The 71751-nt window shown below is 39.9% G+C and overlaps 7 protein-coding genes across 9 annotated transcripts; all 7 read right to left on the bottom strand.

The window, feature by feature from the left end:
- Positions 1-4617: 4617 nt before the first annotated feature.
- On the bottom strand, positions 4618-6492 carry hoxc4a (homeobox C4a). Its single transcript, XM_071905838.2, has 2 exons — positions 6038-6492; positions 4618-5519 (listed from the first exon to the last, which is right to left on the bottom strand). The coding sequence occupies exons 1-2, from the start codon at positions 6471-6473 to the stop codon at positions 5158-5160; spliced, it is 798 nt and encodes a 265-aa protein (XP_071761939.1). The 5' UTR covers positions 6474-6492; the 3' UTR covers positions 4618-5157.
- An 11474-nt stretch (positions 6493-17966) lies between these two features.
- Positions 17967-20021, bottom strand: hoxc5a (homeobox C5a). The gene is made up of 2 exons (XM_071905845.2): positions 19532-20021; positions 17967-18307 (listed from the first exon to the last, which is right to left on the bottom strand). Exons 1-2 carry the CDS (start codon positions 20019-20021, stop codon positions 18099-18101), a joined length of 699 nt encoding a protein of 232 aa, XP_071761946.1. The 3' UTR covers positions 17967-18098.
- A 1768-nt stretch (positions 20022-21789) lies between these two features.
- hoxc6a (homeobox C6a) lies at positions 21790-22972 on the bottom strand. 2 transcript variants are annotated; one of them, XM_071905841.1, is made up of 2 exons: positions 22576-22972; positions 21790-22100 (listed from the first exon to the last, which is right to left on the bottom strand). In XM_071905841.1, the coding sequence occupies exons 1-2, from the start codon at positions 22970-22972 to the stop codon at positions 21790-21792; spliced, it is 708 nt and encodes a 235-aa protein (XP_071761942.1). The 2 variants fall into 2 exon arrangements, with proteins under 2 accessions (XP_071761942.1, XP_071761943.1); XM_071905842.1 differs by having other exon boundaries at positions 22579-22972.
- An 11326-nt stretch (positions 22973-34298) lies between these two features.
- hoxc8a (homeobox C8a) lies at positions 34299-36657 on the bottom strand. 2 transcript variants are annotated; one of them, XM_078288335.1, is made up of 3 exons: positions 36222-36657; positions 34999-35001; positions 34299-34615 (listed from the first exon to the last, which is right to left on the bottom strand). In XM_078288335.1, the coding sequence occupies exons 1-3, from the start codon at positions 36655-36657 to the stop codon at positions 34299-34301; spliced, it is 756 nt and encodes a 251-aa protein (XP_078144461.1). The 2 variants fall into 2 exon arrangements, with proteins under 2 accessions (XP_078144461.1, XP_071761941.1); XM_071905840.1 differs by lacking the exon at positions 34999-35001.
- Positions 36658-40652: 3995 nt separating this feature from the next.
- Positions 40653-43129, bottom strand: LOC139916830 (homeobox protein Hox-C9). Its single transcript, XM_071905839.1, has 2 exons — positions 42567-43129; positions 40653-41479 (listed from the first exon to the last, which is right to left on the bottom strand). The coding sequence occupies exons 1-2, from the start codon at positions 43108-43110 to the stop codon at positions 41235-41237; spliced, it is 789 nt and encodes a 262-aa protein (XP_071761940.1). The 5' UTR covers positions 43111-43129; the 3' UTR covers positions 40653-41234.
- Positions 43130-51446: 8317 nt separating this feature from the next.
- On the bottom strand, positions 51447-54503 carry hoxc10a (homeobox C10a). The gene is made up of 2 exons (XM_071923947.2): positions 53819-54503; positions 51447-51724 (listed from the first exon to the last, which is right to left on the bottom strand). Exons 1-2 carry the CDS (start codon positions 54501-54503, stop codon positions 51447-51449), a joined length of 963 nt encoding a protein of 320 aa, XP_071780048.2.
- An 8803-nt stretch (positions 54504-63306) lies between these two features.
- On the bottom strand, positions 63307-65820 carry hoxc11a (homeobox C11a). The gene is given in 3 exon segments (XM_071923943.1): positions 63307-63539; positions 64958-65691; positions 65693-65820. Coding segments are annotated over 3 exon segments (1095 nt in total).
- Between the last annotated feature and the right edge of the window lie 5931 nt (positions 65821-71751).

Here is a 71751-nt window from a genome sequence, read left to right as displayed (position 1 = left end):
CCCTGGAAAATAGCAGCGTGACCCCTGTTTCAACTCTGAGCCTTTATGCAGCTGCCATGGCTGCCGTTTAAACAGACTACACCATAACAATACTCTCGTCTCGAACCTTTCATTACGAACCAAAGTGGTTGAAGAAGACACTCACCTGAGACGAGTGGAAAATATTTTACTTTACCAATAGCCTATAGACAGTACGCTAGGTAATAAACTTTACCACGGGTAGCTGATATTTTTTGTTTCGTATTTGGTCTTGTTCAAACAATTTGATGGGTGTTTGTGTAAAGTTTTTATATCTTCCAAGAGAGATCCCTCGCCTGAGGCGTTCATAAATCAAAGTGAGCCTGCAGCAGCGCAATGTGAGCTGAAAATCATGTGAGATTCAACAATCTCAAATCATAAAAGGAACCAATGCAGCAGCATGCGTTAGTCTGACTTAGTGTAGAGGAATTTAAACAGTGAGCTTCAAACAAATAAAATAGACTATATTTTTGCAAGGTGGTAATATTAGGAATAAGTGCCATTTCTGAAAGTTATTAGCTTCAGCTGTAGCCGAAAATAATGGGCTAGGTTAAGCAAAATAGGCAGATGTAAATGAAAATCAAAAGAGAGACTGTTTATCTTATAGCCTACTTTATCGGTATTAAGGAAGGCCATTCAATCGATTAAAAAAACAGATCAAACATGCGGCTATTTGGTAGCACGGAATATGTTTTCATTTATGTTGTTGATCTTCTGACAGGTAAGGCTGCCTAAATGCCTTTGAGTGAATAGATTTTAGGATTATTTGCTTGCTTAGAGAGTGATTACAGAAAAGTAAACTTAAAAAGTACAAGCTGAGTGTTTGTCTATCCCCAAATATTATCATGGCATATGTCTGTGTAAATATTGAGAAAGTTTCCATTGCGTGGAGCAGAAGTCTGTACGCATTAGCCTGAGGTTTAATAACAAAACGCGAGAGGCGAGACTGATTTACGACTGACGAACGACATGAGCTTTTGTTGAACTTTTTAACAATAATTTTAAATCAAATCTTGTTTATTTCCATAATAAATTAAACAAGGCCTAATAGGGGCCTTTTAGTTAAGCTCTTGGCAAAGCTAAGTCAACGTGGAAAAGCTCTGCAAATTATGCATGATGCAGTCTATTTCTACATTACACAAATCTCCGATTGCAAGTGATTAAACAGCGATTATATTCTGTATACTGCACGAAATGAAACATACCATCATTGTTCGCAGTGCTGCTGGTAATTTGGGCTGCACCTGTAGCCTCGGCTGTATGAGGAGGCTGAATTATCACACACAAATGATAGACACTGTGATTACTAGTGCAGGTTTCAGTGCCAACAGGGTGTCCAGTTTATCAACATTCAGGGAAGAAATGATGTCGAACATTTTGCCATGATAATCAGTGCTGCAGGTTTGGTCATGGACACATAAAAACCAAGAGAGACAATTCCTGAATTGATATTGGTCTCATTGGGGCCATTCGTGAAGAAGAAAACGTGATACTAGTGTGCTTTGCAAAACAAGCATATCATAATAAAATATAAGGCTGCTTGCACCAAGAATAGTGAATAAGGTTTCACAAATAAACCTTAAACAGTGACGCATATTTAGAAGACCCATATCAATAGCCTATTTGGTAATATCTCAGGTTGGCAACATTGCTCATATTTGCAATGGCTATCATTTTGTTTGTTTGGTTTTATTATTATCACTATTATTTTTGTTTTTATAACAGATTGCACTTTTTAATGGGACAGAACAAGAATTCATTTGTGAGCTATATAGTCGTATGCACGCTGCCTCATATGAGAATAATTTACATGTGGCTAAAAATCAAAGTTATGGATGCGTGGAGTCTCTCAGGAAAGTTTGCAGGATCCGATTCAAAAATTGACCACACTGACCAACTTTCCTGACTTTCCCAATACAGGCAGAGGCCCCCTAATTGGTAGCCTACTTTGGAATGGAATTGCTGACCTGAGGCCAGTTTTCCTCTAAAGCCATACAGAAGTCATGTGACCATACCAGTGATACTATTCTGACTGACTTCTTATTTTTGCAATTTTAGAAAATGCAAGTAGTATCTGGAATGCTGTTGTCGATTTCTTACATTTTAGTGAAATTATAATTTGAGCTGCACACAAGTTACACCGTATTGATAATGTTGGAAAACACAAAAAGCCATAAATTAAAGTTATGAACATTCATTTGCCAAGCTTTCTAATATTGTGTCAGACAGGCTCTGTTACAGAATCACAGCCAGTTCACACAGAATCAAAACCATGTGAACTAGCCTACAAATTGAACCTTTATCATAATCACTCAATATCACACAATAATTCAAACCTGTGTGCTTATGTTGTCAATGCATCAACTCTGGTAAAAAGTAACCACAAATCCTTGCTATCTCCTTTTGGACACGATTTTAAAAAGCATTCAAATAGAGGCTCCAAAGAAAGCGCCTGTTTGGGAGTCCTGCAGATTCGTAGGATGTCCTACAAGGGTACAGAAGGGGACCGTCCGACAGTTCGCCACTCTCCCGGGTCACTATACGGAGAATAACAAAGGGAGCAACACATTCAGAGATGCCCTGCCACAGGCCTCTCTATAGGCTGAAAAACCCACAAAGAAAGCCGAGGCCAAGGGGGACCAGCGAGGGCACGCACAGAAGGTACACGTATAGAGAGCCAGTCAGGTCACAAGGTTGGAAAGGTCGGCCATCCAGACTGAAATGAGCCTAATGGGACAGAAAATGTGTCCTCGGAGTGAACTCGGCCTTCTCCCACTTCGCCCCAAACTTCAATAAAGTACCTTTTCAGCTTCGCGACATGGAGGCGACAGGGCCTAGAAAGAGATTGGAGGGATGCTGCGACTGTGGCGTGCACATTAATTTCTCTAATCTGTCCAGCAACATAAAGGCTTCTGGATTCATTTTTCAGCGCCGTCTCACCACCATTCTAGTGCCTTTCCAAAGCCACGTCCAAAAGCAAAAAATGAACCGCTTTCGTCTATGTGGTTGAATTAAAAGTCCACTTAAACTCTCGAATTTCGGAATACTGGTAGGCTGTGGCCTGGTACATAAAGTTTGGTAACATCAAAATTGTCTGTTGTCATTAGAATTATATTCCAGTATATAGCACAATACTCTGTAGTGCAAGATTGATGATGGAGAATACCTCTTCCCTTTGTGCTCTTTTGCCCCCCACTAAGCAAGGCATTTTATAATGTCCATTCATGTCACAATTTCAATAATCTATCAAATTCTTGCGTGTCTTTGGGCTTAAGTCATGTCTTAACTTAAGAATTCTGTAGGCCTAATAGAACTATTAGGGTATTCCAAAAAGCTAAAAAAAAAAATAAAAAAAAAAATAAAAAAAAATTAAAAAAAAAAATAAAATTAAAAAAATAAAGGCATCTGTGTAAGAAATGAATGTAAAAATAAATAATTAAATTAAGGGAATGCAGTTTGACTGATATTTTGTCAAACTGTTACACAGTCTGTAGTCCATATAGCAGGCCTACAATCGTAAACACTCGCAGTGTGCTGGTCCTCTTGCCAGACGAAAAGGTAACGATGACGTTGTAGTGAGACAGGCTTAGCGCCGTTTTTTGAAATAGTAGGGTTTGAATTTGCCGTCAGCTGCTGCACACACTCGAGGCAAACTATCCATTTGGCAGTCCACAGTAAAATGCAGCACATTGTTTATACAATCAAAAGTCAAATGGTGAACACAAGAAAACATCAACATCATCTGTCCTCCTTAGTTATAGCATTGTAGTTGGTGAGATACTGGGCTTATTCCAAAACAAAGGCCAAATAATCTACTATATCATCATCTTTACTATCACTGACATTTAACGAAGACCACATGACGCATTATATTGAATCTATCTGTAATTCACGACTTTATTTTTTACATTTGAAAACTCAGTCGCATGGCGCAATGGACTAGAAAAGCAGAGTAACTACTTAGGTTACAAAATGAATAAGAATATTTTGACAACAATCTATCATTTAATTTCTAATACATTGCAAAAGGTCTTCTAAAGTATTCGCATGCAGCTTTATTTTCAAGTCAGTAGCCTAATGCGAAGGAAGCAGAGCTTCATTCGTGGCACTGGAAGAGGCAGTGCAGTGTATAGTGGAGGGCCTCAATGGCTTGTCTTTATGGTTAATTGAATGCCCTTCAGACTGATGAGGTTGCACGTATGCACAGCACAAAGTATTCCATTTGCAGTTTTCAGTTTTCAGAAATAATTTCAGTCCATTATGAGTGAGGGTTAAACACACACACACACACACACAGGACTACCTGTTTTTACCCGGCAATTGTCTATACACATTGCTAAGTTAAAGACGCAAGAATGAGCTGCAAGATTTATAAACAGGCTGTAGACACAGTGATTCTTGTTTCCCTCATGAAATGTTCAAATAGTCACACAATGCATCTGTACACTTCTAAGGCGATCACTCCATAACCAAAACAATAGTGGACCTCAGCTGGCCTGGAATGAAGTTCGACCAAACGTATATAAAACTAGTAGACACTCACTGTTTTATTGACCAATATGATTATCACAAGTACACTAAACTCCGTTTATTGCATTTCACAATAATCTGCTTTTAACGGTCTAAACACAACATCAACACCACAAAACTAAATTGTAAATCAAAATCCTGTTTTTGAAGTACACGAGGTAATTCACACATTGTTATTATCCTAAACATACAAGTTCAAGATCAATGGTGTGTTCCAGCTTTTTTATACCAAAAATAACTATTATAATAATGATTTCCTTCCAGTGTTGTTTGAAATAAATAGATTGTGCATTTCACCTTGGGCAGCAGGGCAAAAGAATGGCCCACAATAACATTTTGATAAAATGTACATTTTTTCTACATTTTTTTCTCCTTCATTCAAAACATTTTTTTTTTCATAAAAAACATCATTTTAATTCTGCTTCAAATAAATTAAACCCTGTATCACGTAAAAATAATTCATCGGTATTCGCAGTAATCCATGCTATATAACATGCATTTTATATAACTTTGGACTTAAAGGAAACCGCACAAGATAGCTACGAAAACAAAATATATAATTGTTCTATAAATAACCAGTTCTTTTTCTATCCCCAATCTTGATGTGGTTTATAACCTGGTAATATCCTCGCCATGCTGTGCTCCGGTGAGTTCATCGGGGGCCCCAGTATTAGTGGCCGAGGCAGCGGCAACAGCGCCGGCTGCTGAGCTTGTGTTGGACCCGGAGGAGGAGGAGGAGGATCTCACTTTGGTGTTCGGGAGCCTGTGATCTTTTTTCCATTTCATCCTGCGGTTTTGAAACCAGATTTTAATCTGTCGCTCGGAGAGAACCAGGGTATGGGCGATCTCGATGCGCCTCCGCCGAGTTAAATATCGGTTATAGTGGAATTCCTTCTCCAATTCTAAGACCTGCTGCCGGGTGTATGCTGTCCTAGACCGCTTGGGCTCCGTCCCATTGTAACTCGAGTTCACTGGAAAAAGGAGAAGTGGAGAGAAAGGGAGACAGAGAAGGGAGGAAAGGAGGGGTAAACAAGAATGGCCTCAACTGAGATATGAGTAGAAAGATTTATTGGATGTGAATGTTTAGCTGTTTGAGAAATTTAAATGGGAAGTTAAGAACTTCTCATCGTAATGAGAGGACACTCACATCCAACTATGGGCTAAATTATTAATGCAAGATTACAAAGCTCAATCTTTTTTTTTTTCTTATTCATTTCTCCCCCTCTCTCTATCGCGCAATACATAACAGCAGAAGCCACATGGCGATACGGCTGCCCTGAGTATACCTCGGCTATAAAATTTATGGTGGGTGTAATTACCAATGCCGAGTCGTAAATCCGCCTCAATTGTGCCATTTCAAAGGCTTCCCTGCTATCGGAGCAGGGGCTGGCAACGAGATGGGAGTCAGAGGGACTGATAAAGGGAGGGAAAGGGAGAGAGGAGCAAGAGAAGCAGGAGTGCAGAGAACATAAACACACAAGTTGCCTACCAGTGCTGACGTGAATTTTCTTCATCCATGGGTACACCACGGGCTGCTTGGAGGAGGCTGTGCTGTTTGGATGCTCCGGGGTAGCTTGGTTGCAGGCGGAGGTTGCGGCCGGTGGGGTGGCGGGGGACATGGATAACTGTGGGGTTTCACATGAAGCAGGTTGCCCTTTCCCTGCCAGCAGGTGCGCAGAATGGGGTAGTCCATGTCCCCTTGGCGTGTCAGGTTCAGGGATGCTTGCACAGTTATACTGGCGGTCTTGGTAGTTCGCCCGCGGAGGATATAACTCCTGATGGTGATGCTGGTAGCCAGTGTCCCTTGCGCGGCTGTAATATTCTGGACTATGCTCAGGGATGTAGCTATTTTGCGAATATTCCTCGCATGGAGGAAATTTCGGATCAATGTAGTTAGACTCCATCAAATACGAGCTCATGATCATTAATTTCTGGAGTGGAAAATAATTTTTCTAGCTTTGTCGTTTTTCTGCTCCATAAAGCCCTCCTACTTGCGAGCAGCCCTGTAAAGTTACTTTTACCACGTGACCCCATGGCCCAATAGCAGAGTAAGAGGTAGTTCCCGGATAAGGAACCAGAGGTATTTAGCATACCTACAGTCGCCATTGTGGGCACAATTCTCTCTCTCTTTCTTTCTCTCTCTCTATCTCTCCCTCGCTCTCTCTCTCACTCTCTCTCTCTCTCTCCCCCCTCTCTCGCTCTCTCTCTCTCTCCCTCTGGTTGTGTTACCAAGGCAATTGATCTAGGGGACAAAACTAGTAGCTAGTTGCTGACTAAGGAGAAAAATAAAACAGGCAAAATCCACTGGTCTCAATTATTCAGAGGACAATAGGTGATAACAAAGGATAAGATACAACAACAGGAAACCAATCCTTATTTTTAATGTGGCAAACATAGAGGTTACCTGCTAATTAGTGAAGGCACAGTCTTTGTAACATTTCAACTATGGCGCAGATAATGTTCCATTAATATTGATATACATTTCAGAAGTAGAACTGCACCATTATTGTAAGGTGAGTTTCGTGTTTTAACAGTAATATAATCTTGTAAATCCATGGGTAAGAGTTGAATGCAAAGATCCTCTGGAAGTCACTGTGGCTGATTTGTGAATGTAGGTCTAATAACTTAATTTGTAATGAGGGGGGCAAAGCAGGGAGGGAGAATCCAGCTTCCAAAACAATACCATTCATTCAATAGTAAGACATTTGGCTATTTTGAAATTACTTCCTGGTTGAGCCAGGCTATACACTTGCATTAAAAGGCCCAGCCTTCACGTTTTAATTGACAACCCCAGTCTCTGCTTTTGCAGGCATAACATTAGGGGTCGAACAGATTTAAGTGTAAGCACTTTAAAGTTGAGCCTACAGACGTATACTTCTTTGAAAGCTACTTTGAGTGTCACAGCAGCAAAAACATGGAACAAAAAGGTGTAGGGTGCTGTTCAATAAAAAGTCGAAGAATAAGCTACAGTAATACTCATGGTGGTCATAATCTTCAGTATATAAAAAGGCACAAGTAATAAGGCCAGAATGTAAAGGATAGTGCCTTTACAACAATATATTTTATAGATTTATAGCCCAGTCAGATAATGACAGCACCTGTGACTTAAAATGATACAATGTTATAACAAAAGTGTTCTAAATGTTCTAAATCAATATTCCAATTTCACTGGTAGAATGAGCATTGTGATGTCACATGCCAGACAGTATACAACGAGTAGTGTAATGTCACAGACCAAACAATTGTGAAATAGTGCCAATATGAGCAGACAGTAGTGAAACTCTATCATTATGATTTCATAGACCAGCCAGCAGCAGAACAGTACCGTTATGATGTCACAGACGAGACAGTAGTGGAACAGCACTGTTTTGATGTCACAGACCAGTCAGCAGTGGAACAGTACCATTATAATGTCACAGACTGGCCAGCAGTGGAACAGCATCTCTATGATGTCACAGACCAGACAGCAGTAGAACAGTACCATTATAATGTCACAGACCAGACAGCAGTAGAACACGACCATTATAATATCACAGACCAGACTGCAGTAGAACACGACCATTATAATATCACAGACCAGACTGCAGTAGAACAGTACCATTATAATATCACAGACCAGACTGCAGTAGAACAGTACCATTATAATATCACAGACCAGACTGCAGTAGAACAGTACCATTATAATATCACAGACCAGCCAGCAATGGAACACCACCTCTATGATGTCACAGACCAGACAGCAGTAGAACAGTACTATTAGAATGTCACAGACCAGACAGCAGTAGAACAGTACCATTATAATGTCACAGACCAGACAGCAGTAGAACAGTACCATTATAATGTCACAGACCAGACAGCAGTAGAACAGTACCATTATAATGTCACAGACCAGACAGCAGTAGAACAGTACCATTATAATGTCACAGACCAGACAGCAGTAGAACAGTACCATTTCAATGTCACAAAGTAGTCAGGCAAGTGCAATTGTGTTGTTGCAGACCAAAGAGTTGGATGTTAAAAGGGTGTTACGCCAAAGCAGTGTTATGCCTTCTCAGCCTACTAATTGAAGAGGCCATTCACTACATGCAGGGCAGGCTGGCTTATAGGAGTCTTGCTTGTGGATTTTCAAAACTGGACCAAATTTTACTAAATTCAACCCACTGTTCAAATTCTTTTATACCATCAGTCTTATGTTCACAAAAAATACTGCTGCTGGCTATCTCCCTCTCCCTACATCTCTCTCTCCCCAACATGGTAGGAATTGTCTTTGAAAAATTCATACATGTTGTTACATTTGTTATAGCCTAAATAAAGCACATAACCAATATTTAAATGAATGGAATCTGCGTGTGGACTATTGTTGCTGCTCTGACCGGCACCTGAGAAGAGTACTGCTGTGCACAAGGCAGCCACAAGCCAAGCTAAATCAGTAGTATTATGGAGGAACATGTAGGCAGAAAGGAAGTTAGAAGTTATGCTGTATACCATCCTGACTTTGAAGCAGACAGTATAGCTATGGTATGTAGAGCAATATAAACAAACTTGATGTTTACATGAACATATTTATAATGCACTCTACATCAACGCTTAAAATGAATAGCCTTCACTTACGCTATCTACATCTACTCTATCTAAATCTCTCTCTATACATATATATAGTAACCTTCTAGGCTATCTGCCACTGGGAAAACCAGCCTCTGAAGGTTACATGGTAATCTATGCTGAAGCACTGACCATCAGCCACATTACTGGAATGCATTATTTGTTTTCTAGAGGTCTGGGGTATGCAGGAAGGGGGTTATATTGTAAGAGGATATTGCATAGCTGTTTAAAGTTATCTTTTACTGTGGGCCGACCTATCCTGTGTCAAAGTTAGCTGCAGTCAAAGAGCGAGATGTTAACCAAGTACAGGCTTATGGCTTAGAAGCCTCCTACCAACATCCAGATCTTATTTAATAGTTTTCTTCACTGTCATGTTTTTAGATGTGCAGCAAATGCCAAAACAGAAACAAATGCAACAACAATAATATAACATAATCTAAATCCTTATAATAATCCTAATACTAATAGGCCAGCTACAACAATAAGAATTACTACTACTGCTATTAATACTGCTAATAATAAAAAATGTTACTAATAATCAGAATGACCGTCAGTGTCTTTTCAAATAGGCTTCCAATTGATGCAGAGACAGTAAGGCTGAACAGGAGGGACACAAGACAATCCATCGGTCATCAGCACCACATTTCAAGGTAACGGTAGGTATCTATTTTCACAACAATAATTACATAACAAGGTAAAAAAAAATCGACGTCAAATGGCATATTTCTAAGGCTTTGCTGTTTGTACAGAATGCGCAGGACATTTCTATTACCCCTAGCGAGGATGTTAGAGGCGTTTTATAGACCAATAAAAGCCGTAAATCAGTCACTTTTAAACGACCTCTGGTTCCCTACGTGTTTTACAGGGTCTGACACACTAGTAGCCACACACTACACACATGGGTTTACTCACTGTGGCCTACCTACACAATCTATGGGTGTTATGACTGTGAATACATTTTGTGACAATGTTATTGCATTGATAGTGCTTAGAAAAAAAGCTGCATATCACTGATGCAGGCTATGCAATAGCAAGAAAAGCTTCAAGCCGAAGAGGAGTGTAGAAGCAGACGAATCCATTGGCTGGCGTGGTATTTCAGTCGCCCATGTATTCCTGTAGAGACGTATTTGCGATTGTTTGTACTTCACACAAATTCGGTTCTACAGGGTACATATAGACGACTAATGTGTTTTACGTTAGGAACTGCAAACGTGATCTCTCAGGCGAATATGCAAGCAGATGATCATCTTTAAATTGTGATTGGTAGCCTAAATGTTATGCGAGCACTGTCATAAGAATTATAAAGACAACAGGAATATTGCTCAAAGCATGCACTAAAGCGCATGCTGCTTGCCAAGGTTACTGAAGCTCAACCTAAACCCAGATATACTTTAGAGAAAAACAAATCAATTCTGCTATTAATCCCGTTACAAACTAAAGAAAAGACTTTGATCTCAACAGTTTTCAAAATATTCGTGCATATGCACACACACACACACACACACACACACACACACACACACAAACCGTGAGCAAAGGATAAGGGGGTCTCTTTCTCCACATTCAACCCCTGCCTTTGAGGTAGCTCTTATATGAATATTCAGTCACGAACACGGCGGATACAAAGGGACGGCGTGACAGCACAGATGAAAAATAAGTTTCTATTGTTCCCAACGATTCCTTGTGCGTGCTATTACCATACTGACCGCTCGGTAACCTTTCTGCCTGCCATTCTGGAAGCTAATGAGAAAAGCCTCGATGAAAAATGCAATATCAGACATGTGACCTGTTTCAGTGTTATTAAAAACAGCAAACATGCTCAAATTGTGAATCAATGGAATTGATTACAGTGAAAATGCACACGGGGAATTCAAACGCTGTCAAAAAACATCTCAATCTTCATATTTCGCTGCATGCTCTCTGTGTATCAATTTAATAGATTTTTTTTTCTTGATTGAAGGACAAGGCCTCCTAAGACACCAAGCGAACTAACGAAGAAATAGTAGAAAAACATGGAAGCCATGTTCATTTTGCTTTGTGATATGCTCATCTGAATATGTGCTGGATTTTCTGTGCACCCCACCAGTCTGAAAGAGCTGCATGCACGCCCCATACTCCCTCTCGCCCCATGCTCTCTGGCGGACGCATTTTAATATTAGTTAGACAGCCTGACCCGCGTTTCACCCCTCGCGTTTGACTGGTTCCAATAGTTCACTGCCAAGGATTATTGATGGAGAAACAGCAATGAATTCTTTTTCCCCACAAATGGCTTTCAGATCGTGCACCTAGTTCAATAACTAGTTATAATGTAGAAGTACAAAAAATGAGGCCCTCAGGCGGACTAATTTGATGTTTCATTTGTTCATTTGAGAAATAGTTAAGCTTTCCTTTTCCTGCAAAAATAACAGCTATACAAGCATGTTAACATATGTGCATGTGTAAACAAAATAAATCTGTGCAAAACCATAGGGGTTGTTGCTCTGTCCATGCATGGGTGTTTTAATTCGGTGGCCCAGCACCTGACCTGGATGTAGACAGTACACAGCAATATTCCGCTCCCTGATGAAAATGGTTACGATGTGCTTTTAATCAACGCCTTAACCTAATAGCCTTTACACATTTACTCTTCCCAGGTGGAATAACGTTAAGCTGTTGTATCTTCCAATGGAAAAAGTTTTAATGAAGTGCAGACAGACTGGTTGAATATGTGAATACCCTTTAAAAGCACAAGCCGGGATACCAGGTGAACAAAGGTGATTTTAGATACTAGATGCCCCACAGAGGCCATTGGTTGGTTTGCAATTCACTATGACGGATGTTAGATTAAGTAGCTCCAAAGTCCTAAATCCACTTCAGCTGTGCAGAACAGACCGAATACATCTCTTCCGCCTATTACCTAATCAGTTTGTTTTATACAATTTGCTGCTGAGCAGTAATTCGATTTTAAGTTGCAGTTGGCCTACTTGTCATAATGTTAAAACCTTTGCATTTCCACAATAAATAAATCAATAGGCTAAATAAATAAAAACATCTAAGTTTATTTTCGATTAATACAAAATCACTGCGATTGTTGTATCAGTGTCTCTGTGTAAAAACAAACCAAAATGCTTAACCAAATTCGTTATGAGTGGCGAGGCATCAATACCCATGATGTCAGCGCAGCCAGCTGTTTGCCTACAGCCAAATAACAAGCTCCAGAAGTGTCAGCTCACTTGACTAAAAGCAGGTGGATAGGCGTGGGGCGAAGGAGGACACTTACTGATAAATCCACGATCCCACTCATTTCGCCCCCGATGAATTTTCTGAAAAATAGAGGGGAAAACGAAAATTAGATCAAGAATGGTCCCAAATAGTCTACCCTTAAGTTAGAAACGGGCTTTCTTGCATCCAACCTGAAAATTAAAATGCACGAGAACTATCGATACCAAGATTCTACCAAGTGTTACATTTCTGAAAAACAAACGAGCATTTACACGTCATTGGTGGTATTTTTTTAAGCTATTTTTAATCAGAAATGGCCGGTGTCCGTTATATCAATTCAGTAACGTTTTATGTTACAGACATTAGGCCTTTTACGTTATTAAAGCGTAACGGAAAGGATGCATTGTGCATAGGCATATTCCAATAACTTTCTTCGTTTTTTGCTCAGTAGATACATTTGACAACATAGATTTTCGTACGTATGTTTGAAAAAACAAACAGAAAACAAACAAATCAAAAACAAAAACAAATGAAGACATGATCAACAAATGGTAGTTAAAAAAAATCGAAAATCATATAGACAAATGATTTTCTGGAATCATCTCATGATAACTTGTTTCGCAGTCTCCCAATTTTCAAATATAGAAATGAACCATTTTGATATGTTGCATAATTATTTCACCTTAATGATCCCTCATCCTCTCCCCATGCCTCTGATCTCCTCTGTTATCTAGCCTAATTGAAGGGAGGTGCCCTAGAAAAGCTTTGACAAGTGTGGCCTCCTGCAGAACTGGGACCGAGGACAGAAATTTAGGACGGGTCATTTTCAGACAGTAAAACTAAATTTACAAGCATTTTGGTATTTCCTTGGGCAAATGTTCTATGAATAGAAATCCCTGGACTTCTGTGCGGCTGAATTATAGCGAGTCGTCAAGAAAAAATCACGACTTTGTCTTAACATTGGAAATAAATTCAGGCTCAAGTCGAAAAAAAAGCAAAGTAATGGGAGTTTATGGTTCTTATTTCGACTCAATGTTAGACAAAGGGAAGTCTGTGCTCACCCGGAAATGACCTCTGTCGATTGAATAATGACAGTGTCAGTTCCACAGGTCAGAGAAAAGAATACAATACAACAGAACATGGCAGTGACAAGGGATGTTTAGATTACTGAACTTTTACTGTAGTGAAACTAGTGATACTTTTGAGCTGAAGTATCCTGTCCTCAAATTGGATCATACAAATAAAATCTTTGATTCATCACAAGATGCAATGTCTGGAAAGTCTTCACGGTAAAAATGGGAGTAAAATATGTCTGCACGCAATAAGCACACTGCATCCTCTATGCAGCTGTCCCAAGCGTTGTCATGTCACACATCATATACATTTATTTATTACTAACTGCATGGAAAATCCAAAGTAAATATTGGATATATCTCTTTGTGGGAAAATACAATTCTGTCAATGTTTCTTTTACTTTGTCATCTTGCTAGGATGATTTTCTGTAACAGTCAATATAACACAAATAGTCAATAAAGTACTGCATAAAAGTAGGCATGAATCCTAGGATCAAAAAGAGCAGGAACCCATGCTTTGGACACATTGCCCCTTCTAAGTGTGTTCCCCATACAGGAGCGTGTTACACAGTGCCCCCTATTGGAAGTGTATAATTGATCACCCTCCACACCTGAAAGAAAACAGCCATGGACTCAAGCAGTAAACTAATCCTAATAGAGAGTGAGACAAATAGAGAGGCCAATACAACAAAGACTGTCTGGCATCACACAGGGAGACGGACAGCTTGAAGTGTGTTGATCCATGCAGCTCATGTTCAACCCTCAGTGTGTTTGTGGATAGGTGTGTTACATATACCTGAGACAAGCCGGGAGACTCTTATTTTGGTTGACACTTAAATCCAAAACATTTCCATTTCTAACACATCTCATTCCAACAGTAACATCAAATCCTGTGCTGTAGTCTCATTAGGAATAAAGCCTATACATCCCCGCGTTGCACCTTGCTCCATCAACTGAGCTACATTGAACCAAACAAGACATAATATGAGAATTAGCCATTTGCAATTCAATGCATTGATTAAGAAAAAAATGGCATTTCTTGGCTGAATTGCTTTCTAAGACATATGGGCTATTAAATGATCTGCCCTATAGAGCAACAGAAAACTATTGAGCTTATAAGATCACATTGCCCCATCAGTCTCCAAATTGATCGATTCAGTAATATCTCCCCCTGCAATGTGGACAACAAGCAAGAAAGGCTATAGAGGTGGTTGTTAATTCAATGGACAACAACTAATAATCCTGTATTCTTCAAGAAACATGCTTTTTATGTAAAATGTGCAAGGAAAATGCATGTGAACAGGCATGCCGCCAAAGGTTAAGGTTCACATCCAGCTTGAAAAATTGTGTTTTTTTCAGAGAGTAGTTTGGGTTTGGAGGATGCCATAATTACATTGCCAAGAGCACCGCCTTTGCGTCAAGCCTTTCCCTTGGCCCAGATACTAGCTTGACACTAAAGTAACAAGCTCTTAGATGAAACAGTTACTGATATGAAGTATTTGGTGAGGATATTTTGCATTTCATAGGCTTTTTTTGTATGGAAGATATCATTTTCAACCTATCTGCAAACTTTATAGTATTACACAGAACAACAGTCACATTTTACTGGCGACACACCAAGTTTCAATTTCACAAACACCTCTTAGAACAACCCTGAGCCCCTATACTATAGCCTACTATAGAATCTAGTATAGTATAATTTCCCATTAGGGAAATGAAACAAGAATTGTCACTCCACAAATTGCATAGGTGTGTGTGTATGTGTGTGTGTGTGTGTGTGTGTGTGTGTGTGTGTGAGAGAGAGTGAGTGAGTGAGTGTGAGAGAGAAAGAGTGTGTGTGTGTGTGTGTGTGTGTGTGTGTGTGTGTGAATGAGTGTGAATGAGTGAGTGTGTGTGAGAGAGAGAGAGAGAGAGAGAGAGAGAGAGAAAGAGAGAGAGAGAGATGGGGGTGTGAAGGGTGGGGTGGTTGAGGCTAAATGATTTTTGGTAGTTCTGGCTGACTTTTGATTTTCCACACAGTCAAATTTGGCAAAGATTTTTTTCTCTTACTGATAGGACCAACCGTGCAAAACAAACTGTTGAAACACGGCCTCACAACTTAGAAACCTCTCTTTAATTATTTCTGCTAGCGAAGTATTAGTATATTAACTCCACATAGTAATGTTGCCTTATTTCGTAACACTGAAATGTGGCATAAATATTGCATAAAAATAATCTTGGTGAAAACCAACAACCGTAATAGCCATTTCTACATAATCACCATTCTGGCGACCTAATTGTGCAGCGCCAAATATTTAAAAAATCTAAATGCGTTTTTTTTCACCGATTATTTTAAAATCACAATTGTCCAAGATATTGTAAAACGTAAGGCCTGCAATTGCAAAACAGACGCACATTCCCCACACAGTCATACTAATTAATCTAATAACCAAGCATACGTCTGCAGAGATAAAAAGTCACGCTAATAAAACATAAACAATAACATTATTTTATATGACATAAGGCAAAACAACGGAGCCGTTGAAGGCCTGTAGGCAAAGTTAAAAAGAACTTACTGCAGCAGCTTCCAGTTCCCCACACCACTCGACTACAGAGTCCGGAGAAAGGTACTGCACCCTCACTGCCACAAAGCCCTTTCTTCCTCAGATAAGGGGAAGCCGGCAGCTGCGATTCCGGACAGTTAAGATTATATATGATGTGTATATATCGAAGGTTTGTCAGCTCTTCCAGGCCATAAAACCCACTTAAATGACACCACGTGCTTCCTATGCACCATTCACAGGCCCTGCTTGGGGCAATTGGCATAAGTAACCTTGTAAACTTTAAAATACCCTAAAAGAAAGACATACAAAAAGGGATTCAATACATTGTCCACGTAAGGTTAGGCCTAACAGAGCGCAGAGAAAGTGGACGCTGCGCTAGCCAGTTCTCTAGCCGTGAAGGAAGTTCTATAGGAAGCTATTAGTTTAAGAGGTGAGTTGATTTTTATTTTCTTCAAAGTGCAGCTATCAAAGCTATACAGGAGCTATTTCATAACCTAGGGCTATAATGCGTCATATACTATTACTACTACTACTATTATTAATGTAGACAGCCAGCAACTGTCATGTCCTCTGTATAAGACCTGATATTGTTACTTTAACTACAATATAATTATGCCAGCTTCAAAGAGCAGGAAGATATCATAAAGTTGCCATATGGCACCGCAGTGATGGCGCGTCAGTCTGCGGCCACAGGAAACCAAAGTTTTGCATCCATGTTGTGTTGTGGGCGAATGTTATCACAGGCTATGTCCCTTCCTACCCTGACAAAACAGGAAACGGAGTCTGTCTGTGGTGGAGTGGTAGAAAAGGGGCAATAAAGTTTTATGAGGGCCTTAAACTTCAATGCGCGTTTGTCAGTCAAGGGAATTCTGTAAATATCAAACCAAACCGCACGAGAAACACTTAAGAGTTGGTCGTGTCTCTAAAAGATTTCACTTATAGTCTTGACGATTATTATAGAGTCAGAATGAAATATTGGCATATTACAGATTGAAATAAATTGGCATTAAAGGTGCAGTCAGCAATATTAACACTAAGACACTTCATAAATAAACAATAAACTAAAAATTTAGTTTTCAACATTAAACAATGATGTCACTGTTTTTAAATATTTTAATTCACTGTAGCATAAAAGTCATTAAAACGTAAGCGTGCTGTGTGATGTCATTGATTAGCCCCCTGATATAAGGAAGTAGGCCTAATTGTCTGGTGTAAAATGAGAGAAATATGCGTACTGAGCAGATATACATTGGAAGATTGTTTACTTTAAATTGTCAGGTTTTATTGATTACAATCAACAAATATGCCATTTACCAATTATTCTAGGCCTTGTGTAAGCCAGTCACCTTAAGCCTACCAAGGGAAGTGGCTCCATTGCACATTACAACAATATTATCACATACAATTGTTGAATTATACATAATGATTTAGATTCACAAGGGTATATGACAACATGTATGATGCCTTCATATGACCAAAAGAAAGAAACCCTCTCACAGACACTGAGACACTGCTCACTGAACAAATCACACATCCAACCAAATCCCTAACTTGTTTGCATTGCAACACATTAGAGAAAAAAATTAAAAAGGAAAAGGAAAAAGTCAATTTTTACTGGTGGAAAACTATATAACTGTTGCTTATGACAGTTTACCACTATTATAGTGTGATTTTGAAAGCAGTGAGAAATATGGATGCCTTTATTTGATTTGATTTGTTCGTTTATTTGATAATATGGAAAGAAATGGTACAGGCTATCAGCCAGCCTCTTCTACTCTTATCCTAATTAGACAACATAGAATATTAGTGGTACAGTATAGCCTTTCCATGCACTGCAAACCTAAGGCTTGCAGCGTAGAGGACCCAGCTCCCCTCAACCCCTTGTCCCTCCATGCAGCAAAGTGAGGTTATCATCGCATGGGCAGCAAATTAATTTAGAAATGTAAACCGATTGATCAAAGTGAATGATATTCAATACATTAGGTCCCAAACTGCAGCAAGTGACACATAATTGGTGATGAAGCACATAGAGCGGTGTCATGATGTCATTGCTCCTAGCAGTTCATCCGGAGGTCAGGCAGCACTCCAACACTGTGCAGTGTGGGTTGGATGTGCAGCTCGTTCAGTGCACTTATTCCTTCACTTTGATCTTTGAGTCCTTCTTCCACTTCATTCGTCTGTTCTGGAACCAGATTTTGATCTGCCTCTCGTTTAGACACAGGGTATGGGCGATCTCTATGCGCCTGCGGCGGCTGAGGTACCGGTTGAAGTGAAACTCTTTCTCCAGCTCCAGAGTCTGGTAGCGGGTGTAACTGGTCCTGGACCGCTTACCGTCCGATTCTGAAGTGGTATTAAAATCGGTTAGCTTTCAGCAGTGGTGTAGTGGTAAATTTAAAAAAAAAAGGTGGGTTACCTATGATCCAGTCCAACAACTACCAACATAAACAAAAATAAATTTTATTTTCAGAAAAGCATTAATTTGTTTTCCCCCTTGAACGACCCTATAATGTAGCTTGATGCTACTTACTATTATGTATGCTATGGATTTATGTTATAAAAAATTATGTCAGGCTAAAAAGGTTGTTAAACTCTATTCAGCCAATAAAAGGTGTGGGGGTGCCTGCACTGCATCCCTGGATTTCGGTCTCACTAAAATATAAAAGGTATATTATCACTTAAGAAATCGTATCCTAATATACTGTGTAATTACAAATTCGAGGAGTCAAATAGGGCGGCATAAAATAATAATGTGTTGGCCTCCATGCAAACATTGGCCTGGGCCTAAGACCGCTGCACAGAAGTACAATGTGGGAGGAAAAACACATGTATGAAATCTAAGGAAGTGTAATTTCAAAAAATATAAATCCCTGTTTTCTAGGTTATTGTATAAAAACGTCCTCCTTAAAATTGCTCTAGTGCTGGCGTGCTAAGCAAGGCAGCAGGCCCAGTCCTATTGGACTTAATATTAACATCTCGCTGTGTGTTCCTGGATGTGGGCTTATGGAGGAACACAAAACACAAGTAGCCTCTATTTGCAGCAAATGTGCTCACTGTCCATCTGTAGCCTATAGGCAACTAGTGGTTCCAATACAAGGCATGGAAGAGGAGCATGTCTATTCAAATCTTTTCGAGGTGAAAAGTTCATGATTGGGTCAGGGCATTGGTGTTTCCCAGAGTTCAATTTAAGGCTAAACCTTCTCTCACACAGAGCCTCTGAATGTAATACATATAGCTTGACTAAGAGTATAGACTAAGCACGGCAAAAACTAATACTAAGGCATGAATTTGTAATATTATTTCATAGTTTTATCACAGTTTTGTTCTCTTATCCAATTATACCACCATAAATCACCCCACAGATCACCTCTTCACCGTAACAGAGCAGGTTTACGAGCAATGGATGCCTTTGTCATAAAATTTATGACCGCGAGTTTTTATTATTTCCTGCGTTTGGCCTATAAAACTCAAGAGGGAAACGGGAACGGGCGAAAAGAAGTGTTGCAGCGTTAAGAGTGAATAAGGGAAAGCATCTTAGTCGCACTTTAGAAAATAGGCAAACTTTACCGTGGCTCATGTGCAGTTTTGTCATCCATGGATAAATCTGTGGTCGCTGCTCACTGTCCTGACGTTGGTTCAGATTTGTATTTCGTTTCACCGCTTGCGTGTTCTCCGTTTTTCTCTCGCTTTCCTGGGTCTTGTTGCCGCTGGATTTTGCGCTCCTCTCCGTGTTTCTGTCTGTCCCTTGTCCCAGCAGCGTGTTACTGCCGTAGTTGAGCCCACTTGCGTCCACGGACGAGCTACTGGAGACCATGGTTATCTGTGGTCCTGACGGTAGAGGAGTATCCGTAATGCCACGCAGGCTAGTTTTCATCTCCTCCCGTTCAACAGAGGTCGTGGGGACGGGACAAGTGAATATCCCGTTCACATTAACACCCTCATAACGGCTGGACCTGCGCCCAGATAGGGAACCACAGTGATCGAAACTAAACATAGTGTTAGGAGAAGTTGTCTCGCTTGTTTGCCTGAGAATGGAGCTGTCAACATAAGAGCTCATGTTTAAGTATTGCCGATAGTTTCTTTTTATACTAGAGAGGGCTGCGGGCTGTATTTTTCGGTTGTTTCGTTGTTTTGTTGATCATTGCTTTTCTTTGTAGCCGCTTTTGGAAAATTCAGAGCTGTCTGTCCTAAAAAAATAATCCAGGATTTATAGGTGGGGTAGGCTATGGTATCTTTTTTTTTTATTCTTGATCCGACGTGCGCTGCCCAAATATGGGGTATTTGTATGGGATCACGTGCACATGTTGGCCAGTCATAAATTGGCTTTGATACTCAATGGGGATATTGATGAATAGGAGAAACGTGTCCGGTAAACTTTGAGCTGTTGGTTGTTGAGGACCATGCAGGGATCTTAGCGAAAAAAGGGCAAGACAGTAAGACAAGAGCGTCATCTGGTGTCTGGTATGGGGCAGGACGGTCAGGGCTGGCCATTGCTCTCTGCCCATGCCAGGGTGCGTGTCCCACATAACCCCAGTAATAATAATAATAATAATAATAATAATAATAATAATGATGATGATAATAATAATAATATTTCACAACAACAATTCAACAATCTACAACTAATTCAGATGCGTCGAGAACTAATGGTGATATTCATGATTAAATTGGTAAAAAATCTATTTTAGTAAATGCAGACTAGAATCTACACTTTTATATGTCGCTGTAATATACTGTAAATAGCCTATACATTGGAATGTTGTAGTGTTTGATTATGCATTGACAGCCCATTCCTGCGTCCCTGAAGCCAATCGGAAAGTTGAATGTTTAATCCATATGAAAGAGGCCAAAACTGGCTAAGAAATCTGGGTTTTGCTTGGATTATTTGTTCCCCACCTACTTTTAGAGTTTTTCCTGGCCAAAAGGTTAGGATGATTTTGAAATATAATATATAAGCCTCCACAATGAGTGAGGGGATACGTAGTGTAAGCAACCTTTCTTTATACGGTCATCTGAGTCATGTTAGGAAGTACCATACACCAAAAGAACAAGACGAGGGTGAAAGTTTTACAAATATTTTATTCCATGATACACAATTATGACAAAACATGAATTCGTAACCCCAAACAAAAGTGAAGTATTACTAGTGTACAAATCTATCTCACAAGGAAAGCCTATTGTGTCAAATGATCAAAAAGGGCTAAGCGCAATGTTATGAAGCGTCTATCAAAGCGGCTAAATGCACATAAGTCCTCACAGGATTTACATAATATAGTATTACTTTGATTATATACAGGCATTTCAGTTTTGTGTGTATTTTATCCCGTGCAACTTTCAGGATTATGCAAGACACTTTCTGCGGACGATTCAAGTACTACATTATACTGGGATAAAATAAGTGTGCGTCCGATCCTTTCCTTCATACGTGGAATGTTAATGTAAAATGTTGAGTTAAGCCTGACCAACACTGTAGTTTGTGAGGTGATCAAAGAGTTTACGGTGATGGATGGGGTGTGGGATGAATACATAGATTTTGCTTTCATGGGAAATAACGTTGAAATTAATACTTTTTTTTCCCTTTCACAACACAAGTGTGACATGGCAATGAAAAACTAATTCTGCGCTCAAATGTCAAGATATTTCGCATGGGCCATACTGTGCCTGAAATAATTTGGATTTCTTGTAAGGCTCAACGCTCCTGTGGTCAACATGAGATATAGTGGGAGAGCTGCAGAATAGCCATCATGCAGTGAAGTCAGTCTCTGGTCCATATAGATTTTTTTAGGTAGTTATGTTGGGTTTTCATGGTTATCTGGTGTTGTTTTTTACTCTTTTTTCTTCTCCTCCTCATCTTTCCCTTCTTCTATTGCGCCATTGCGTTCCTCCTCTTGAGAGACTCCTGTCTGTTCACTTCCAGTCACCGTGGATGTCAGGTTGCTCTCCTTCTTCCATTTCATGCGTCGGTTTTGAAACCAGATTTTGATCTGCCGCTCTGTTAAACAAAGCGCATTTGCGATTTCGATGCGTCTGCGCCTGGTCAGGTAGCGGTTGAAATGAAACTCCTTTTCCAGCTCAAGTGTTTGGTAGCGAGAGTATATTTGACGTCCTCTGCGTCTGTCTGTCCCGTAGCCGACTCCTACAGGGAAGCAAATCAGTTAGAAAATAGTCAGTAATTTAATCGTTTACACGGTGCACACATTTGTATCACATTTGATATAAAAAAATATGCTATTGTGGTCTAATATCATACTTTGAGGCAGTTTAGTATAAGTTTTGCCTCGTTATGAGAATCACAAGTCTAGTCTAAATCCATAAAGAAAAAATAAACACATTTTAACTGTAAGACAAATCTTATCTCAGAGGGTATCGCTGCTTTATTATCTAAAATAATGAAAGCTTCCTCAGATATTTAGTGTGTCAAATGCTACTGATTATGACTATTATATCATTCTTAAAATGAAAGCTGTTTGTTTGCACATGAAAAGGCCCATCTACAAGTCGAGGGGATACAGTAATGGTTTATGGGGCCATAAAAAGTAACTTACTCTCTTGGTAAGACATATCGTAAAACTGGCCCATTTCCTTAATTTATTTGTCGTAGTAAAACTCACCGCTGTGTGAGTTCATTCGCTGCATCCACGGGTAGATCGGGATGTTGGTTTTCTGGTCTTGAGCTCCTGCTCTTCCTTGATCCAAACTGTACTCTTGAGCAATGTGGCTTTGTGTATTGAGTCCCATGTTTGTTTGTCTGCAGCTGGGGAGCACATCCTTGTCTTGAAGAAACACATTTGATCCATATTCATACTGTGCCCTACCAGACCCAAAAACGACATTATCTTGAGGAGAGTAGAAAGGTGCATATATCCGATTTTGGGTCACAGCAGCACCGTACGACGAAAAATGTCTGACGGTGTCATAGGTGGTGGAGTTTAGGGGTACATTGGGCAAAACGTCTTGACCACCAGATAAATGGCAGGAGAGCGACGGGTTTGCGAAATAAGAATTCATACCTTGCCTGTAACCCTCTCTCCAACTCTCCCCACTTCTTTATCGGTCTCTTTTCAGTCTCCTCCTCAGTAAATCTCCTTTCCGTCTCTGTCAACCAACCACACCTTTCTCGAAGGTCTTCTTTTTTCCACTTTCTGCTTCTCTCAATGGACGTGGTCTACTTTGAGGATTCAATATTATTAATTTCCAATCTCCGGTTAAGACGCACAAACCCGAGTGTTATAGCTGAGGCTTGGCTCGGTGAGAGACAATATGACAATGTCAGCTGACCATGCTCCACCAATTGAGAGCCAGGAGTTGAGGAGAAACTGTAGCTTTTAGCTCAGAGCTTGAACATTAGTGCTAAATGCCGATAAACACAACGTAGAGTTCGAGTAACACACAATACAGCCTGGCTGCATAAGAAACACAGACTTTAGGTTAATGGGAATATAATATTTAAGAGAATAGTATGATGCAAAATGTGGCTGATGCCATTCAGTGCAATGGGCATATTCTACGGGGATTCAAAGTCAGTAAAAATGCAGAAAAAATATTTATTAACTCATATTCAAAGGTATTTCAGCGGGGTTCATATGAAAAGTGATATCAACTTCATTTTCTAAGATATAATATCTTTACCTGCGTGACGCAGTGTTTGTGTGTGTGTGCGAGTATGTCTGTGTGTGTGTAAGTGTGTGTGTGTAAGTGTAAGTGTGTGTGTGTGTGTGTGTGTGTGTGTGTGTGTGTGTGTGTGTGTGTGTGTGTGTGTGTGTGTGTAAAACTCACTTAATTTTAATTTTACAACACCACTATGGAGGTACAATATCAATAAATAGAAAGGACCGTTGGGGGCCCATATAAAACGAGGGTCTTACGCACCATGACGCCCTGCCTTTCAATGAAGATTCAAATGAAAACTGGTGTTTAGTGTTTATCTCACCCATATCGAGGACTTTCCAACATACTCTTAATGCTTTCATTGTGTATTAATTGTACTATCTGGCATGTGAGCAATTATCATGCCTTTGCACTGAACTGGGGGAGGGTGTAGGTGGTAAGAATGCGTTTATGGTCTCTCTTCTGTGAGGGCAATAAAACAAGTGACGTTCCCCAGCTCACCAACAACTAACTCTGCAGCAAAGCCCTGCAACACGAGGAGCAATCTCCGGGCTCAGAAATGAAAGCACTGCACAGCATGTGGAGGCATAAACCAAAGGGAAATAGCGTGTAGGTCCAGTCGACTCGTAAAGAACTGCGTTTAAGAAGATATTTCTGCCACCCTCTTGAAAAATCCAATCAGTTATGCGACTGTCCAGCCTACGTCAGGCAAAAGCCTCCATAGGCTAACTGAGTCCGGTCTTCCTGTTCACTATAGGCTGATTGTTCACAGGTACAGTCTCTTCAATTCATAGCAATAAAAAAAAAACAAGTAGGCTATCAATTTGAAAAGCACAAGCTGTCTGAAATACACTGTGTTAAAATGCTTATGCAGAGGCTCTGATGTTTTTTTCTGTTCAGGTTATACATCGACATTCCTTTGACACAGGGAGGAAAGGAAACTAATAATTATCTCAGATGTAGAGCAGAAAATTATGGGTTTGGAAATGACTTTAGAGGTGTTCTGTAAAAAACTGGCAAAAGTTAAGCGCCTTTCTAGGTGAACTGTGCACCCTGGAAATGCGTAAATTCTTAAATGAATGGTATATTACAGTATACACTCTCCCCAATTGTATCTATATAATCAACATTGCCTAATTGTTTTTGTACAGTAGACGAGAGCGGATTTGGTACGGCCAGCATTTTTAATACAATCAAAGTCAAACGCATTTAAATTGAATTAAAAAATAAAACTCCCCGCACTAGCCTGAAAATAAATCTGTCTTATAATTCACACTATCTTCCATTTTCTTAACAGGCCATAATTGATACCTTAATTAATCGATAGACTTATTGAAAATGTCTGGCAATTCTGTTCAAACGCAGTCGATCTGGCTACAGCCTTTTGGTGCACCTCATTGATTTCTTGAATAGGGTGAATACTTGCAGCCTAAACGTGCAACACTGTTTGGTCTGTTGTTTGGGATCCTGAATAGCCCATAAAAGAGACAAGAACAAAGAGAAGGAAGTAGCTGGTGCAATAAAAGTTTCCCTTCACCTTATTCGTGGCCATATGTGACATCCGCATCGCACAAATTTGAGGCAAATAAAGCTCAAAAGTCAGAGACTGTAATGTCCTAGTGCTGCTATCTTGGAGTTTTTTTTCCACTGGATATTAAATAATAAATCTGCTGTAGACCCATGTTACAGTTGATCGGTGGGATAAACCAACTTCATAATCCGTGGCAAGAATAGGATTAATAGGAGGCAAGTTCCAATTTATATAAATTAATTTCCAGCTCCTATAGAAGGGACAAAGTTACAGGAGACCAAATACTGTGAATGCATAAACTCGCCCAGAGCTTATCCACCTCTTTAAATGCAAAACGAAGTTTGAAATTGAATTCAACCTATACAAATGAAATCGACATTTGATAAGATGGGGTTTGGTAGCCAGTGGTATTTTAATATTATGTCTTGTTCATATCAGTGACAGCATGTGTGCTTAATTTGAAGAAGCCTTGTTTCATAACAAGCTCCGTTACATAAAATCTTGCAGCCTATTCACCTTACAGTCGTATGTCATTGAGTATTAATTAAAAAGCTTAACAAAATAGAATTTAATGAATGACTGACTAGAAATTATCATTAACTAATTTATATTTCAAAACATATTTTAAATTGTCGTTCATAATATGAACAGTAATGATTCACAGCTTAAATCATTAAGTCTTATTCATAAAGTTTGCTGTAAATAATGGTAGGCTAAACAGTAAAGCCTGTAGACTGGAGAGGTTGGAATGCAACAGAGGTTGTGCCAATGTGCAGAACTAGAAAGGTCTTTCTTTCCCCTGTGTTTTAGTGTTTTATTGCGGCCTGTGAGACAAATCACATGCGCGGCTTTGGATGCATGAAGGAAAGGAGCCGTTTGGTGCATGTTTCCATGCTCTTTCACTTGTGACGAGCAATTCCCAATAATATTTGCGATGAACGAAAGAACCTAATATCAGTTTTCCTAACATTCCTAAAGGTCTAACACGAAAATAATTAAATATTAACAACAGTAATAACCATGCAAATGAACAGTATATGCTGATAATTTGTCGTTAGCTACGGTAAATGCATAATCTATAGCCAATGGAAATAGATTATATGAGTAAGGTATTTTATATTATTATTATTATTATTATTATCATTATTATTATTATTTGTATTATTGTTAGTATTGTTAGGGAAGCCAAAGCTGATCCGCTCTAACTTTACACTTTACGCGCATTTACTTCATCTTCTGAAGGCCTAATTTCAAACAGACCTCAGGGCCACCTCCCCTAGCAGACCGGGGCCCATCTACGTCCATGCAAGAAATGGGTTCTGCTTTGCATGATTGCTGATACACAACCACACTCAACATCAAAACCTTACTCAGTATTAAATATATATATTAAATCTATGGATTATCAACCAAAACACCATGGGAGAGAGAAAGAGAGAGAGAGAGCGCGCCTGGTCAGTGAGATGTTCCCTGATCCTTTTCTTCTAGCCCATGCACGTCTAACCTTACTAATAAGGAGTAATTCACATACTAACAACACAAAGCCCTCTATAAGCACTCTACCTTCACTGGCTAGCCCAATTAATGTCCGGAAGTGTGCGACTTTATGCTCGTTAAGCACTCAGGAAGCTGTTGCCCAATGAGCGCATGTTGGTCCACACATCATAAATTATGACCATTAGTAGGCAAAATTTTTGCCCTGTCGGGAATTTGTAAGTCGAGTTCTAAATGTGGTGATATGGATGGATTCATTACTTCATGGAGTTTTAGCCAAACCTATCTCTACTTTAAAGGCCTATACCAGGATAAAACAATGTGCCTTTCCTTATTTTTTTTAACCACAATTTTTTACCTAAACAGTTGGTAAATGTTAAATGTATTCTCCTTCTCTCTCTCTAGGCATATTGGGCGGCAGCGAACACGATCCATTGCAACAGCAATACTTCATAAGGGAAAAGCAAACAACGAGTGTAACAGTAGGTTGTAATACTTTAAAGGCTTCCTGAACAAGGCTTTGCCGACCAATAATTGTATTTTACAAGACTGAAACGTCAGAGTGTTGAACAAGAGGAGACAGAAACATTACATCACTTTTTCACACAAAAACTATTTAGTGTCTGCGCAGACAATAAAACACAACAGTAGCGCTTTGCTAAGCAAGCTATAACACCCATGCTGACATTTGGTAAAACAGTTGTTTTCAACTTCAAATGCACACAAAAAGATACGGTGTCAGACTGACAAACACACACACACACACACACGATGGTATTTATACGTTTGAATGCCACAATAAAATTCGTTTGGGTACAATCTGCTTTGTTTTGGGATGCAATAAAGGCTTTATATCCCCTGTCCCAAGTATTTCCTTACACACACACACACACACACACACACACACACAAACTTCCAAACCTGGGATTCACTTTATCTGCATCTCTATCTTCACTCTATCTCTGCTGTTTCACACATTGATTTGCTCTATATATTGTGTAAAAGAAGCCTGAACAACGCCTGTGTTAAATGTTTTGAAGAAAAGCCTGGTTTAAGAAATTCATGGACTGTTTGGTCACAAAAATATACCATTCGCCTGTGATTTATATGAAATGTTGTGAAATGTGCTGCCTCAGTCATAACACCCTATTTACTGTTGTGTTAAATGTTAAATGAAAAATATGTTATTGTTGTTGCTGCTGCTGAGTATGATGATGAAAGTGATATTGATGATGATGATAATGATGGTGATTTGTGCTCACGGTGTAAATAAAATGGCATGCTACTACTCATAATGTCGTCACTGGTTCTGTCAGAAGGCAACAAACCCTCGCATCTCATTCTCAGGAAAAACACAAGTCACTCATTCTGCTATGTGACAACAGCAAATTACACAGTCTCAAACACTCCTCCGTGTCACCGCTGAAGTATTTGCAAGGCTCGCCGGCCACAGACGCTTTCCATTCAGCAGTGTATCAGCTAGGCCAGCCTACATCCGCAGTGAGCCGCCACTGAACCCAGCAGCCATAAACAACAAGCCCAACACCCCGAACACCCGCCCACTTCCACTTCCACTACGTCTGATCGCTAGGGGGCACTGCCGGGAGCTACCGTGTGTGTGTGTGTGTGTGTGTGTGTGTGTGTGTGTGTGTAGGTGTGTGTGTGTGTTTGTGTGTGTGTGTGTGTGTGTGTGTGTGTGTGTGTGTGTGTATGTGTGTGTAGGTGTGTTTGTATGTGTGTATTTGTGCGTGCGTAAAATAGCGTATACATGCTATTCAGGCACTTCCTTGAGATGGGATACATTGGCAACAAATGAGAGGCAAACAAATACAAGAAATGAGAAGACTGCCATCAGTCAACTCTATATTTAATTTGTCAGTACCTGATCAAGAGGGCCTGCATGAGTGATGAGAAAGTTTACTATCAGTATCTATTAATGACGCAACATAATGGAGCAGCAGCCTCTAAAAGACTCCACTAATGTAGGCTAAACTGTGCAGTAAACCATTTTGTGGTGCTGTACCAGCCTAGACCGGTGCTGTAGCCTCCGGATAGCCTACATCATTACAGTCGCTATGGGCATCAGCTGCCTCCCAGGCTACAGGTCAGGTCACAACTGTACAAAACAGGTACTTCCATCTTCCCTTCCCTCACAGGACCTCCAACCCTCACTCCTCACCATCAGTCATCATTTGCAGCCAACGGTTGAATGCCAAATATGTTTTTATAAAAGGAGAATAGTGTTAACTTACCCCAGCAGGCTCTCCGTAGTTTGTGGCTTCACTGTGGTCCAGCAAAGCGGCTGAGGGGTCATGATGGCGAGTGGGTATATCAACACAGCGCACATCTCCCGTGTACTGCGGGCTGGGCTATCTCCACATCCCGGCAAAAAGGAGTCTAGAGAAGCAGGCTCTCTGTTTGCTCGGAAAGCTCTTTTCTCACGGGCTTGCTTGCTCTCTTTCTCTTCCCAGTCCCGGTTATATTGCCTCTGGGGGGGATAAACGCAGACAGCGGCTGGTAGAGGCGGCGACTGTCGCGAAGCTCCTTCTGTCAGGAAGTCGGAGATCGGATGGATATCACACGAAGGACCGCCAAAATAACTACGCACTGTTTTTATATCAGTATACGAAAAAAAGAGGTTTCTACGCCCCAGCTTAGTCCGCTGCTGATACAAGGGAAGGACCAGAGAATAGACAACAGCATAAAGTTCATGTTCATAGAGCGTGTGCCACGTGGCTCGCTGCAGCCAATCCCAGAATGGATTCAGTCGTAAACTTTTATTACTCAGCTGTAAATTTCTCCCTTTAACAACCAGGAATGTTTGCACCCATCTTTTCCCCTTCTCCTTTTTTTCGATCACACAAAACTAAAAATGGCCAGACAATATGCAGTGCAAATGCTGAAATTTCGGGGGGTCGCAAATTTCAACGTGCGTCAAAATATGACAGTTCCCCTGGTGGATGAGCTGTATGCCAGGATGTGCCCAAGCAAAAAAACAAAAAAGTGAGATAGGCCTATGAAAATACACACCATGATGCTACCCACTCAAAACCAAACCTAAAACAAGTATATGTGAGTGTGTGAGAGAGAGAGAGAGATAGAGAGAGAGAGAGAGAGGGGAGGGGGGGGAGAGACCCTCTCTCTTACTTACTAATTAATCCTTAATTAGGCTGAACTTATGTATGCTTCCATATAAGGGCCTTTTCCCATTGATTTGATCCGAGGATGGATTATGACAGCACTGAGGAGGCAGGCTAAACTATGACAAACTCAACGATAAACCAACCAGCGTCAAGTGTATGCTCCAGGTGCATACATAATAAAGTTAATCTAAAGACGAAAATGATGCCAAATTTATCTACTTGGCAAGATTACAGTTTGCTCATTTTATAAATCGAAAGTAGGTAAGGTAAAGTTAGAGCGTGCAGAGAACGTGCCATATCAGTTATCAAACTTATGACAAGGAATCAATAGAAATCTGGTTTAAACTGTGCGGTCAACAATATGTAAAACCCACAGACAGCAGGGGGAAAAATGATGCTTTTAGGAAATGATGACATAAATTTACGGTTTTCATTTCCAACAAGAGATTTAGAGAATATACGCAAAGGACAGTGTGTTTACACGAAATATCCGTCACATTCAGCAATTTAACTGTATCGAAACATAACTGAAATTGAAGGCAATAAGAACACATGAGGTCAGAGAAAACGGTAGAAGCGAATATTAGAAAATCATTTGATTCCACATCTAAGTATATCACATAATTTTGCTTCCATCCTACTGACAGTGCCGGACCTTGCGCTTTTTAGAGAAAACTAACATGTAGCCTCAATAACGAATAAAAATAATTCCTCTACCCAAATAAACACAGAAAAATTGAATTACATACATGGAGGTGCGGGGCATCTTGTCCATGCAGGCCGTGCACTCTACACTGAGCCTCGGCACATAAAGACAAAGGATGTAGACCCATCCAGGATAATGTGAGCCGTGCCTTTACACCGCCAATAAAGTTTACAACAGGTACACTAAACTTTATTGGCAATGTCAACCCTCTGGTAAAACTACACATACAATGGACCATGGTGGCTAAGAATAGCTGTCACTTGCAAGAAAACTTCCGGAAATTTCTAAAGCCTACACGCACGCAAATAGGGCCGCTTTAAAAGAAATAAACACCCTGAATGAAAAGGCTGCATTTTAGAAAACATTGTTTCATTCAGCAGCAAAAGAAAAATTAAGACACAAAGGAGAAACAGCCCTAACGTGAAAACCTGGACCTAATGCTTTTGTGGTCTAGGCCTAGACTTAAAGGGAAATACTGATAATATGAAAAAGCATTTTGCAAACAACGTATAGGCCTATTTGCCTATTTTCTACGGGCAATATGCAATCGAAAAGCCTATGCTACATTGTGCTTTTGTGTTTTAAAAAATTAAATAAGCAAAGCTGCTCTGAATTGCCCTAAGTTTTGTTTTTGGGTCACTTTATTCGTTAGACTACACTATACAGCTGCTTTAACAGTTCATTCTTTATAAATATACAGGTTTTTATAAATATATGTGGCTCTGTTATGATTTTTCTCATCACAAGTTCGCTTTACTTACGTTTACTACTAAAACGTTAGATTTTAACAACAAAACAAAAAAACAACAACTAATAATTGAAGAAAATGGTGCAGCGAAATGTGCTTCAAAACTCTATCAATTCGTTTTTTCTGTCTCTAAAAACTACATGATTCTGTTCAGGCATTCATTTCCCAAACCACATAAGCTATCTTCGTACTTAAGAACTAAATGTTCACTTAAAAAACACCTAAAAGTAACTTTGAGGAAAAAGAAGTGAATTAATGAGAGCTTATATAACTCACACACCGCAATAGCCTCTTTGGTAAGGTGTTTGCCTCCATAATATCCCCTATACAGATCGAATGGACAGCTTCAGTTTATTTAAATATGGGCCAACTATTGAACCAATACAAAGCAGATAGATGCACCAGGAGCTTTGAATAATTTAGACTGATGACACTGAAACAACGACACGAAGCCAAGACACAGTTTCCTATTTGAAAAGTAGACAGTCTAATAAAGTATTAAAGATGGTATGAAATGAATAGCCTAGGATGCGTAGCTGAGCCTCAATTGGTGGGAGATCACTCCGCTATTGGTCTACAAAGTAAAAGTGGAACTGCCATTTCAATTAAAATGCGGGCGAAATTAGTGCTTCAAAAATATACAGGCTGCATAGTCCAGAAACTGATTTCGCATGTTTTAAAAAAGCACGACCAGGTTCCTATTAGTAGGCTATAATCGAATGGGTCGAGGCAACTGTTCTTTGTGTAGCAAGAATTCAAGTGACCTAGCCAATACATGGCTGTGGGTTTGGGGGATGATGGAGTATGTGATACTGTTATATTGGACAGATTTTGGTGATTGTCTATATCATGTTATTCCAAATAGTCAATGTCTTCACCATGTAAATCAGCAACAAGTCTGAGCTTACAGACACCAGATCGGATACAGGAGACCTGGGCAAGGTGCTACCTGCACTTGGCCTTTTATTTGCTTTGATTTCAAGGTGTTGATGCTAGCCGCAGGTTTGCCTAAACGCACAAGTTTGGCCAACACCTTGTCTGGTAAAGCCAGACAGACTCCCATATGTTTTGCAATTATTTAGTCTGATTATTATGATAATACAGCAGGAGTTTGTTCATATAATATCAAACAGCCATTATTCATCCTAAGATTCATTAAGAAAAGCTTCCTGTCCTCCCTGAAGCGAGGAACTTTCTTATTAAGAGGATGAATCAAACGGCCCAGCCTGTGGAGAATACGCACGCTGTGAATGAGATTCACAAGCTTTCCTTAAAAGGTAAAATGTGGCATCTGCAAAAGCCTGTCTGGCTTCTTTTTTATCGAACAAGTTGGAGAGTTTAAATGACCTTTATTCAGGAGGATATTCAATACACACGTTCCTTCTCCTCCCATTCCCGTCAGTGAACGCTTTAGGCGCATATGGCTAAAAATCAAGCAAACATCAAAATACACAACTGTATTTGCAGTTGTTCTTTCATGGAGATGTTCATGCCATTTTTGATTTTGATTCTCAAATTCCTGTTTGAAGTGTTCCTGTACGAAAATTGAGGGTAATAGCAAAGCTCTGAAGGTTTCCCCAATAGCTAAAGTTTGGGCTATAAAACATCATACTTTACGACTGAAAGTTAAACAGAAACACAGTGAAGTGAAAATGTGAAGTGGTGAAAACACAATAGGCTGAATGTAGGCTACATACTTGTCTAGTACATTCCGCTGTGACTTAGGGTACCAGTGCACACATAGGGCCTGTGTGCTCTTTATTTTTATCTGTGGGAAATAGGGAACCGTTTTAGTCACCGCGACTATAATATCAATAAAAACAGAAATGATTGTGAGCCATCTTGTTTATTCGTGATTTTACATCAACAACAATGGCGGGGACACACAATTCCGTCTTTCACAGGAGAAACACCAGGAAACGAGCATACTGTTAACATCAATATATAACAAGACGTACATAAAGATTATATTCAGTGCAAAACAACTACGCTATATCACCAGCACATTAAAATAAAAATTCCTTACTTTAAAATCGTTGTAATTGTAGCAGGTATTATCATACACAGTAATGTGCGTTATAGGCAGTTTTAGTTGTTGGGGAAATAGCTTTCAATCAAAACAGAGCGATGCCACAAGTGTGGAATATAAATTCTGAAAAGGCAAGGCTCTGAGTTTAGGTAGTGCCGTGGTACAATCTCAAAATGGTTTGCTTGGCTTTGAGCTAATTGTCTTCCCAAGACTCACAAATTGTCTTCAACAAGTGTATACTGTATATTGGGTAAATACTACATACATAACTTAATAATATAAGGTTGATATATAACACTTTCAAATAAAACCATATGAAATCTCTATATTCAGAAATCTCTATTGCAATTTCCCCAGGTTTAGGTAGCATCAAAGGATTTCAAACGATTGCATTTCCCTGGTAATCCTAGAAAAAAGATGTCTGAGGAGCTAATGGCTATCTTTGTCTAGGCCATTCACATGAAAACGAGTAAAACAATAACAGTAACAATAATAATAATAAAAACTTTTGTGTTTTATACATGGGCTGCTAGCCAATGTAACTGCTGTGATGATGTTGAACACTTACTACTAAGTTAGGCCTACATTTCGCTTACAATTTCGGAAAGGCAGCTATTTTGAAATGACGTCCATGTTCTTTTAAATGTAGGCTATTATCTATTTACAACACAGGTCGGCGTTGGTCATATCTTGATCTTTTATGGCTATGCTTTTGATATGGTTATTAAAAGTAAATTTGTAAAAGTAGCCAAGCCATTTTCCGTGTAACATGCGTTTTAATTTACCCCTTTGGCAAGGGCGTTACTTCTATAAAATAAAACATTGCTACACGCGTGTGTAGCTATTATGGAAATCCATATGGCTCTTCTAACCATGTTTGTATCAGGATAATTGTGAGAAGGGAGAATTTTGCCTATTTATGACAGCAATATCTGTGGGATTCCTGTCCCCTCTTGACAAAATGAAAGGGTGGTCATAAAGTTGACGCTCTCTGCCTCCTTCTGACTCTTCGTCTGTTTATGGGACCTCTCTTTTTCTCTTTTTCAGCCATATAACCATAAAAAAGACCATAAAATCACTCCTTGGTCTCCTCTTTCTCTTCCGCTTCTTTCTCTTCTGCCTCTTCCCCTTCACCGTCCTCGTTGCCCTCTTCCTCGGCCTCGGCTTCAGCCTCTCCTCTCTGACCCGGAAACTTGTCTTTGTTGTTTTCTTTTTTCCACTTCATCCTCCTGTTCTGAAACCAAATCTTCACCTGCCGCTCGGTGAGACTCAGGGCGTGGGACACCTCAATCCTCCTCTTGCGGGTCAGGTAAGGGTTGAAGAGAAACTCCTTCTCCAGTTCAAGAGTTTGGTAGCGACTGTAGGTTTGCCTCCCATTCCGTCTTCCTGGGGCTTGAATGAAATAAAGTCAGAGGTTAGCTGGACTGACCACGGTCCCCCAAGAAAACAATCAGATAACTAGTGATTATTTCTAAATTTGCTTTTTTCCTCACCATGAATATAAATTGTTGAGCTTCTAAATTTAGCTTTTGAGTCCTACCAAATCATATTTAGCGGGGAGAGCCCTTATTTTAGGTAAACTGGGTAAATTTGATTTGGAAACCAATCACAGTAATATCTATTAGGCTACACATAGCCTAAACAGAAAGTAATAGAGCCCCTATTACATGTGTAATCTGTAAATAATAGTCTACTAAGTAGGGCGCATAATAAGTATTTTTCCACACGTTTGTACCATAAATGTGCTTATTTTGATATCTGCCTGCAGAAGTGACCAGCTAACTACACCTTTTACAGCCAATTCCCTAAATGGTTATTGGGTGAGTATGAGAAAAATACCTGTCATATCAATAAAACGATGGCTATCAATTATTAATGTATAGATCTATCAATATGAGCAAATTCGTGTTAAATGCTCTCAGTTCATTGATGCCAAATTCCTACACACATAAATCCATATATTCTGTTTTAGGTTCGTGTTTAAACTGATAGATGTGTGTTTACAGAAAGAGATTTAGTATTATTTTCCACATTTGTAATTGGGCCTAAGCCTGATTAAGCTCTTTCAGTCACACACACACACACACACACACACACACACACACACACACACACACACACACACAGACAAACATAGACACACACACAGACACAGAGACAGACACACAGACACACAGACACACACACACACACACGAGAAAAAGAGGGAGAAAAGGAAAAGCAGGGAAAAACAGAGATGGGAGAAGGCAAATAGTACTGTAACAACAGACGGGGGCAGACGAATAGTTCAATTTCTCACGGGGTCTACATACAAAGAAACTATGAAGAACAAGAAAATCAACCTTATAACTGCCTGAAGGAAATGTAGATGAATGTTGGCTAGCCTGAGAAAAGAATGATCCATGAAGGAAGGGGTACTATCTGCAAAGCTGTTATAATTATGGCTATAAGTCTGAGTCACTTTGGGCCTGTGGTTCCCATTCCCTCAAAGTCCCGGTTCCTAGGTGATCGGGGCATGTTGTGTTTTCACCGGGCTAACCTTCCTGTCAGTCTACTGGGATTGCAAGTGGTGGCCTGTATGATACCACCATGTTTTTAAAACCCAGTGACACATTCAGCCTTCCCATATCGCATTTAGAGTTTGTGAAATATCTTATGAGAATGATAATTGACTTCAAAGAACTGGTTTCATGAGCAGCTGTGTGTTTATGAGCACTTTTGAAAGCAACAATGCAACCCCTGTATAGAAATGTGCTTCAGAGTTGTAAGCTATAACAGTAGCTTATAATAAAGGTTTTATATCCCCTATCATGTTCCCTTACTTATTTAGCTTTATCTGTGACAAACAAACACACACACACACTCTCACACCGGCATATTTAGCACACATGCACACAAATACCCACATACACACACACACAGACGCACACGCGCGCACACTCAGGCGGAGAAAGAGTAACATAGAAAGACGAATAGGAAATAATTGTATAGTTCTGACCGTGGGGTCTCATCCAAGGAAACATAAGACTGGGAGAGGAGTTTTGATTTAAGTGGCCTTGTCCTTCTCCGGGGTTAGAGCTGCTCGACGATTTACAGTCTGGGTATTGCGCTAGGCTTGCGTCTTGCTGGGTACCATAAAGCGTTTGCCTCGGAAGGGCTTCATATCCATAAAATTTCGTTGCGTCTCCATGGCAAGCCAAAGCGCAGGGGTTTTGCTGGTATCCAGGGTTGGAGATCCCCGTGGTCCCGTGGTGGAAAAAGTCCTGCACATGATGGGACGGGTGCTGAAAGCCCGGTGCAGCTGCTCCGGGTCCGTACACCAGCGTGTGGCTGCGGGCAACGCTTTGTGGAAACCTGCAGTCGTAGTAAGTTGGCTCCAGTGACTCGCCGCCTTTGTACTTGGAAAAAAGAGGGTTAACAAAATAGGAGCTCATGTTTAGTTTGCATCAAGCAGACGGGCTCTCTCGCAGTAGAATATCTCCTTTAGGATGATGGCAGCCTTTTGTTTAGGGTCCCAACTCGCACAGCGCGCACAGGCAGACAAACCGGAACTAGGAGAAACGCTGCCCCTTTGGACAATCTACGGCAGCTCACTCTCTCTCAGCCGCTCCTCTCATCGGATTTCTCTCGCACTCTTCAGTGTTTTCCAGCTTTTGCAGGCTCAAACCCGGCTCATGGCATGTGCTTTGGATGTGCGATAGCTAAGGTTAAAGCTGGCTTGCTCCACCGGCACAGTCACAGACGCTGCTCTTTTCTTTCTTTTTTTTTTTTTTTTAGCTTCCCACCCAACCACCCCCACCACAACTCCCCCCCCCCCCCCCTCCCAACACCCCCTCCCTTCATCTTTCTACGACCGGTCAGACGTGGGCCTGTATACACCTTGAGAGGAGCTGCACTAATCATACCCAACAACACAAGAGGCTTTAAATATGATCAATGCTATGTTTATCGCAATAAAGGTTTGTTGCAGTGATCAATGGAGTTAGGAAATGTTTAAAATATAAAGACTATGAACTAGGTGCTCTTTCAGTGGTCCAAAGTCATAGTGTAGCCTGGGTTATCTGGGGTATAAAACGGAGAGGGTCTAGTCTTTAGTATTTGGTATAGCTCTAATGGGTTTGTGTTAGCTCTTAGGCCCAATTTAAAGATATACACTATATTGTAGGCTACAGCTGACCTTTGGGGGGGCCCCAGCAGGTTAACATAGCATTTGGAAGTTCATAAAAACCAGAATGTTACAACAACAAAAACAATGTGACTAAAACTACAACTACATGATGTATATGTAAAATAATGAATGAAAAGAGTGAAAACATCCTCTGCGTTGTAATCGAGTAATGGCCAGGGCGACACACTTACACCAAGCGCTGTAAAACACCGACACACGCAAATATAAACACGACCTATGAATACTAGCTGCCACTTACTGACCCCGTAAAACCTACGAGGATAAGTAGTAAATCTCCCACGTGGAGGAGTTCATAAAATTTTACATTGGATGTTTAGCTATAATCAGCGCACATATTCCCAGCTCAATAGTTGTATAGGCTCTCACTCCAAATATGCCAGTGTGGTTTTTGTGGGGTTACTGACGATTTTTACACATCATCGTAAAATATGAAAGGCGCACTGAGCGAATTTATAGACCTTTCACACTCTATAAATATGCAGATTGCCAATCATTGTTGCACACTTCTTGGGGACTTTGAACCGCTGGTACTGACATTACAATCGTAAAATATTAAAGATACAAATGACCCAATAGCTCTAATGTTTTCAACGACTTATGCAACGATGATGATAGGCTAAACCCTGCTTATTATTATTACTATTATTATCATTATGATTGTAATTATTATTATTGGTGTTATCATTATTATTATTGGTGTTATTGTTGTTGCTATTTCTGTTATTGTTATTATTGCTACTAATGTTATAATTGTTGTTTACAAACTGTTATTAAAGTGCTCTGTCTATAGATCTAAATATTGTTTCTGACTGTTCATTGATGTTGCATTTGTTTGTTAGTGTAACATATTTCACTGGGTTATTCCATTTTTTAACTACCCTACCATCACAAAAGTCAGAATTAGAAAATAACCACAAAAAACACGAATCCAGAAACAGAACTTATTATGAGACGTTGTTAAGCCATCTAAATGTAGACGTGAGATATTTTGCTATAACTAAAGTCTGTTTGAGCCAAACTATATTATGTAAAATGGGCACATGTTGCAACTCAACTATGACAGAAAAGCCCACTTGCCTACAGAATTTATAAACTCAAAAAATTATGAGACAATAGGGGACAATATGTTTTTTGTGAAATTGAAAAAGTGAACTGAGTGAAATAAATAAAAATGATCTGATAGTAAGAGCCAGATAAAAGTGCCATTTTAAAATTAAAATAAAAAAACAAAAACAACAACAAATCAACTGTTTATCTATAAATGCTGTGCCCAACACAAAAAACAGCTCACGACATTCCAGAGTGGTACTTTGTGGCCTATTACACAAAATGCGGTGAGTGACCATATCTGTCATTTTGTCATCGATAGGCTACTCTTCATTTTTCAGCCAAGCCACAGAGCATGTTGTAAAAGCCATTCAAGAGACAAGACCTTGTTCAAAACATAGATCAACAGCGTCATCTAGTGTTGAGATGTAGCCCTAAACCTAACTGACTCCACCAATCAGAGACTACTGTAATATAGACAGTAAAGGTCTTTAGATTTGTCCAAACCTGTGTTTCCTTGCCCAAATTCGACCAAACTGCTGCCATAAGAGTTAGAACTGAATTAAAGCAATTGTTTACCATGAAGAAACTATAGCAACATAGTTTCAGTCTCATCTTATTTCACAGGAGCTCCCGAATCTGAATAGTTTTTGGGCTTTCTCTTGTCCTTTCTTGCCCGCTACCTGGTCTTATAAAAGAGATAACAGTGGTCTGCAGCACTTATATTTACGCACAATAACTATTGACTTTTTCCATCTAATTGTAGGCTAATAGACCTCTCATGTGATTAAGTGCAGGGGGGTTGCGGCTGCCCCATCAGGCAAAAGTCCCCTGAACGAAGCGCATGGCTCTCCTTTGAACGAGTCCACCACCACCGTCCATTAAAACCATAAAGTAATTTAGCCCAGACGTCTAGCCAGTTAGTCGAGTTTGCTTTGTTCGTCTGCATTTGAGACAAACAGCCGAGCTCCAACAGGGCTGTAAAACTGGCATTTTTGTCTTAGCTGTGCGGAAATGCACGGGATTGGGCTTTGAAATCACAGCATCCTGTCCGTATTGTTTGCCACCACAAAAAGGCAATTTAGGCCTATCCCAGGAAACAAATGCGAGACATGGGAAATTGTTTATTGCTACAAAAAAAACCCTCTTCTGTTCAATTTAGTCTCAGAATTTCACAAATAAGCTTGGCGCACATAAGACTTGCATTTTAATAATCTTATTTGGAAGGTAATTCCACTTATTCCACTTATCTAGCCATAGTTGATGTATACAAGCCAATAAGTTCTTGGAAATGTCACAGTATTTTACGCACAAACATTTATTAGCATATAGAAGTTATGCAGCATATTATTAAAAAAAATCCCACATGCCCTATGCACTTACTTTTGCTTTAAAATAGAAAAAGAATGTATATACAATGATAAGATAAATGAATTATGTGTTTGTATCCAACTAAAATTAGTAAAACCGTAAACAAAACTAGAGATTGTGCTAGTATTTGGCCCAAAAGCGGCGCTAAGTATGTTAGGGGACATTTACCTTCTCCTGTAGGCCAGACTAAACTACTGTTTATGGGCATGTATGTATTTATTTATTTAATTCGTAGCTCTCCATCCTTGAATATATGCGTAACTGTGTCCGCGTTTGACAAATATATTAGGAAAGCCTCAAGACCCTAATCAAATCAAAATCAATTTGAAGGTTAGTGTGTGAGGTGCTCATCCTAAATAGATTGTTTATACTAGTCTATCACAACATCATTAAAAACAATGCTGTCTTACTAAACCCTGAACTACGCTGACAACATAAGGTTTCGACCTCGCCATTTCCGAGCCATTCGCAAAGGCAGAGCTCATTTAGGCCTTACTTGTACTTGGAGGAATTCTCGTCGGCCAAAACATATTAAAGGAAGAATTCTGGAGGCATAATTATTTAGAAACCATCCATCTGTTTCTAATATGTATAATGTGAGCATGCGATTTGGTAATTCCGTTGCCTGCAGTTCTCCTTTAATCAACAAAATAGTTCGGCTGATATTGAATGAGACTCTGTGGCAGTGTGGCAGGCCTTGTGTACAGACATTCTCTAATTACCAAATGCGTATGGGCGGCAATATATGTGATGGCAACCCTTGAGTGACAATAAATACAGAAAACAAGCACTTCGTGATTACGTTTGTATATATTTGCAGAGGCCTATATCTACACTCGATAATTAAACGTGTAGGCTACAGTCAAAAGAATGAGAGATGCACAAATAGTATACATCAACAGCTATCACAAAAACACAAGACAGACAAGTCAGATCGCAGATGTTCTGTTTCTGTACAAAATACTACACCTGCACAACAACTTACAAAGGAAACAAACATGAAAGAAACATTCACACGGACATCATAAATTATGGGCAGATGAAATTCAAAAGAATTCAAGTATTCTCTCTCTTATTCTTCGGACAGTATTTAACATATCCAAAATGCACTTGTATAATTCCTCTTACAAAAGAAACATAAATGTATTTCAAAGAAATTGTAGAATGTATTGTCTCCATAGAAGTTGTGGGGGTTTTTCTAGCGCTGGACACAGAAAGGTGCACTGGAAAAATAATATATTCAGCATCAAATAGTCTCGAAGTTAAGGTTAATACAAAAATCCAACAAAGTGATAAATATGAAGAAGGGAGCATCGTGTGTTTTGGTAGGCCTATATCTGTGCTGTCCATGTGACTAGTGGTTATTATGGTTGTTTGACTCAGATAGTCCATTTCTGGGCGAGATTATTGTTCTTTGCTGTCGGTCTTTTCTTTGTTCATTTTCTTCATCTTCATTCGCCGGTTCTGAAACCAGATTTTGACCTGCCTCTCGGTCAGATTCAGGACCCTAGCGACCTCGTACCGGCGGTCTCTAGTAAGGTACATATTGAACAAAAACTCCTTTTCCAGTTCGAGAGTCTGGTACTTTGTGTAAGGGCAGCGCTTCTTCCTTGTCGAGCGAGCATGTATCCAGTTTGCCACTGGGTTATCTGCAAAAAAAAAAAAAAAAGAAGACAGAAGAGCAATGGGTCAAGACTGTCTGCTATTTTCCAAACTAAAACAATGACAAGTGACTGTGACATGAGTGTTAAGCCTTTAGGATATCTGCCTATGGATTAGCAGCCATACTATTGCCCAATCAGATAGTGCTACAATTTCCCCAATTGAAAACAATGTCAAATCCTGCAGAAATCTGATGTGTGTCACTAAAGCTTTGCACACAGTTCACTTTTGGGGGAGAGATTCTCAGTCTTGGACTATCCAAGCCTATGCTGCTCTGCTTCCCTGTCCCCTTAACTTCTGAGTAACACCGTCGTAAAATACTCAATGCGCTTATTCACTTTATTGGCCCATAAAACGGCCTGTGGTTCAAGCCTTTACAGGTCCGTGGTGAAAGTCCTAGAATATGTCCCTAACATTCCTCAAGTTGTTTGGAAGAGACATGTGAATTTGTTTTGGAATGGTTTCATTACAACAGACTAGACCCAATTTGCATGTATAACTATAAGCTGTACCCTTATGCTTACCGCCTTCTCGTTATTATATGGGTCTATAATCTATTTCACCACTGAGGCTCAAATATAATGTGGCGGTGCCCCACTGAATGGGCCTACTGAAAAAAAAAAGAAACTGAATTGAAAGTCGCCTTAGTATGCGTTGAAGTGCCGTATGTAATGGCACGGGGGTCAAAATATGGTCGTAAAACGAAACCATAAAGCTTTTACTGATGGATATTGATGAGATTTGCTGGTCTAGGTTTTTTATAAAAACCCAATTTGCGTGTTTTGAAGAAAAAAATATGCGACATCCTTCCAAATTCAAAGTCTTCCTGTATGTTTTCGAGTCCATGTTTACAACCCCTTCTCGTTTTATAGCCCCATACTAGCGTTTGTCTTTTATAGTTCCTAAAGCTATCCCCCTAGCAGAGGCGATTCAGTGCAGAACAGAAAAGGCAGGATGAAAGAGCATATAACCTCACTTTATGGAAGACGTTAGAATACCTTAAAGCAAATGCAGTTTTACACCATCCCATCCAAACTCCCACCCGGTTGTAAAAGGCTAGAGGCTTGAACTTACTCGGATCTAGCTCCGGCTTCTCCTCTTTATGTTTCCCTGAAGCCAGGAGCTCCGACTCGGGAGAAGGAATATTCTGCTGCGCCTTGTCCCGCATGTCAGTAGACGAGCAGTACAGATAATCCGTGTAGGTGCGTCCGCTGGAGCCGAGACATTCGCCGGCTCTGTGCTCCTGAAAGGCGTCGGGCTTCAGCCCATAGTGCCTGCTGTTCCCCGGATATCCATGGAAAGGCACGGCACCGGATATCGGCTCCAGCCATGACCGCATATACCTCGAGTCTGTGCCTAAATGAGGTTGGTGACTGTATGGATGGTAAACCACTGATGACTGGGAGTGCACAGGGGCCCAGGAGGTGGAGAAGACGGGTGCCTTGGGTGCGAAGCTGCAGGAAGGATAGTCAACACACTCCGGTACCAGGGAAGTCGGACGAGGGCCGGCTGGGTGAGAACCGGGCGCCGAAAACCGAGTCGCAGCAAGGACATCCTCGTTTTCATGGTTGATCAAGGAGTCCACATAATAATTACTTATGGGACCCGTGGTCGACATGTCGAAGCTTCCCCGACTCTTTTACATGCATCCGATTATTATATGGAGTGTATGTGTACTTTTTTATCTAGCCATAGAACAATCAAGGCAGGTAATTATTTCTCAACGCTTCCCGGGCCGCTATTGGCTGCCTCGCCAACACGTGACTATATTTACCCCCACAAAAATTGTACAGTGGATCAATGCGCCACTTATCCTGGGATACCAATGCACATGAATCGGATTAAAGAATATGCTCTTTTGGTTTTTCCTTGGACATATTCGAGGTAACTTCAACAATAATATATCTGTGTACAGGAAATGCCTTTGTAGCAGCAATAGTAGATATTTTTGTCGTCGCAGTACAGACCTGCGCAGACTAGGCTACGTCTAAAACCTTGCAAGGCACTATTTGATGGTGTAATCAATCTCTGTCTAGCAAAATCTACCATAGTCCCATGTTATTGCAGTGGGTGTTACAGCATGAAACTGTTTATTAAATCGCCTGTGTGCTTTTTTATCAATCCAACTGCACATTTGATGAAGTGAGTGGTTTATAACTTCCTGCGCAATTAGTTTTATTTCTTGATAGAGAGTCGCCTTCAGAGCACATGTAGGCTAAATGGACGAGCTAGTGAAGCAAAATACGGCATACAGGATACACCAACAATAAAGTTTGCACTGCTTCAAAGTGGGCACAATTGAACAAACATTTCCTAAATGGGATTTGCGAAGATAGGAGAGGAGGGGATTCAAATTCTTGAAAACCTGCCCACTACAGCGGCTATATTCGGCTAGTGGCCGTTCATGTTTTTATGTCCATCAATAAATTTTTACGAGGACCATTTGATTGTTCATAAACGTGTCGTTAATAAGACTGCATCCGAGTTCCTCACTCAACATAAAACCAACACTGTGCATGTGAAACAATTCCTATCAAACAGGAAGGCCGAAGACAGGAAAGAGGAGACTGCTGAGCAGAGGAGGTAAAAAGGTTCGTTAAAGGGCTAACTATGAAAGCTTTCATAAGAGGAATAATGTTACTGTTGTAGCCTTTCTAATGGCAGGAGTCTACTTTTATTAGCCTGTCGGTTCAAATAAGGGTCCAGAGCTGCTATACTGCAGCTAATAACAACGTAATAATGGACTAGGAGTTGTAACCAAATAAGCTACAATAGTCCTATAGAGAACACAATTAGACTAAATGTGACACCTATCTATTCTAAAACCTTTACTCGTTACAAAGATTAACATGATGAAGAACATGATGATGTGTATGAGCTAATAATAGTATAATATATAATAAACCACACTTCAGTATGCTGATAGGAACTTTAAAGTTTAAAATGAGCTTATTGTGTTTAGAAAATTGCCAAATACAAAATTACGGATTGATCACATAGGCCTCCTAAAATGTAGTCCCAATTGACAGAAGATGGTAGTGTTATCTTATGATTAAAGCGCCCTTAGAAAGAAAGAAAAAATAAATGAAAAACTAATCCTGTGTTGTATTGTCCCTCCGCTTTGTCATTGCCAAGCTGGGGATCACGTGACGGTACTAATTAGCCTAAATACTAATTAGGTTGAACTAAATTCTCACACTGAGGAATTATAGCGAGACCTACTGATATACAACTCAATATTTTAGTTCCATGACGTGAAACAAAATATAATTTGTGCGCATTATGGAGAGTGTTGTTTGTCAGGGCTGCTGAGTTCAGATTCAACCATGAAATTTAAAAGGCCAGACGACAGACCTTAACCCCGTTAACGCCAACCAGTATCCTGGTGTGGGTTGATGAAGACATAGACATATGGCAAGTCAAATATATTCCCAAATGTATACAAAAATACCGCTATTTATGAAATGTGTCATAGCTTAAATCAACTTATTTTACAATTGTGTATTTTCTGCAGTCTAGGTTGAAGGTCTGACCTTTTGTTTATTCTAATGCTTCCATTAAATCTGAATGGAAAAAGTGTCTGACGACCATTTATGACCATATTATCTGGTATATTACATATTATATACAAACATGTACAGGAATTCGGTAATGTTTTATATGCTGTGTGTGTCTGTATGTGTGTGTGTGTGTGTGTGTGTGTGTGTGTGTGTGTGTGTGCGCGCGCGCGCGTGTGTGTGTTAATGAGAAATGAGGAACATTTTTCCACTATGTATAGGCTCAACTATCTGTTGCACTTGTGTGTCCATGCTTATTGTTTTAAAATAAAACATTTTACATGACATTATCTTCTGTTATTATTATTCTTTGAATTTCTGTCTTTCAACCCTGTTCTTCCTCAACACAATTGAAGTCGTGGCTGCATTAAGGCAAAGATAGGCGACATGACGTCTGATTTGCAACGCTACGAAAGGATTGGCTTTTTGTTTACTTCGCTTAACTTTTTTTTTTATTCATTTTATCTTTTCATTGTAAAGCCTGCTATGGTAAACAAAACAAATAGGAGTGGTTTGTGTTCATACAGTTTTAGAACGCGTGGTCCAACATCACAGCATAAAGACAACACATGTTGGAAAATGATTGATAAAGCTACAGTAAATGTTTAGAAGCAGGCTGTTGATAAGAACTACTGGCTTAGCTTCCTTATTAGTTCGTATACTGTGTTTTCATTCATCTTAGCACATATAGTCAAGTGTATCCCGCATTTCCCATAATAGTATAAACTATAGGCTATCTCAAACTCCAAGTCTTTCATTTGTTTCAAATAGTTACTGATACATCGATGATCAAGATGATATGCTTCAAATTGAAGCTGTTAATGCGCCACAGTATGAGCATGGCCTTGAAATTCATTATAAACATATGTTTACCAGACAGCCTAAGCAACGGGATGCAATAATATTTTGAGCACAAGTACGCACGAGACACTTATATGCCAATGACGCAGTAGTGTTCGCATGTTTACAATTTTACTGAAGTGCACGGCTTTCTTTTTCCAGATATAGACTTATGTCAGGCCGTCTTAGGTCTATATTTTCTGTTTTTCTGACAGATAAACCTAAAAGTGAGGCAGGCACTTCCAGTGTATTTGCGCCCATCGCAATGAAGTAACTCTTTGTATTAATTGGTTTGAATTAATTTGCACAAATATTTGTTAAAAGGGCCTACGCCTCAAATCTAATACATATACGGAACCACGTTGATACACAAGTTTGAGTCACCAAATGCTACATCTCAAATACAGAAAGAGTAAAATATTGGCCAAAAAGGGACGCCCAACCTGGAACCTGAATTAGTTTGCAGGTCACCAAAAGACCAAATCTTTAGACTGGTTAAAATGACTGTATAAATGTTCACATTTTAGACTATGCCATGTGGCAGTTTCGCTCATTGTTTGCATCCTTATGCGTTTATTGTCTTGCTATAAGCCGATAGAAGGACGGAGGTCGACAGGCCAATTATTAAGACCAATCCTCATATACACTTGAAAGTAAAGAGGATTCATCTAAGCTTGTGAAGTGAGCCTAACCTGTAATTACTACATAACAGTATAACCAGTTTGTATCAGCACTGGTTGGATGAATAATCAACGAACGATTTAAGCTATGCGATATACTATCACTGTTTCATTTTATAGCCAATTATGGTCACATGTGCTGGCTTCTGTGTGGTGACACAGTGAGGGTATATTATCCATTTTGCTCATATTAGTCGTATTAAATGTAGTTATCTGCAACAAATACAACAAATGAGTACAGTAGGTTTGCCCATGAACGCCCAGATCCCACAGGCCTACACTCTCTCTCTTCCTCTCTCTCACACACAAACAAACACACGCACACACACATACACACACACACACACACACAATGCAGCCTAAACCAAATTATTCCTTCACCTAGGCGACATTTGGACCACATTATCCGTGCTCAAAGGAAGCATATGGAATATCAAAAGTGAATATCACATAAGTTATTTATAAATCCCCATGTGTTGAACAGAGAGCTCTGCACGCTCAGATCTCCCTTTGTGATCGTCTGAGTGTCAACACAATGATCTGTAATACAGTTTTACAGAATCACTGAAGCTAATGCTACTAACTTATATAGTCCATTTCTAGACTATTTCGAAAGCAACGTGTTTGACTTGGCTATATCAAATAATTTGGTCAAATCCCTCCGTTTATTTTAGCATTTATACGAGATCTAAGGCCTGTATTGCAAGTTATCGCATATAATCTCACGGAGAGTAGGCCTACCGCAACATTAGGCCTACATACTGTATACTTATGCATTGTTGTCCTACAAAACAGTTTATCGCGGGTGAGAAAGGCGAATTAATTTCAGGAGGAATACAGGACAATAATCCCTAGAGAACCTGCACGCTCCCTAAAGACATTTCTTGGTAAATGCTGTTTGTACGCACGCTACTTAAAGCTGTTTGGTTGAAATGAAGAATGCCTATTATAAAACTGTGGGAAGAGGCATTTGTTAATTCATTCTTTTTAATTATAGGCCCCCCTTACAAGACGCCTAATAAGCGAGATCCTTGCAGTCCCATTCTACAAACACAATTCAAAATGAAAAACAAAAATCTTCAATAACATTTTCCTGTGAGCGTAATTGTTTTCTGTTGTATATCTGTCTTCTACATATAATCTTACACTAAATAGGCTATATCTTTGAAAAATCTTTACAAAGTTCGCTTTACAAACTCGCTGAGGTGTTGATATCTCACAAGAAAATCCCAATGTCGTATATCTACTTCGTTTTACACATGATTGCCAAAAAAAATGCTTCCAGCATATTTGGTTCATGTCTGATCATGCCAGTGGCAGTAACAAATTTTAAGCTGTCCCAAGGAGGTGGCTCTCTAAAGGCTGCAGTTGCTCTGCGCCACTACAAAGTGAAATAAATTGCTTTATGTGTATATGGTTTTAGGGGGAATCTGTGCAGCTCTCAGGGCTGTTTCCAGTGCTGTAAAGTCTTTGTCAGGGATGCATTCCACGGGAGACACTCATTCACTGAGCTGAATGAAAGTGACTTTGGATTCCAGACTGTCTCTTCCAGTTGCACTACCGCCAAAGGGAGGGGGGCTGAGAAAACAAGGGGAAATAGTGAGCATGATAAACACTGGACTCCCTTGGAAGAAAGGAGATGCTGGCTGCGCTATAAGAAGACACTATTAAATAAATAAGTTAGTGTGTTTCTTTTATATTAGTTGAGTTAAACGTTTAGCTGGGGGCTATCTATTTTTGTTTTGTTTTAATTTTGTTTTGTTTTCCATGATCTTTGGTAAAAGAGTCAAAGCTATTAGACTATTTGGGCGTTAACAACAAATTTATCCATGGGGTTTCTATTTAAGACGGGAGTGATTTGAAATCATCCATGTGAAACAGTCAGCGGATCATTGGCGTGCTAATAATAGTTTACAATATTATAAATTAGTCCATATGTTCCAACAATTACCCACATGAATCACAGTCCAGTTAGACTATAGGCTACTTTCTAAGCATGTAAAATGAAGCTAATGTAGGATAAATCTATAGACGATCATGCAGTATTAGAATCCTAAACTACTATCTAAAACCTTCTGTCTGGATTGCTAAATGAGGGCATTGTGTGCACATGAAGGCTATGTTAAATGCCTTACGGGCCGGAAAACTAAACAAATCTAATGCTTAACTTCAAACTTTGCAATGCAACAAAATAGAGAATAAACCAGTACAGAGTGAATTAGCTATTTAAGTCACCTGCATTAACATATTACACATTAAGAATAGGCCTTTGACGTTTGACAAATCTATTCCATTAGCAAATTGTGGCCCATTCTCTGATAGAACCATAGCATGGAAGTAAAACTCACCACATTATTGAAGTTATTGGTTATTTGAAAAAAATTACTTACAAAACAGCATTATTTTTAAAATATGCAATCATGCATATATTTTTTTAAATATTCAGTTATGAACATCAACAAACTTTTCCCCAAATTGGATATATAACATTTTGGAATAAAACCATCGCATGTACTACCAATTACAAAAACGAAGACTGCACAAATACAGGGACAAAGTCTACAGGCCCACAAAAGGCGAATCCAACTTTATAAGACATTAATTGTCTGAGATAGTGCTCACATAAGATCATGGAAATATCTGTACACATTCGTTTACTATACTGCACCCAATTGTATATGTCACATCAATTAAGACAAATATACTAACGTTGGACATCTATCTATCTATCTATCTATCTATCTATCTATCTCTGGTAAATCTTCAAATCACTATAATGCAGCTGAAACCACGGAAACCTGAACAGAAAGCCAATGACAGAGGCAATACAACGCAGTCTAAAAGTTTACCCCATGTTGTTTACAACCTATTCTCCTTCTGAGAGCCTAACAACGTTTTACAGCCTGCCACAAAAATAACAGCAAAGAAAGAAAACGTCTCTGTCCAAGGTATTACAGCTCAGTTCATTTACAATGCCATTTGCGGCGACTTGGGTGCCTATAGGGTGTAATTCAGCGGAAATTGTGCCCTTGATGAAGACGAACTGACGTAATCAAGGCAGTTTCTTGTTGCCGAGCCAGGAAGCCAATCCCAACAACATGAAACTACCTAAACCACGCTTCAGCTTCGCGCAAAAGGAGGGTAAAATCCATGGAAAAGGACAATGCATGCAAAAGCCAAGTGAGGATTAATACTATCCAGCAGAAAGACAAAAGGCGAGTACCAACACAATAAAACACGGTCTATTTTGCTACTTACTCAACACTGCCTAGACAACTTTGATAGCCCTGCATGTCATCAGTAGCCTAATCAGCAAAAACGTGTCATTCCCAATATGGTTTTGATCCAATTATATACATAGCCCTGTAGCACTATAGCATGACAATGTATGCAATTATTCCAAAGAAGCAACCAAAAACAAAACAAAACTCGATATGATATTTCACAGTAGATATTCAAACCACATTGCAAAATAATTATCAGCAACCAATATTTTGATCCCAGTGGAAAAAAAAGAAAGAAAGCAGCAACATGTTGGCTGATTCCACCTTGCAAAACAACTTCAGTCAACTCTATCGACGTGAGCAGACGTGCACCATGCGTGCCACAAGAGCTGTCAAGCCAGCTCCACTGACAGATGCGGCGTGCTTTCCAAATCGGGATAAAAGAAGAATACTTAAAATGTGGTCCTACCTTCACTTTCCCTCTGCAGACGCCATTCCGGTGCATTAATTTATCCACGTGTTCGCCGTGTTGCTTGTTGTTATTGTTGCTCTTGTAGTCGTCGTGGTCGCTCTTGTTTATCCACCATCTTTCCCATCTCCTGCTTCCGTGGAGCTCCATTATCCCGGGTGGAAACGGCTGCTGCCTCCAGCCGAGCGCCTCGGTGGATCCAGCACATTGCAGTCTCTGCTGTGTGGATTAGCCCTCCTCCACACACACCTTTAAACGCATCTTTACTGCTGCAGCACATTATATTTGCAGATCATAAAATCCACCCCCAACGCTTTCCAGGGCGAACCTGACATTAGAATTTTATGACCTTGACTTACTGTGGTCACCTGGATAATATTTAAATCAACGTTATGGTCTCTCACTTCTATTAAAACTGCCATGATCTCCTTCTCTCATCCGCAGTGTCTCTCCCTCCCTCTCATTTTCACCAGTATGCCAGGGGGATAGCAGGGGAAGGACAAAGTTGGTAATATCTTTCTATTTCCCCTCGTTTTATTGTTTTGGAATCGTATGCAATGACATAATGTCGTTTTTGTGCATGCAAATTACACAGCACGAATATCACACAGCAAGAGACATCAACTATGAAGCTGTACAAGTGACAAAACATTCATCAGCTCAACAAAGTGAAACTGCTTACATGCCAACAGTTACTTATAAACTACTTGAGATTGCCTTCTCCTTTAATTTGCTTTATTTTAGATTTTATTACCACAGCATGGTAATGGCACCTTGCTGCTCACTGTTCCAATGCTGCTGCAAGTGTTCACCTGAACCTAAAGTCTTGTAGTCTGCAGGTTGCAGTGTTTAGTTCATGTATAGGAAGGCACGTGTGTGTGTGTGTGTGTGTGTGTGTGTGTGTGTGTGTGTGTGTGTGTGTGTGTGTGTGTGTGTAGGTGTGTGTGTGCGTGTGTGTGTGTGTGTGTGCAAAGAGAAAATGAATAAATGAGTAATTACTGCATATGTGTGTGGGCAAAAACATAATAAATGAATGTTTGTGAGTCAGTGTGTTTGCAGGCGTGTATGCATGTGTGTGTTGTTTGGTGTGTGTGTGTGTGTGTGTGTGTGTGTGTATGTGTATGTGTATGTGTATATGTGTATGTGTGTGTATGTATATGTGTGTGTACGGGGGTAAAATCTCTTCAGGAGTAGTTGTAAACTGCACTGTGCTCTCTTTCTCGGCTCTCCCTGTTGAGCTTCTTGAGCTTCATGCGTCTGTTTTGGAACCAGATCTTGACCTGTCTGTCGGTCAGGTTGATACTCCGGCTGATCTCCAGGCGGCGCTCCCGAGACAGATACATGTTGAACAAGAACTCCTTCTCCAGCTCCAGCGTCTGGTGCTTTGTGTACGGACACCGCTTCTTCCTTCCACTTTTGGCTTTTAACCAGCTTCCCGTTGTCTTTTCCGCGGATAAATCATCTGCTGGAGCAGGAAAAATGCAATCGTGAGCAACTCTGGCCAATTTGTAACAGTACTCCTGAATTGGGGTCATATGCAACATTATGTATCAATATAATGTACACGCCCTTTATGCACCCACCAATCTCAAATGCACATTCCAAATCGTTTCACTGGATCCAAATTAATGGATTTTATATATATGTATACTGTATATACATATAGGAAATTGGGGTGGACTCTCCTTGAACATTTGAACGAATGAACAATGCCGACCAGCCCACCAGGATGTTTTCAGCAGCCTTTCTGCTACAAGTCATATTGCTTGCAAATTGCCTTTGTATGATCTACAGATATAATTAGATAAAATCAAACTAGGGTGTGTAAGCACTTCTTTTGTCTATGTTGGACCTCAGACTCTCATAAACTCAGGTTTTATTGCCTCTGCAGACCGGAGCCAAATTAAATTTTTGGAGGTTCATCCCAAAACAAAACGAAGTCTCTAAAGTGTAATACCAAATTCAACTAATTCAACAAAAAACACAAAAAAACACAAACCATATCGACGATCCGAGGGTAATCATCGCACACTGCTGTACATTTAGTTAATTCCTTGATTAGGTTGCGGGCTCTAGGGAATAACACCCCCCTTCCACACACTCACTCACACACACACACATACACAGACAGCAAGTTTAATAATTAGCCTAATGTGAACACTCAGTGTGTGGTCCACATTTAATCATTAGTAAAACATTTAATTCTGTAATAGGGGATTAACTACACACACACACACACACACACACACACACACAAAGGACCGTCCTTTTTTCCCCAACTGGGTAAAATAAAATAAAAGGAGCTTGTTGGTTGGCATGAAGCTTGGAGCTAAGTCCATAAATCAATAAATAATAACAAAACGAATTGACACTTCTATTTAATAAGGGCTGAGGGAAAATAGCGCAGGGATCTGCAGTAACATCAGTATTCTAGGTAGCAGGAATTTATTAGGAGCATATGCTATAAAATGGTAACACTGTTGAACTACAATGTTAATATTGTTATTATTGTTACTATTATTCAGTATATTTAGAAATACTATCAATCCATCAATAACTTTGAACTAAGATTCAGTTTAAACAATTTAATTGTTAATTTCATAAATTGCCGTAGGCCTTTGGAAAATCAAGCGGCCACACACTGACATGAAACAATTCAGAGAAATTCTGAATAAACGTGGACTTTCAATTTTCCAAATCCTGTTATGAAAATGAACTGCTTTAATGTTACATGGACGGGTGTGATTAGTGCAATATTCTTCATCGTTGAATTAGCTTAGTATCGACGTAGAAAAGTGCAAATATAGCCTAGCTTACTTCTGATCAATCTGACTTAAATACTAACACTGAGAAAGGTTCCCTAAGGTCTATAAAATACCAAAGCACAGTAACAAAAGGTTTTCATCTGTGTAGTAAAACCGTAGAATTTTACGTTGGCGTCATAACAAAATTTTGATGCGTAAAATGGTGCTGTTAAAATGGTTAGGGGTATCCTACGTCTTACAATGTAAATGACCCATGTAGAGAGAGAGAGAGAGAGAGAGTTTGTGTGTGTGTGTGTGTGTGTGTGTGTGTGTGTGTGTGTGTGTGTGTGTGTGTGTGTGAGCGTGTTTATTTCAATGATAACTGCCCGCATCTCACATGCTCACATTAATAGAAAGGTGTTAAATGCCATGGGCACCATAACCCCTGCTAGGCAAGGCTGTCAAATGCCCATACAGCCCATATGACTGCTATCAAACACAAGTCTGCATTTTTGGGACATCACATAAAATAACACTGACAACATGTTAGCTTTAAATGCAATTGTAGAATTGTTTGAATTATGAAACTCTGTGTCACAGTCAACTGTGTGTATGTAGGGCTGTGTTTGTATGTATGTATGTTTGTGTGTGTGTGTGTGTGTGTGTGTGTGTGTGTGTGTGTGTGTAGGTGTGTGTGTGTGTGTGTGTGTGTGTGTGTGTGTGTGTGTGTGGTGTGTATGTGTGTGTATGAGAGAGAGAGTGAGAGAGGGGCGGGGGGGTACCTTTTAATTCCGCGTCGGAGTTATCAGAACAGCTGTCAGTCTTGGCCTTCTCTTCCTTTCTGCTCTCTCTCTCGTCTATCTTTGTAATCTCTCTCGCTGTCTCCTTCGCTGATTTGCTGCAACTTATTGTCGATTCTGCTGCCGATTCAACAGATGTCGCCAAGTGGGTCAGAGAGAAGCCAGAGGGGAACTGATGGTCGTCTTGCCGCGGCCTCTCTGCGTTATACACCTGGAAACAATCGCTCGACGAACCGGCAGTTTGCTCAGGCCGGCTGCTATTGTCCCCGAGCCGGATGTAAGTGGCCGACTCTGTTGTCTCTTTCCCCCTGCCGCTGTCATCCTGATAAAGGCAACAAAACGCCTCCTCTTTGACGTTGCCCGCTGGGAACGAGCAGGGTTGTAAACACTGGGCAACAGGTTGCTCGTCCCTGCTGGTTTTGGAGCCCGGAGTCCATGTGGCCAGCTGTGTTGACAGGTAAGGCGCATCCTGGAAGGCGCTGAGCGGCAGACTGCCCGGAGGAACCTCGTCTCTTTTGGAGAGGGAAGACGGTCCAACCTTTCCAATGTTTCTCATCACTGAATATCCGTACTCAGCGGCTGTGTGGATGTACATTCCAGGGTTGCTGGAATAACCCTCACCCCTGAAGGAAGATGATCCTCCCATTAAAGAATCCATCAGGAAGTTACCGGGCGCTATGTTATTCGGACATGACATTTTTGCATTTGGCAACACAGTTTCTTTTTGTGTGTTCCACTGGTAAGGACTACGGGATTTCTCCAGGAGAATAAGGACAGTAGGATGCTGACATCTTTTGGAAGGGGGTGCAAAAATATCACTAACATAATTATGGATGCTGGGAGACAGGTCATGTGATTTTCAGACCAATAGCGGCGTGGAAGTGGCCTTGATGCTCCAGACTGTGGTGACGTCAGCGCGGTCAAGTTGGGAAACCTGGAGGGTTTTGCATGGAGCAAGAGCGCCACCTAGCGACGAGCTGGTGGTAAGGACAGCAGGCCCACACCAGAGGGAACAAAGGACGGCTGCTGGAGGACACATTTTTCAAGGCACTTACGTGGCTTTTGAGAATTTTAATTCTATTTAGGTTCACTACTTTTGATTTGAACAGAAAATGAAAATAGTCAACATGCGATTGCCACTTCCTTCCTGGCACCAGTGCAGTGCAGATGAAATCATCGAGGATTTGTCATGAGATATAGTGCACTGGTGTCAGTTTTTTGGTTTGTTTTCATCGATTTATGCTTTGTTGTTGCCGCCAATTTGTATAGAAAGGTAAGCTATATGCAGGTGCTTTATCCAAAGATAAACCTAAGTTGTAGCATTTTAATTTCTGATTCGAATTTTATGACTAAGAGAGTCAAATTGCAGTTTGTATGTGACTAGGTTTTAATCTATAATGTTATAAAGTAGTAGCCTAACTTTATTGGATCAAATGTTCGCATAAATCTTAGCCTACCTGAAAGAAGACTGTGATGTATTTACCGGTAAACATATTACTAACAGCCTGTATTATAGCAACATATTCCATGCACAAATTGCGAAAAACTCTGCCTCGGCCTGAGGTTTCTTATTGACCTTCAGTTTAGTTTTTTATTTTTTGCATTCAGCATTTTCATCTTACTTTAATATGCCATCAGAATTACATCAAAATTCGTTTTTTAAAAATCTACATAGGCTATAAATTCGCATTTATTAGACCTATTGGTTAACATTGACTGGATTGGGTTAATTGATGAAGTCACACTTGACTATTTAACTGGTTTTCTTCTTGAAATGGGCTACAAAATCTTCACGACGGATTTTTGTACACTAGTGGATAGTGGGCCTAAAATTAAATCTATCAGACTAATCTAAAGGAAAGCATGTAGGCTACCCTTACAGAATTACGACAAGCGTAATGTTTGTTTGCTCTGTTGTTTTTTCTCTTTTACGCTTAACTGTTGAAACAAAATGACATATAGCCTAATAAATGATTCATTGCAAACCTATTGTTAAACCCCACCTTGTAACTCTTTTCAGTCATGTTGCTTGTTGCTTAACATGTGGTTTTACAATAGAATAGGTCTGAATTTAGCAGCCTTACTCGCGTTGTTGTTTTACTTGTTAATGTTTTTATCGTATGATCAACGTACTTCACGTGCGGGCCAGAATTGAGAATGGACATCTCATCAAAATAAATGCGATTTTTGCACGTAAACATCCCGTCTACCTATTTTGAAAAGGCGTGGTAAGCCTAACTAAATATTGCGACATTAGAATACAGGCGTGTTGGTTACTTTTTCCCATTCAGTAGCCTAAATCATCTTCAACGATAAAGCGTGCAGAAATTATAAACTGTCTTTTCAAAATTATTCAAATGCTGTCCACATTATAAGCAACAGTTTTTATTTGCCCGTTCGCTGTGAATACTTACATTGCTCTGCTAGACCACAAAACTACCTAGTGTCAGCAGCGACAATGTAAACAAACTAATGTGCTGCAGCCGAAACCATGTAAAGCCAAGCCTATAAGCTACGTCTGTGAAACATACTCACTGTGATCATGAGGAAATGTACTCAAATTGACGATTGGATACACGTACGTTTTAAATATATATAAATAAAAAAAACAACAATATGGGAATACTTTTATCGTGGTGTATTGCGGCAAATAACCGGCTTGACAGTCAGATGTAAAATGTAATTTGACTTAAACAATAATAAAAATGTGTATTAGGTATATTCTTTGTGTATTCTGCATATGTTAATGAAATTAAGAAGTTGTTTAATAGCTTCCTACGTGATACATTTTCTCACTGCCTATCTTGCACAGTTTCAGTGTATACAGGTAAGCATGAAGGCCTATTGTTTTCTTTGCAGTCAATACATGCATCCTTCTTTTTAATATTTAGTATTTCAAACCAGCAGGTAGGCTATACACGAAAAACTACAAATGTGATTGTTTGAACTTTGTAGGCTACTGATACTCGCCTATGTTTATACGTTTGAAATAGTTTGTTACAGAATATACAATTGTTCAGTGCAAAACAAATTATGTAAAAGAATCCTGTTGGTTCTAGGATTTTATAAAAAAAAGGTTTTTGGGACAAAGATTCTCACAGTAATGTTTTAAATTTCATTTAAGGCCTACAATTTTCCCTGTAAGAAAAAAAGCCGTCTTTGACTTATAGCGATGCAATAGGCCTAATATTATTACAGCTTTCTAGGATTGCAACAAGACTATGTCGCATTACCATTTTGTGTTGTAGCCTACATTATACCTTGACTGTTATTTAACTGGGGCGGCTTGAGCAGAGCCGATAAAATGCTGCTGTTTGCATATCAACAAATGCAATAGCTCTCTAACCTAAATTTGAACATTTCAAAAAATCATAATGAAGATTTTTATACGTGTACCACCTTAAACTGTTTGCTGTAATCGTTAACCACAACTAGAGAGTGCCTGCGTTTTTCTGTTTGCTTGTTTGTGTGTGCGCGCGTGTGTGTGCCTGTTTGTGTGATCAGTTCAGAATCATTTTCAAAGGCAAGGGCAGGATATCTCATTTGAACTTACCCACATTTCTGACTATTGTGTCTGTGTGCATATCAGCTCTAATAAACACGTCACTGCTGTTTCAATAACATGAGGCTGCATGGAACATTTGCTTGTCTTGTAATACATTGCTTGTAAGTGAAATAAATATACAACATGATCAGTGTCTTTGTGGTCCTTCGCCTCATCTGAATATAAAAACAATGGATCTTAGTTTCAAATGCGGGAATGAAAGGATTATTCTCTTACATAGCATACTTCATCTCTTTCTCTAATCTACACACACACACACACACACGCAGTCTCAGGGGCACATTTATAACTACACCTAAAAGTGCTTATCCCGCCACACAAACTTAGACCAATGACACACACAAAAATTCTCCATCACACTTACACATAGCCTATAGCCTATACCTGCAACTTCACCCCCGCACACCCAATCATAAATTCTTTCTCACACAGATGAGCAAACGCACCTTTGTTTGCAGCCAAGCCGTAGCCTATTTCACCACAGTTGCACATAAAACTCCCCTGCAAGGAGTGAGCTCTAAACAAACGCTCGAATTCCACAAGAAACGCATAGAAGTGTATAGTAGAATTTGTACTGTGATGTCACAGACCTGAGAGTATAATAGAATGCGTATTGTTATGTTACAGACGTGGCAGTATAGTAGACTGAGTATTGTGATGTCACAGACATGGCAGGATAGTAGAATTGAGTATTGTGATGTCACAGATCTGGCAGTATAGTAGAATGAGTACTGTGATGTCACACGCCTGGCAGGATAGTAGAATGAGTATTGTGATGTTACAGACCTGACAGTAGAATGTGTGTGATGTCACAGACCTGAAAGTAGAGTATTGTGATATCACAGACCTGACAGTATAGTAGAATGAGTATTGTTATGCCATACAATTATCGAAGAGGAAGGACTATTGCGAGGTCACCAAACAAAAGGTGCATATAGTACAAATAGTATTATGATCTTACAGAACTGACAGTAGTGGAGCAGAAACCTTAGGATGTCATGGACAGAACAGTAGTTACATAATAACTATTTTGTTGCCTCAGACCAAAGGGTGGGCGGTTAAAACTGCCTCGCCAGTGAGTGGTAGGCCTATTAGCCGTAGGCTACTGATCAGATAGGCCGGGGACTACCTGTTTATTCTCTATTAAGTACAAATAGGATAAAAGGGAGCAAACACTGCTTCTTTTTCACCGCTTTACTGAGTATGTTTACCCTTTCTGCTTCCATAAAAAAATTGTCCACTTTGATGCTTGTTGAATATTCTGCCTGCGTATACTTATAGCCTACAGTGTAGTCTAATCACACACACACACACACACACACACACACAAAGAAACAATGCCTTGATCACACAACAACCTATGCAGACAGTATAGCTTTGAACGCAATTGAGGGGTATTTTCTCATATGTGTGCGTGCATTTCTGTGTGTATTAAAACAAATTATCTCACATGCATGTCTACATCCCTAGCCAACATGCAACCTACCCTGGGCTACACACACACACACACACACACACACACAAAGTTGACTGTCTTTACACTTGACTCAACGACAGCCTACCTTTTCGCCACTAAATTGTCTTCCAATAGCTTGCAAACCAGAAGGCTGGTACGTAATATTGCAAACAGGTATGGATGTTGAATGTTGCCGGACAGAAGGCATGGTAGCGGGTTTCCCTATTGTACTAATCAGGAGCCACTGGGGCGACACAACTAATTTGCTCCTGGCAGCCACTATGAAATATCTTTCCAATTGGATGGAAGGAGGTTCTGCTTTGTGTTCTCTTTCATGCTGCTGTCCACTCCATGCGCAACTGCGAATTTACGGTGGCAGAATCATGTAAGTTCTTAATTAAAAACCAGAGAGTGGTAACTGCCATGAAAGCACAGCAGTATTACATTAATACCAATGACGACCACACCAAAGACGGCCACCGTCATCTCTGACTTAGGCTTAAGTCTTTCTACAACTTCCAATTACACTAAGCCCGGTGACACAAATAAATAGTGCCGTACAACTCTGATTAAAAACGAATGTAAATTGAAGCGTTTTGAGTTGCAGTAATAGCAGGGCCACGTTTTACAGCGTGGAGCTCTTTTATGACCCTATAGAACAAGATAGGTGCTGTGAAGTAAGTAGTAACCTACATATAGTATACAATGTTCAATATAACCTCTAGATTGGTATTTTCAGAAAAAAAAAATGGCCATGCGTTTACTCCACAATTACAGGAGAAAAAACAGCAATTAATGCATAATAATTAGGCTAATGGACAAGAGAGTGTTGCCGTTTAAAGCGCAAAATTAGCTAATATTTGGAAATATAATAAAACTGCAGCTAAAAATTACCCATTGATAAAATGCAACTGAAAATATTTTTTGTATTTTGTAATTTTTGTCAAGCTGTTAATTGTATTGCTAGAAAAATGTATTGCGATTTTTATGTTATTCAAAAAGTGTAAGTAGGCTATAATTCCTTACGTTGACTTATACCATTTTAGTAAAGTTTATGGGCCTACGGGAATACTCGTACCACTCCCAAAATAAATACACAGCCTACTCAGGACCAAAGAAGAAACTATTATTTATTTATTATTTACATAAGTGTTTCCCAAAATAAATGAAAATCAAGGCTTGTTGATAGTTTTACATCATCAGAAAGGTCGACTGGAGGCTATTTAGGCTCAAGATGGGTAGCCTAAAATTGTTCAAAATAATTACATTTTATGTTACTCCGCTGTGCATTTTCCTTTTTACATTTTAACGACATATGGCTTCAAGCTATCTTCTCAGTCTTGTTCTCCAGGTCACCTCATCTACATAAAACCCATCCGCCATTTTCCTTTCCACAGCACCCAAGTGCACAAGTAAGACTCAGACAGGAGTATGCGTTCCAACAATGTGGACTGTCTTTCCGTCACACAACACATCACAAAGAGGATGCCTCAAAGCCTAATAATACTGCTCTGATGTCACTGAGGCATCCATCTCAGGAAGCGTTTTCAAGATCCCGTTGAGGAAACAAAACAGTGCAGAAGCTGGGAGAATCCTGGCCCCCATGTGGTTGATAGACAACATTTGCTGGAGCCTCTGCAGCGCGCTGTTAGTGACGTTGTGTGTTGGAGAAATCCAACAAATTACCCACGTCACCGTCCCAGGGCCAAGGTTGGTGGGTGTGGCAAGAGAGGGGCTTCTAGCCTTGATCTCCGCTAGTGTGCATCTCCCTTCTTTTGTCACAACAGCCCCCTCTCCCTCCTAAAGTAGACTACTATAGCTGCAGAATACACGCGAGTGCGCGCACTCGGACGTAAACGAATAACCGTGCGAACGTCGGTATTATAAAAGCTCTTTGATCCACACGCGCACGAAACTCAGACAGCCTAACCTGAGCACGAGACATATTTGAAGTTTGGCGTCAAGGGATGGACAGATTTTTCTTCTCTCTCTCTCTCTCTCTCTCTCTCACACACACACACACACATACACGTTCCTGCAAACCATCAAGTTTGTGCTAACCATACTTCCATGGTGCTACCAGAACCATCCATTTCGACTAGCTGCATTAGCCACACACCAACAGATTTTTTTGAGAATGCAAACATCTAGTAGACCTACAGTTTATACCAACATGTTATAAAACGTCTCATGCGTGAAAACGTATACATTTTACAGGGACAATAAAGTGTATTTACTGGGCGTGCTAAAGCTGGCAAAGTTACCTGCTGTAGTTTAATGCGAGGGGTCAAAGTTGGTTTTCTACACATTCCATTTTCTGTTCCCACTCATTCTCATTGGCCCATTCCGCTGCTGCACACATTTCCGGGCTAAAGGGGCTCCTTGATTCCACTTTATTGCAGTGGGTTAAAGGTGAAGGCCTTGACATTATTGAAGTTCAAAGACTACATTTAATTATAAATTGTAGTTAATGCACACGTGCAATCATCATGCACATATGTTGGGTCCGAACCGGTGCACAGGCGCGCGTCCCCACACACACACACATACATACACACACACACACACACACACACACACATACACCTACACACACACACACACTTAGAATAGTTTAAAAAAAAATTAACATGCCAATTATGATTTCCTTTCCCCTAGCTATCTTATGTTATAAGCCTATAGTCCCACCACATGGCCCAATTAGTCAACAATTATTTATTCATAATTGTTGTGATGATATAAACGAACAAAAGGCTTTGAGGTCAGCTCATACAAAACCAGTTACTTCAGAGGCTTCGCTATATTTGAACTGCAATATATTGATTGCAAAACATTTGGTTTTCAACAGGTTTTTCAACGGGTAGGCCCTGTAGAGAGAGTTAAATTGCATGACGGAAAACTTTTTTTTTAATCCATTAGCGGGAATGATTCCAACACTGCTTGCTGCGGTTTTCCTATCTGACATATCTTCAGGTTGAGAGAATGGTGGACATGACGGCTATGCGCAGAGGGGGTTGGGGTTTGGTTGGACGTTGTACGCTACACAGACAGAGTTCATGTTGAAATCTCTTGCCAAGTTTTCCCCCTCGGACATCCAGTCTTGCTTGTTTACTATTTACTGCGGAAGTGAACGCCATTCCCCCGAACAGACGGTGCAATTAAGAGAAAAAATAGCCATTTAGTGCCTCTGTCTTTATGGCAGTGTCTAGACTACAAGAGTGGCGATTCCATTTAGTGGGCACTAAAAGAGGTTATCATTCCACTCTCTTTCTCTACATTTCTGAGATCTAGCTTCTATATCCTCGTTTAACACGCTTGCTAAAATTCAAACATGGGCTTTGAGAGCAATCTAACCTTAAATAAAAGTTAATCTGACAATTGTAGGCCCAGCGCCTCCAGTCCCCCCTTTCACAACCGCCACCAATTTTACTTCAGAAAAAGTGTGTGTATAGTTGTGAACTGGTCATAAATACAAGGTAAAAGAGGGACAAGGTGTAAATGTACAGTTTAAGGTTATCCACATGTATATGAGTAGATGCTGTTTACCCGCATCCTAATCGTCCAACTTACGGCCAAGCAAAAACAGAACACTGCGCTTGTCAATGGTCTAACACTAACAATAATTGCATAGTAATATCAGTAAAAAAAATAGTAATGATGATAATGATAGCACAAAAAGCACAAAGTCGTTGAGTTTTGCCTATATGATTCTGTTTATTTCATAGGTATTCTTATATTAATGATACACAGGCCGACAATCTGTTCCTCCTCTCTGAAAACAAAAGCACCAATGTTTTAGCAAATAATTTAACGAGTGTTGGCGTTAAAGCTCTTAAAGTTGTATGGGAAGTGTACGGAAAAATAGCAGCAGGGATAGGGGAAAGGAAATTCAACATAGGCCTATTTACAGTCACGAATGCACATTGCATAGGCTTGTCTGTACAGGGGATATATTTTCACAGATTGGATGTCACAGTTCTCAATGGCGAAAATGCAGCCTGTAGATTTACTATTATTTGTTCATACTCTGGTCGAGAAATAATTAGATAATTGTAGGCTATATACATAGACCAGAGAAGGGTAGGGCTAAAAGTTATCTGCGCAATACCAAGGTTTCAAACTGTTTTGTTACATTTGATATTTTAACAAATAATATGTCTATATGAACAATATAATAAACACAATGAAGAATCGTGATAAATAGAGGGACATACTCAAGAACAGCATAGGTATAAATGATTACTCTAACCATGTAGGCCTTTCTGAAGGCCAGCTAGAAATTCATCGCCGCCCGTAGGCAATAAGAAAATGGCGACTTTATCCCATGCAGGCCTAACAACTCCCACTGTCCATTTTAACATTGCACTGTTGGTGATATGGGCTCCTTTCAGAAATTGGTTATGCCCATGATTACAATTCAGTGAGATAAGAGTAGGCCTAAATGTCACTGACCAAGACTATGACATTTTATGCTCCTGCTCACAATAAGGGGTTTCCAGAGAAGTACTGCAGACGATCTCTGCTCAGTTTCTTCTCTTTCATTCTTCTATTTTGAAACCAAATTTTAACCTGGCGGTCGGTGAGGTTTAACATTCGGGAAAGCTGAAGCCTTTTCTCTTTGTTGATGTAAACGTTAAAGAAGAATTCCCGCTCCAGCTCTCGAATCTGAAATTTGGAGTATGGACACCTCTTCTTCCTTGTACGAGGAGTGCCTGAAGAAAATAAATAATATCATGATCAGAGCCTGTCATCTGCTTGTCATAGGAAATAACAATTATGTCATATGCAAGAAAAAAAAGAAACAGGGTGAGTTTAGCGCTGAGTAGGCGTTAGAATTCAAAAGGAGAGAAAATAATTTTCAAGGGCATCAATATAACATTTCAGTCAACATTCATCACGCAAAGTAGCTTAGGCTATCAGATAAACGAGCCATAAAGAGTGTTAAATATCAGAATCGCTTGGAGTAAATTATATCAACTTACGGGCTCTAAGTACGTGTTTATCTGTTACAGATATACAACAACAAAAGTATATCACCGCAAAATGTGCGTCACATTCCTTTGGAGCTAAACTAACAATTTACACAATATTTTGGCAGTCAGGTGAAATGGATTGCCCATGTTTGCAATGGCCTATGCAAACCTCCTTTGGCCCTATAACTTTTTATCAAACAGGTCACTGGGGAAATAGATTTTTTGGTTTGTTTTGTTTTTTTTAACAAAGAGAGACAAACACTGCAGAAAACATCAACTTGAGTTAGTCTATATCTGCAGCATGACTGGGCTATACGATATACAAAGAGGCTAAAAACCAATAGGGTCTGTGTGCACCAATCAATAGGTATTTAAGCACATCAAATCAAATAGAATTTGACTTCATGCTGATCATTCAACTTAATAGTAGTGTCAGCTTGCATATAAATCACTGCTACTGAGGGGAAATGCAAAAGGCAACCCAAATATGTTTGTACTTAAGCGGTTCAGCGGCTACAGAGGAAAGAGCATGAACTGCAGATCTATGCATTCTCATATGGACAAAGGCAAACATTCGAGTCAGAAACACTGATTCATTTGGTATCTGTCTGTAAATGGAGGAAGCGACACTGTTCTGTCATGATAGATATATAGACAGATAGATAGATAGATAGATAGATAGATAGATAGATAGATAGATAGATAGATAGATGGTTGAAAAGACAACAAGAACGCATTTAGCCTTAAAGTGTGCAATAATGTGTACAGCATGTCTTTCGCGGGCAAAGCCAGTGCTAAAAGAAAATTCACAGGACGCCAAAAGCAATGTTCTGCCCAATTGGTTTTTACTCTCGACAGCCCAACGAGAAAATCCCTTAAAATGCCCAACGCAAGTTCATGATCAAAGTTAACATTTGTCACAATAGCTCTCTCTTAAAAATTTCACAGACTCTCACCATAGAGGCGTCTGTGTATAACATCCCCCTTTTTTCAAAGCGCTTTCCCATCGTAAAAATTCTTCTCGTTGGAAGAAAGAGCTTTGTAGGGTTATAATAAAATCCTTTGAATGCTTATAAAACTCCACATAAAATCTGACCGACAAAACACCGGGCTAGTCCCCTTAACCTTCCCCCATTTTACAGCTTCGGTATACCTACTCGAGTGGCTGTTCTTGCTGGTGTTGCCGTCCTTGGTTGTTGCGGAGGAAGAAGTACATGAGCCTGAATTTGTATGTTCCTCCTCATCTTCTGGGTCCTTTTCCTGCTCGGGGGCTCCGGGTAGAGAGGCTGGGGGCTGCTGCTGCTGCTGCTGGGAGTCGCTTTCCAGCTTTCCCCCTTCGCCCTTTTGTAAACAATTGTCTGACTGATTGTCCGTGCTGCTGCAGTATGCGGTCTCAAAAAAGCGGTCGAAACCTTGTGGGAGGACGTTGTTTTTCCCCACGCCGGAGTAAAAACCTGTGGAGGGGTGATTGGAGCCCGGATGGGTGTGATGGTGATGGTGGTGGTGGCTGTACACACTCTCGTTCTTCATAAGCATTTCTGTCATGGTGGATGGTGGAAGACAGTCCCTATGCACCAGATCCTCTCCCGAGTAGCACGATGCATAATTGCTTCTGTGGTGCCATTTACTAGCAGGGTCCAAGCCGTATGAAACTTCCCGCACCGGTTGTACTTGAGACAGATTTGTGGAATAAGGGTAGCTGATTTGCCGGGACGGGGCCTGTGGAAGAAACGAGGAGACGGCAGAAAACTCGGGGACGTAGTAGGTGCAGCTGGGGAGGTAGATGTTGGACGCGCAGCCCGTCCTGTCCCCAAACTCGGATGTCCGGTCTTTGCGCGTCTGGGAGCAGAAGTTGCCCAGATTCACCGAGTTAAACATCTTTCTCTCTCTCGTACTCCGTACTATAGATAGATGTTTTGGATACGAGCTGCAGCAGAAGGGGAAAATTTGGGAAGGCGAGATGACGCGCAATCCGTCTAAGTCGCCCCGCAGACACGTGATCGAAAGTAGATATTGTCATATATCAATTTGGAAGAGTTGGATGTGTAGGAGTGGTTGGCTTTAGGTAAGATCTAGGAGGTTCAAACGATTAATTTTCAAACACCACAGGAGCACTAAGAAAACCAGTAACAGATTCCTGTTTGTTGGCTTAGGCTGTGACAATTACAGAGAGATGTGCTTTGTGTGTTTATGTTTATTGGCTAGTGGCAGGCTAGCTAAATAGCTATAGCTTCTTAAATAGGCTTAGCACAGGCTGCAGATTACACTCAGTGAGATGCATGTTATAGAGTTATTGGAGTTTTGCAGGTAAGGTTATTATTATTATTATTATTATTATTATTATTATTATTATTATTATTATTATTATAGCACGACTATCCCTAACACTACTACTATTTAATCCTATTGGACTAGTCGTCATGCTGTATTTTAATCAAAGATTCAGTGATTATCTTGTTAGTCACAATACATAAAGTTGTATGGACAAACTAGGTTATATTAACATCAGTGATCGGTGTGAATGTAGCCCAAATAAAGTCTGAACCCGTTAAAAGCAATCCCAAGACCACACTCACGTTCCACTATTTAAAAGAAGTTTCATATTCATAGTAGATGACTCGTGTGTGCTTACAACTCTGAGACTTCCCTATGCAGGCCATTTTCACACTGTTAATCCGTGATCTTTAGCCATATGCTGGGGATCTTTTCATAGTAATTACACTGTTTTAAGGTGTGTATATCGGCCAAGACTCAATTTTTAACGGTAGTTATACATGAACCTGGTGCACACACGATTAAAAAACAGAGCTGTGCACGAGCGAGGGTATCTTATTAAAAGTGATCTAATATTTCAGTTCGGTATCCATTTTATTTATTTTTTTTCCCCTTTCACCTTAATGCAAAACCTTGCTCATGCTACACTGGATAACTGGTGGGCAGCTATATAATTACATATGCTGTAAAATGAAGTTGAACCAACTGTTAAGCTATGTGGAACACACAGCATGCTTGTTGACTGAACATGTTACAGTGCTCTGCCCACTCCCATTCCCTTTGACTTTGGATCATGACAGAGTCCATGGAGGACAACTGCACAATTAAAGACCGAAGTTCCTACCGGGGGAAGAAGAGAACTACCAGTGAAGTTTAACCTTGGACCATGCATAAGCCGCCAGTGGGCATCTGCATACTAGTGAGACATAAACACAAACGCACACCTCATTATTCCCCTCAAATTGCAGAATTCAGCATTTTTCCAGTTTATAATGTTGTATTGACCACATCCTCCAGAATACCACGAAAATGTGTGAGACACTTACCCTGGAAATAGTCAAATTGATATGTTGGGGTGGAATGGCTCCGTGGACCCACTTGTCGATAAAATTAAATGTTTTTTGGGGGGCAGCTTTTTTTCTATAAGCTAAAATGTAGCGCAATAATTCGGCATCTTGTAAACTGCTACTCAGGCCACTTAGGCAGGGCCTATTGACCAAGCTATATGAATGTATCCCTCTCTCACATTTCCCTCTTTCAAATAAAATTAAATATGTCCCAGCTGATGTTCCAAGCTGTTGAGATCATTTTGTTTTTCATCAGAATGTCGAAATTTATTTGTGGAATAACTGTTAAAAACATAGACATATCCTACGGAATTATAAAAAAGAAATTGTAATAAAATGAATGGTTTGGAGAAAAGATGCGCCTGCGTGCTCTTTCCTGCGTCATTGTAAACTTTTAATTATACTGTTGAGGGCCATTTATGAACCTTTATAGACTAACTGATACCATCACAAGGTGAAATTAATATGATGGCCTATTGTTTATGATTATAGACTACTTCCTAAATGTTGCAATAGACTTAAGAATTATTATCCAATAGCCCAATAACACTACTGGTCTACTTCAATTACTTATGGGACACCTGTGTTGTTTAAAAACAATCGAAAATAAAGTTAGTATCTTTGGTGATTTGTAAACAGCACAGAGAACTCGAATAAAGCTATAAGGAAAAGAATAAGCAACATCAACCGACCTCAACATTGGGAATGAGTGTCCATCGCAGGCCTATTTCTGAAAAAGGTGGCATTGGCATTAGTTTGTTTACTACCCCTACAGACAAAAGGTTGACTCACATGATGCATCCTGCATCCAAGTACAAAGAAAGCAGACAGCTGTCCAGACACAGCACTTGAATTTGACCACTAAAATCCTCTCTACGTCCACCATAAAACTCAGAATGGCTGTAGTAACGCTAAATCCCTTTGTTCTATAGAAAACCATAAAGGGTGAGAATGAGAGGAATTTGGATTTCAGCAACTAGCTAGTAAGAGTTTCTCCCAACTAAAAAGCATCCATGCGTTGAATTATCACACCCAAAGTATGAAGTGGATATAAGGAGTTATTGGAATTGTGTTTTGGATGAATTTATATTTTAATAATGCAGACATTTGATGCATTGCAGACAACTTATAATGGGCAAAACACCCACAATCGGTGTTTTTACATTGTAGTAGAAGGACAACTGATAATGCAAGTGATAATAAATGGAAGTGATCGAAATAACACTTAGTCTCAATATGACGAACTGTAGACAATAAGAATATGTGGGCTTAATTGAGGCTCGTGATGCACAGCTATTGATGTATTTTTTGGAGAATGAATAACTGCAGCTAAGGCAATATTCGTGTAAACATAGGCCTACTTGCCTGTAGCCTATGTGGACACATGCCTGACACATGCTGCAGCCATTTTAGTGTTTTGCAGTTGCATAATATTCGCACATCAAAATGTCATTGCCTAATTTACCAGTATGAAATATAATAGTACACTGTGTATTCAGTAAAAATTTCGAGCTTAAAGGTATAGGGAAGAAGTTTGATGTCTGAAAAGCTGCCATACCAAATAAGAGAAGGGTCGTGAATTACGACATTTAAAAGGTGTCCGTATGTCCCTGCATTTCTCAGTTCATAAATACAGATCTAATGTAGAGGAATCAAAATAAATATGAAAAATTGGTCACGATAATGAGTAAAAACTACACGGTTTCCTTTCAGTATGCAATAGTAGCCTACAGGACCAATGAAAAAGGCCTGACGCCAAGTCCAAAACAATACTGTCAAATCCCTTCCTCATCACAATCAGTTCAATGATGCGTATTACCACAGTATAAATAAGTAATGTGTGGGTATAAATAAGTAATGCACGAATAAAATTCCAAAGTTAGGACTACTGAAAAAGACTACTGAAAATGCGAAAGAGGCGCTTAATAGGCTCTACAGTACATGAGAGGAATTAAGGTGTTAAAACCAATGACATTTCAAATAATACTCTTGGCTATGTTTAACTTGGACACAGAATTTGTCATAATGTGGCATATAATATGGCCAGTCAACGTCCATCTCTTGCCAATATCCGCCTCTCGAGGATTTAAACACTGGCTATTCTCGCCTTGGTGCTCTCAGGCTATCAGTCAAAGGATAAGGTTTACCATGTGTTTATTTCCCTAGGATGGTCACAGCAGCTGATATTCCTCTAGCAGTAGGACCCAGAAAAGTTTGATGTGGTTGCACCAAATAAGCAAGCTAAAGATATTCAGAGTTTGCACGCAAATGGCTGTATTTGAGTTATCGGGTTCCTGCTGATTGTAGCTTAAAATGACTAGTCACCAAATTATAAAAATACATAGATTTAAAATGTTTGTTCCAACCATTCCCTATAATAGTCAAAATGTTCCTTCCAGTGCTTCTAGACGACAGTGTTGTAAATATTTGCCATTCTCCGCTTAAATATCACTGTTGGAGCACTAACTTTACGACTGTGTCTGGGGAATTTAAGCTATGTATTGCTACCTCGCACCATAATTACAATGGTAAATGTAGGTGTCAGCCTCTTGTTGCGAAGAACTATCAGTTCAAAAATGGCGCTCTAAATATTGCTAGTGGGTATAGTGTTTTTTGGCTTAAATGTGCTCAGCATCAATAAATCCTATGCCAAATGATACAACACACACACACACACACACACACACACACACACACACACACACACACACACACACACACACACACACACACACCACACACAATAGGCGCCGTTTCACCAGGACACTGCTGCACAGCTAGCCTGTAGAGTGCTGCTTCATATTAAATCGGCCTGAAGTCAAGGCTAAATGTGGGAAGCGTGTGTAATCATATTACTGTCCCCTCATGGCCTAGATAAGTTTAATTGGATGTAAGTCGGGCAGTTAAACTTGGTTGTATGAGCTGCGAACAGTTTCAAGCAACACTAAAGAGCCTTGTTTTTACTGAGGTCTCAGTGAATGCACCTAGCGTGAAGCGTTTGTACTGGCAACAATAGCTTACAAGATAAGGATGTGTATTGCTGTTGCATTTAGGGCAATCTCCAGAGTGTATTTCTCTTTCAACCACTAGGACATAAAGCTTTCACAACAAGGTGTAATCTTTTTTTTATTGGAAGTATTAAATGATTTCATATCGCAAGAAATCGCCCAATAGTGACTGTTAGCTCCAACTCCAGTGTGTTATTTAAATATGTCCTGAAACAGCATGAAGTCCTTTAAGCTACATACAGTGGCCTACTGTGCAACAAAGTGTAGTTGGAATCTTTGAACACATTTATTTAGTTGAAAGTAGCCTAATGTTGGCTGTTTTATCAAAGGGACCCTTAGCTATAGCTTCATAGTAGGCCTAAATGTTATTCTAGAAAGACAAAATAAAGGGCATCTTTATGTGTGTAAAGTGCTTAAGGCTATCACATGGCGCGAAATAGTCGAATAATTTTTAGGCACAGCCTGTATTAGGCCACGATTAACTGCACAATTAATCCTTTTATATATCTGAAAGTACTTTTTTATATCAGCTGTGATAATATTCCAAATGTTTGAAAATAATTTAACATCGACCGGTGGTCATAAACAAGCCTGTATTTTGGCAATCGGAAAATTACGCACAAGACGGCACAAAATTACGCACGAGTGATGTACTATTACGCACAGGGCTGTTTTAGAATCCGTCGGTTTGTGGACGATGTAGCGAGTTTGGCGGCCATAACAACATAATCGCAAAATAAGAGAGTTGCAGTGTTTTGACATAATTTGCTTATATGTACTAATTAAGTAAATGGTATTGCATACAGATATCTGCCAGACAATAGACACGAGCGTTTCACTTCTGTGCTAATCTCTTCATCATTTGTTCCAACCTTGAAAGCATTCTGAAACAATGCCATTGTCACCAAAAGTCTATCAATATATGGCTTCTCGGGGCTGTCAAATTTTGCCAGCGAAAAGAACTATATCTGCCACTTTGTTTCGTGCATGCAGAGAGACAAACTCTGCAGTGTGACAAACTGAATCCCCAAAATTATATAACAAATATATAGCTCCCTGTAACTCTGATCAGCGTGAACATATCATCTTTTTTAAACCTGAATTTATCCAGGTTAGTTCCGTCCAAATGAAGGACGCTGTTTCACACCGAGGGGTCAAAATGTAGCATTTTAGCTTGCGTTGGCCTTGCATAAAGGACTAGTCCACTATGAGGACCCAAAATAGAAGCTAAGCTTTACGCTACAGACTCAGATATCGTTCAAACGCCTGTTCGAACACTTAGCCCAGACTGCAGAGATTTTCCAAGCTATTCTTTTAAGACCCAGACTTTAAAACGCGTAGAGGGGCTCCACTTAAAAAACACTGATATTCATTTAAAAAAACAGCCTCTAAATCGCTGTATAGTCCAGGCTACCCTGCATGCGCACTGAACCAATGCAAGGCTAACTTAAACATGTGACATGCAATTATATATAAAATTGTCACTGCTTTAAGTAGGAATTGCTGGTTGTGTATATGCTGCATACTTGACCTTCAGTTAGTGCAATAGCCTATAGGGCCCAAGCGTCGGCCAGACAGTGAGTGGGATAGCCCGCCTCTAAA

The sequence above is a fragment of the Centroberyx gerrardi genome, chromosome 14 (genome assembly GCF_048128805.1).
Source record: "Centroberyx gerrardi isolate f3 chromosome 14, fCenGer3.hap1.cur.20231027, whole genome shotgun sequence".
Lineage (NCBI taxonomy): Eukaryota > Metazoa > Chordata > Actinopteri > Beryciformes > Berycidae > Centroberyx > Centroberyx gerrardi.
Note: the sequence above shows the minus strand (reverse complement) of the source record. Positions and strands in the feature narration are given on the sequence as shown.

What these genes read in the sequence shown, in the direction of transcription:
- hoxc4a (XM_071905838.2), bottom strand. Translation starts at nt 6,473, where the DNA reads ATGATCATGAGCTCGTATTTGATGGAGTCTAACTACATTGATCCGAAA. An exon ending in GAAAATTCACGTCAGCACTG is followed by an intron (nt 5,520 to 6,037) that starts GTAGGCAACTTG and finishes TCCTTTTTCCAG; the next exon opens with TGAACTCGAGTTACAATGGG.
- hoxc5a (XM_071905845.2), bottom strand. Translation starts at nt 20,021, where the DNA reads ATGAGCTCTTATGTTGACAGCTCCATTCTCAGGCAAACAAGCGAGACA. An exon ending in AAAACTGCACATGAGCCACG is followed by an intron (nt 18,308 to 19,531) that starts GTAAAGTTTGCC and finishes ATACCACTTCAG; the next exon opens with AATCGGACGGTAAGCGGTCC.
- hoxc6a (XM_071905841.1), bottom strand. Translation starts at nt 22,972, where the DNA reads ATGAATTCTTATTTCGCAAACCCGTCGCTCTCCTGCCATTTATCTGGT. An exon ending in GCGAATGAACTCACACAGCG is followed by an intron (nt 22,101 to 22,575) that starts GTGAGTTTTACT and finishes GCTTCCCTGTAG; the next exon opens with GAGTCGGCTACGGGACAGAC.
- hoxc8a (XM_078288335.1), bottom strand. Translation starts at nt 36,657, where the DNA reads ATGAGCTCCTATTTTGTTAACCCTCTTTTTTCCAAGTACAAAGGCGGC.
- LOC139916830 (XM_071905839.1), bottom strand. Translation starts at nt 43,110, where the DNA reads ATGTCGACCACGGGTCCCATAAGTAATTATTATGTGGACTCCTTGATC. An exon ending in GAAGCCGGAGCTAGATCCGA is followed by an intron (nt 41,480 to 42,566) that starts GTAAGTTCAAGC and finishes TTTTTTTTGCAG; the next exon opens with ATAACCCAGTGGCAAACTGG.
- hoxc10a (XM_071923947.2), bottom strand. Translation starts at nt 54,503, where the DNA reads ATGTCATGTCCGAATAACATAGCGCCCGGTAACTTCCTGATGGATTCT. An exon ending in GAAGGCCAAGACTGACAGCT is followed by an intron (nt 51,725 to 53,818) that starts GTTCTGATAACT and finishes CTGCTCCAGCAG; the next exon opens with ATGATTTATCCGCGGAAAAG.